At 40.0% G+C, this 72,089-nt stretch overlaps 1 protein-coding gene and 1 pseudogene across 2 annotated transcripts; both read right to left on the reverse strand.

Moving 5' to 3' along the window:
- Positions 1-2,852: 2,852 nt before the first annotated feature.
- Positions 2,853-12,859, reverse strand: Pglyrp3 (peptidoglycan recognition protein 3). Of its 2 annotated transcripts, none has more exons than XM_021158928.1 (7): positions 12,780-12,859; positions 10,791-10,988; positions 8,592-8,710; positions 7,794-7,946; positions 6,244-6,442; positions 3,668-3,786; positions 2,853-3,031 (listed from the first exon to the last, which is right to left on the reverse strand). In XM_021158928.1, the coding sequence occupies exons 1-7, from the start codon at positions 12,857-12,859 to the stop codon at positions 2,853-2,855; spliced, it is 1,047 nt and encodes a 348-aa protein (XP_021014587.1). The 2 variants fall into 2 exon arrangements, with proteins under 2 accessions (XP_021014587.1, XP_021014586.2); XM_021158927.2 differs by having other exon boundaries at positions 10,791-10,992; positions 12,784-12,832.
- Positions 12,860-37,940: 25,081 nt separating this feature from the next.
- On the reverse strand, positions 37,941-39,882 carry LOC110289083 (zinc finger CCCH domain-containing protein 14-like; annotated as a pseudogene).
- Positions 39,883-72,089: the final 32,207 nt, after the last annotated feature.

The following is a 72,089-nucleotide window of genomic DNA, read 5'->3' on the forward strand; positions in this document are numbered from 1 at the left end:
AGGACACAGGACAATAGCAGCAGGTCATGTGCTCTCCAGGCTTGAAGCCCTCCCCATAGTAAGGTCACAGACTTCAGGGTGGGACACATATAGATCCTGGAGAATGACTCTCCAGATCTCACAATTGGTAGGAATGCCACCACAAGGTGGAGATAAGGAGTGGATTAGAATGAGAGCTTTAACTTGTAATGAATCTGGCAATCACAGCAAGTGGGCTGGGCTGTTATAACAATGCTGGGATTTTCCACTCTGCAGCAAGTATCCAAGACTAGCTAAGTGGGAATTCACCACCCTCCTGATAGCCCCAACCATTCTTCATTCCACAGATGCTTAGTTGGCGACAATAATGCACCTGGTCCTGGGTGGAGCCTTGGAGATGTTCCAGCAAACAGCAGATACTGCTGCCAGGGAGGCCAGGGTTGTGAGGGGGTAACAGGAAAAGGGATAAGTCACCAAGAGACCTGCGAAAGTCTGTGGGGACCAGGAAGGGGGTGTTTTGAAAAAACTAACCTTCAGAAAGTAACTTTAAAAGCAAGAGGCATCAGGATGGTGGATGAGCATAGGCGGGCAGAAGTGGTGGGAAGATGAGTCTGTGGTATTTTTACTCAGTCAGAAGGAGGGCACAGTATGCTTTCCACAAGGGGATGATGAGAATTATGCCTCACCCCAGAACCAGAGTATCTCCTTCTATTAACTAACTGGATGAAGAAAAACAAGCCACAGGCCCGCTTGTTCAATCTTATGTAAAATAGGGACTTTGTCCTTTGTAGTGTTCACTTTTCTGGAACTAAAAGAAACCCAGCCTTTCCTGTACTCCTAGTTTAAATTGTAGAAAATAACCAAGTCATTGAGCTCAGGAACTGGGTCCTCCCAAAGAAGGCTAGCAGTCCTGAGGGACATGTCAGTGCTCCTTCCCCATAGGTTCCCTCAGACCTGGCATTCTGTGGGTGCACCTGGCTCCTCCTTGCTCACCACAAACCTTGAAGTCTGCTGACATAGTACTCCCCCATGTGGCTGAGGTAGGTACCTAAGAAAGCACATCCTTCCCCTGAGAGTCAAACAGGAGTAATAGAGGAAAGCACTCTACAGACCACGACGACAAGACTGTGCATGCTACAGCTGAACATTGATTAAATGGCAAGAGTAAGTTCTAAAAATCCCTGCTCACATCCACTCATTTAGACTGCCTATCAGTCGTTGGAGGCTGATGCTAGTATATCCCTAAGGGGGTACAAGGAAGTATTTCTCAATAAAAAGACAGAGGAGACAAACTGCCTGTAATAGGCTGCCACAGAAAGGTCCTTAAAAAAAGCACTTGCCAGCTGAGTGCTCTGGGTTTAGTTAAAGCATAAATTTAAAATCCTAAAAGGTGGATAGTTTGGAGTAAACACCAATCTAGAACACACAGGCCTCACAGAGCAGCCTCTGTAAGAGCTGTCAGAGATGGGGGACTCACTAATTCCCTTCCAAAGCCAATGAGTCCCTGAGACCTGAAAGTGGTGACTAACTCAAAGAAAAGGGATCTCCTCTTTGAGGGATAATTAAGAAAAGTCAATAAATCAATATTGATGACTTAGTTGTGTGTTTCTTTAACAGAATACTCGAGAATGGGTTAATCACAGTGGACAAAGATTTATTTTGTATAGACTGAACTCTGTGAAATTCAAGGCCACCATCTGGCCAAGGTCTTCTTGCTGTTTCATCCCGTGGCAGAGTGGGAAAGCATAAGAGAGACTGTGTGGGGGGAAACACACTCATTTTATTAACAAACTCACTTTTACAGCAACAATATTAATAATTAGCTACACCTAAAAAGGTCCATCTCTAACACTAATGATTATTAGGGACTGGGTTTCTAATACATGAATGTCAAAAGGTTCATTTCAAACCTGGCAGGTGCCTTTGGGTGAGACATTTTCTTAACATCTCACGACTACAACTATAACTACTTCCTGTACGAGAGGTGTTCAATTCCTCTTTGCTGGGAAGTCTGTACCCAACCTCCATCCACACAGAAAGGACTCTACTGTCAAGAGACTCTGACAGAAAGGCTTCTGAGGTTTGTATTCTATCTATCTCTGCTGTGTAAATCAGGAGTGGCAGGTGTGTCTCTCCTAAGCTGTACCCACTAGACAAATAGTTTTTTCCTGATTACATTCCTGGGATGCTTTAGGAAAAAATGACAAATGAACCCAGTCAATCTAATGACATTCAAGGGAAAGGGTCTGTAAAAAGAAAAAAAAAATCGGAGTAAATGTGAGGTGATAAGAAATGTAAAAACACTCTAAAGGCAAAATCCCAATACTAGCAGTACCAAAGGCAGATTTGGGGAGTTCTGTCTCCCCTATAATGATAAAAAATTCTTCTCCCTGGTAAGAAGGAACTGATGGGAACTGAGGGTCAACAGAACAGAGAGGCTTTGATCTCTCTCTCTCTCTCTCTCTCTCTCTCTCTCTCTCTCTCTCTCTCTCTCTCTCTCTCTCTCTCTCTCAGTTCAGCAGAGACCAGCCAAGCAAAAGGTGGACCACAGACACTGCACAGCACCTGTAAGCACAGGTCTGCCTGGTTGGTCCTCAGTGAACTCCTAGAACAAGGCACAGATGACTGGAGACACAGAATCCATTACAGACATGTCACCACAGCCAACTTGAATCTCTGGGAAGGACCAGGGTAGATTACTGGAAAAGTCCCCCAGGAGACCTTGAAGGATATCCATAAGAGAATACTGTAATTGCAACACAAGAAAGAGTGACTAGGTGACACTTTGAATAAGGAGGGAACAGAGGGACTGAGCCAAAGTGAAAGATTCCCACCAGGAGAAAGAGCATCCTTAGATGGGACTGTAGCATTTTTCAGTGCTTGAAGTGGGGCCATGTCTTGATGATGTTGTACAATGCCTGTCCAGGGGACAGGATGTTGGACACATCACTGTGGCCCATTAACAGGTAGTTGGGGGTCAGGTACCCTTTGGCCACAGCACACTGGATCAGGCTCTGGGCTGCCTTCAGTGAAGCTTCATTTGGAGGCTTTTCTGTAAAACACATTTACCCATGATCATTAAGATCTCAGAGCTGCTGGGCTACAGCAGTGACAAATACGTAGACTCCACTCTTTCCATCTCTTTTCCTATCCTTTCCTACAATCACCATAGCCAACAACTAGTTAGGACAAAACAAAGCCCAAACAAGTGTGTTTTCTAATTCCATCTGGCCAAAATTTCTTTAGAATATTAAAAATTACCCTGGAAAAGAACATATAACATGACACAAATTCTGTGTGTGCAGAAGAACTACAGATTGTTCTATGCTTTGTCATCACAGGCAATGACACATTCCCACATTATTGCTACTGTTAATAAGGAAATGCACACATTTCCCAAATGAAACATCAAATTTTCAAAAGGCCTCTTTTTTTCCCCTCCATTGTTCCATGATTACCTTGGATATAGTTTTGGATGGATGTGGCTGAATTGGGGACAAATATTCTATTTGGGATATGCTTTTAGTAGCAGTCATTCTTTATTGAGAATTTTAGTTAAATCTAAAATATTCTGCTGAACTACCATGTACTTCCAGTGTTCATAATACTATCTCCATTTTCCCCATGTTTCCTGAGTATTCCACATGGTACTTAATTGGGACGAACTCTTTGCCCTACTATGTCTCACCTATAAAGTTTCCCATGAAGGCAATTCCTAGAGCAATATCGTTGTATCCATAGGTGTGAGAGCCTTCAATATTCCAGCCAACTCCTTCATATACTTCACCATCTTGGCCAACTAGAAAGCTAGGGTTGGGTAAAGGAAAACAAAGAAATCAGTGTGAGGAGCACAATTTGCTTCATCCACTCTAATCCTTAACCCATTCTTTCATCCATTTATCACACACTGTCCAGATATGCCACAAGTGCTAGTGTGCAGAAAAGCAGAAATCAAAAGCCAAAACACAGTTCTGTACTTGGCCTTCATCCTCAGTCCTGAACCTAACTCAGCCACAATGTCTGTGATGCTCCTCAACCTTCTGAGCAATAGGCGTTTTGACCATTGATCCCTTTGGTTCTGCAGCACTCTCCTCCATAGGCTTCTATAGACAATGCCTTCCTCAGTCTCTCTCTTTTTCAGGTGATCGCCATCTCTCCTGCCTTCCTTGAGCTACTGTGATTCTTAAAACCCAACACTTTCTCCTTAGGACACTGGACTAGCTCTTCTCTTTCCACTGAGACATTCAGCCACGTTAAACAATCATCCACTCCCACAGCTTCAACTATTTTCTGTAAAGTCCACTGGGTCTAGAAAAAAAAAAAAAACAAACCAAACCAAACCAACAACAAACAAACAAAAACCAAAAAAAAAAAAAAAAAAAACAAACCTTTTTACATTTTTTGTAGCCAGAAAATAAGGCACCCTCTGAAATTCCCCCTTTTCCTTCTCAGAGCTCCGGTCAAGGACTACCCACCACTCATCAATTGTGTCTCCTACATCACTTTTAAATTCTTCTACTCCTCCATACAATAGCCATTGTCCAACTCCAACTTGATTACTGTAACAGCACCCTGCCCAGGGTTTTGCTTTTTTCTAATCTACTCTTAAAATCATACCCAGGAGGCTGGAGAGATGACTCCACAATTGAGAACAACTGATGCTCTTGCACTGGACATGGGTTTGGTTTCCAGCACCCACATGGCAGCCTACAACCATTTGTAATTCTTGTTACAGAGGATCCGATATCCTCTTCTGACCTCTGCAGGTGCTGGGTGTGATTGTGGTACACATACATACATGGAGGCAAAATACACACATAAAATGACATAAACAAATCTTCAAAAAGCTTTTAAAAGGGTATGGCTTTCCACAGTCTCCAGCTCCCCTTCATATAAAGTCAGTTTTCATTAGTTTTACTTTTAAAAAAATCTACATAGCAGTCAGACTCCTACAGCCCCCACCTTCACTACCTCTTCCTTTGTAAGTCCATTTTTAGGTCTGAGTGGACTGTGTTTTATTTCCTCAAGGACTCATGCTCTGTTCATATCCCAAGCCTTTGAATGTGTTGTTTTTTAACTATATCACTTCCTTTTGCCAAGCATTGCCCCCTGCCCCCAAACCTTATTCATGTTCCATTAAGGATAGTCCTCTTCATTAGCCATTCTCTGATACCTATCATTCCTCCAAAGATTTCTGGGCTCATCTTATCGGTGCCTAGATCTTCTTCCATCACTGTGCTTAACAGTTTGCATTGTTATTGTTTATTGTTTCTCTAACTCTACAGTTTGATGGCAGGTTTAAAAGTTGGGGAACAAGAATCAACTCAGCTGGTGTTTGCCAGTTTGTAATATCCAAATTTGTAGTTAGTTCCCTATTATCTGCTGTGACTGTATCCAAGACTATGAAAAGTCCTGAAAAATGAAGCAGGTTCTCTCCAACATACTAAGAGGTCTGGAAAGTCAGATACAGCTAGAGCATCAGTGACACAGTGCAGAAGCAAACTCATCCAAAACTAGCCACAAAATTCATTTTTTAAAATTCCTAATAAACGTGAGTAAGGGAACAGCCTCATAGAAGCAGGGGTGGGGAGCATGGGATAGGGGGTTTTCAGGAAACCAGGAAAGGGAATAGCACTTGAAATATAAATAAAGAAAATATCTAATAAAAAATTTTAAAAACCCTAATAAACAACTGAAGTGGATTATTTTCTAACCCCAAGTCCCACCTATGAAAAGCACGAGGAATCCTCTACATATCTTCTGCTATTTAATTAAACCAAAATGTTTCTCTAAGATGATACTGGTATGAAAGGAACCAGAAGAGAACATTGTATCTCATTCTCTGTCTTCAAATATAATATGTTGTCCCTACTATAGAGAAGAGACAAAAGAGCCCAGAGATGTTACAATTCCTGTGTGAAGAGTAGCGGAAGACTAACAAGATTCTAATACTAGAGAGAACAAATTGGAGCTGGCCACGACCTTCTTTCCTTATAGTTTAGAACAGGGTATATAAGAAGGCATCATACTTCCTTGGGGTTCATAGTTTTGCTTTCTAGTTGCTTCTTTTTCATGATTTGATTATTGTGATGTTCCCAATCACAATGGAGAACATGCCTGAGCAGTTAAATAGCCCAAGCTATAGCCTGAATTCTACTCAGTCCATATTCTTGCAAGAATAATGTATGGCATCTGTGTAAAACACCTGCACTCTGCCAGCTTTGCTCTCCATGGCTCTGAAGAAACAAATCATTTTCCACTTACTGATATGCAATGTCGCAGAAATCTTGGTTATCTATGTGAAAGGACTGTGTGTCTCTTACACGAACCAAACAGTCAGCAGACTCATTGCAGCTTTCCCCAGCAGTGTGGATGATGATGACAAATTTGGCTGGAAGGTTCATCTGAGGGCAATGTGTCTCTCTGGCTTCCCAAGCAGACCGTGGTGTGATATTGGGGCATGCTGCAGCAAAGTGAAAAACCAAGAGGATAAGAATTTTCTTTGGACTGTTATGAAAGCAATATACAGCCAGAGGGTAGTCCACACAAGTCTCTTGTGTCCTGAGAATATGAACATCTTCTAATATTAATTTCCAGTAGGAGTATGGAAAGGGCAGCTGCCTGAATCAGTGCATTTTAATGGCATAGAAACCAATATGAAAGCTGAAAGGAACAGACTCATTGAACAGAGGCACAACTGTATTCTTCAAAACACAGGATATCTATATGCTCATATGTGTTCCACATGATAAGGTAGATATGTGCAAATCAGTTACTCTTTAAACTGATCAAGTTTATGTGAAAAATATGAATTCTATAAAGAACGCACAATGTTGCAAAATTATTATTATTGAAGAGAATACCAGTCCAAATGCAAAGACTTTTTTTGTAGAGATTTATAATTTTAAAAAATGAAATTTAAAGTATCAGTTGTTCTGAGAGAAAGACTGTGTTAGCAGAGAACTAGCATACTGGAAGTGATTATTAATTTTATTTGTTTTAATTTACTGATCATTCTTTCTAAACTAGCATACCATTTTCATTATTCATTAGAATAACCATTATAAGGGCAGTATGAGATATAAAGTTCAATTTTATCAACACTGTGGCATTGGAAAAGGTTGGCTGGCTTTGGAAAGGTGTGTCTGTGTGTGTGTGTGTGTGTCTGTGTGTGTGTGTGTGTTTCCACAGTATATGTCTACTCATTTCCTATGTCTTTTTTTTTTTTTTTTTGGTTTTTCGAGACAGGGTTTCTCTGTATAGCCCTGGCTGTTCTGGAACTCACTTTGTAGACCAGGCTGGCCTCGAACTCAGAAATCCACCTGCCTCTGCCTCCCGAGTGCTGGGATTAAAGGTGTGCGCCACCACCGCCCGGCTCATTACCCATGTCTTACTTTCCTCTCTCACATCCACAATATCCAACACATTTCATTTGTATCTTGATCACTGAAGTGCCTATTTCTTGATGGTAGGAGTTAAGATTATTTTTTTAAACTGATGTATGGCAATGTAAAGATTTAGTGTTTCTTGTAGACTGTAAAAATATGAGTATACATTTATTTGTGGTAAGAATAGGTTCATGACAATAACATTTTTGTGAGTTGGAAAGGCCAGGGAAAACATGTTTTCTTAATGTCTCCAATTAATAGGGATGTTGTCCAGTGGTGGAATACTTATCTAACTTCCCAATTTCATAGTTTTGGCACATGCGAGATGTTCTAGGTCCAAGAAACCCTTGAAAGTCTAACAAGAGAACATCTCCAAATGTAGCTGGGAGTGATGTAATGCAGGGTATGATAGGTTAAGGGTCTGACCTTTTTTGGGTATCTCTGAGTGTTGAGGAACCAAACAGGTCTCTTCTTTTAAGAGAAATGGCTGAATGTACTTGGGTGACAGGTAGCCATTTTGGATGGCAAAGAAGATCAGATCCTCTGTAGCTGATAAAGCAGCGGGACTGGGATTGCTTCCTTCATCGGAGTAATATGAAATAAAAACTGTTAGTAAGGAACTCCATCCTAGACAGTACCCACAGGGAGTGCAAGTCTCTACCAGATCTGAGTGACTGGTAGACAGGAAGAGAAAAGACAGGCGGAAAGATTTCTTCGTCAGAAATCTAAACAACCACAATTAGGAATATCTTGTAAGGGCCAAACACAGACTACTCTTTTTTCCTCGTTTTGGCCTATTAGCCTTCAACATCATCTCTGCCCTCTGTTATGCTCTGGTTGTGGGTGAAGGGTCATATAAACTACTTCAACGTCCTTGCTTTGGCTACTAGCCTCCATTTATCTCTACCAATAAAGGATACTAGAAGAAATAATCCATGATGTCTGCCTCTGGCAACTAAAATATTAGTAGCAGATGACTTCACATTCCATTGTCCATAACTATGAACTCTATGTAAGAGGCAGATGCAGCAATATATCAAGAAGTATAGACCACAGATGAGGAAAAACTGCAGTTCATAGAGTGCAACAGCAGAAAGGATTTCCAGAATCAGTGGTTATCAGAGATGGCAAATTCAATGTAGGCTAAAAAGATATGTGCATTGAGAAAAGAAGCTGGAGGAAGTGGGTGGGCCACTTTCTGGGTCTGGAGGAAATTACCATTACCTATCTTACTGCCAAAGAAGGCAATGCCCAGGGAAACATTATTGTAGCCTTGAGTGTGCAAGCCTTGGACATACCAACCGACACCTTCATACACCTTGCCATCATCTCCAACCAGAAAGCTGCCAAGGAGAAATAACGATTTAGTGGTAAACCTCTGTATTAAGAAAATTCATTTCCCAAAGTGGTTGTAGAGGCTCATAAAAGAATAAAGTTTCAATAACATAATGGGGAACAGATAATTTTAGATCTAAAGTAATAGAAATATATTTCAATTTTGGTTTTGAATTAGATTATATATGTTTTCCACATGTAACCCCCTGTAGATTACATGTGTTTCTCAGTTAAAAAGTACTCCTTTCATCTAAAGTAGAATTTGAATGTGTGACTCTACAGTGCCTGAGGATAATTAACTCCATCTTTTCAAGTACTTCTTAGTTAATTCATTATGTTGTCATTATTGTCTGAGATGGGCAGGCTTTGGAACATGCTCTCTACCCTTTAACCAGGTTTGCCTGAAACTTACTGGAGAGCCTAAGCTGGTCTTAAAGTCATAGCAATCCTTCTGCTTCAGAATCATAAGAGCTATGATTACGTTCATCCCTACACCTAGCTGAATAATAATATTTTTTGTTTCTGTTTTTAACTATAAGACCAAGCACTTGAGTATTCTTTAAACAACTAACATCAACTCAAGAGTTTCTTTATACTGACTCCACAGATTCACATAGGTTCTTAATCACAAAAGATATTTTTTTGTTTCTTTTTTGTTCGATTTAAAACCATGTCTATATTCTTTTATTCCACTATTTAAAAAAATATTTCTGTCCATTCTGCTGTTCTCTTGTTTTCAATCTATCTTAAAAATGGTGTTTCATGACTCTTGGTATATCCAATCTTTTACTAAATCATGAATTTCAGAGCAAACTGAAAAAAAGAAAGAATTATTTCCAAGGTTAAGTAATGCCACTGCTCCAAGGGAGGCTTTCACCTTACTCTGAGAACCAGATGTCTTTGGAAGCATGACCACCACTTTTATTCTTTGTGATGTTCCCAGCAATTCTTCTGTCACTTCTTCAGAGACTTTGACTAGCTCAGTGTGAACATTCCCCTACAGTTGCAATAACTTCACTCTCAAAAGGATGTTTACATTGTGCCTGCAGAAACCTAATTCTTAGAGGCAGAGCAATTGGAGTGACTTAGAAACACCATGTTTGAAGTAAAGGAACACTTCAGCAAAAATCTAGGAGTGATGGGAGATAGTGGCTGGCAGATAAACTGTAGTTAAGAAAGTGAACACAACTTCCATCGAGGTCTGCCCGAGGTCCCTGGCTACATACAGATTCAGGTGGTGCAGCAAGTCTCCACCTGCTCTTATTTGCATTTAAAACTAAAAATACATGAAAGCACAGACTATCCTTTTCAAAATGGATACTTCAGAAGCTATTTCTACTTGCATTTTAAATTCCCACCTTACTCTTCTTTCTTCATATAATGGTGAGCTTTCTCATTCTTGAGGCTAATGAGAAAAACTTGGGGGCCCTCAATAGAACCCTTAAATACTCATTGCACAATGCAAAAGTCTTTTATGCCTCACACTCAATTTTAACACAGGGTTTCTTCCCCATCATTCTCTATGCCCACTCTTCTCCTTGTCTTACTGAGTGGTTATTCACATTAATAAATAGAAAAATGCTTCATGAATATGAGCTCTGACTAGAAAGAAGCACATAAAAGTGGGCTGTATCAACACACATTTGTGACACAATTCTGAATTCATGCCCCTTGCCATGTGCCACTTTAAACAAATTCTTTGGTTTTCATGGACTGTGGCATTCTCATTTAGTTAATGAAAATAGTAACCCTTCTCCTCCACACTGCTCCCAGTTCGGTAATAGCAATAACAACCCTTGTAATCTGTCATGCTAGGAGCTTGCAGGGCTGACGGCACTAGGTACAAAACTTTCTGTGTATCCTTTCATGATCTTCCAGAGTAAAAGCATCCTTGAATACATGGCTTAGAGTTGTTCCTCCTAATGACTTCTAGATCTTATTTTTGTTCTTTTTTTTTCTAACACTCTTCAGTCATAAACTCAGCACAAATGAAGCCCCCAAAATAGAAGATGGAGAATAAGGAAAAAAAAAAAAAAGGAGAATGCTTCAAGAAGTAACATTGATTTGGAGACCTGGTCATCCTCTTACTTGAAGGCAATGTCACACCAGCCTTTGTTGTGGACATATTGGGACTGTAGGACCCGCAACGCCTGGCTGCAGGTGATCTGATCTTGGCACTGAATCCTGGTAACTTGCTCTATGATGAGGTAGGGCACAGGCAGGCTCAGTGGGACTCTGCAGGTGAGTGAACTTGCTCCCCACTCTTTTCTGGAAACTATGGTAGGGCTGCCTGTAAGAGAGACAACAGATCAGCATGTAACAGACCCTACTCAAGACATTAGCTCCCCAACTATGGTATATGCTAGCCCTGGAAGGTGCTCGTCCTCTCACAACTTCCTATTCTGATCTCTATAGCCCAGTCTTGACCCAGAAATCATCCAAATCTCTTCTCCTCTGTGTTAAATTGCCTGGTTTGTAGGAGCAACTGCTGAAATTGTGAACCTCTTTGTATTTTTATGAATGGGGCATAAGAAATACGGGATACAAGGAGTCAGAAATGAGCCTAAAGAAAATTATTTTTATAGTAATTTGTCTAAACTATGGAGACACACTGATTCACATATTTCTGTCTCAAGAACAAGTTTGTGCTTCATAAATTTGTTAAGTTTGATTAAGATAATGGCAACCATCTTAGTTTGTACTACTATAATGTGTACCTATGGTTCTATTGGTAGTTATGCAGGTAACCTAGGGAAAGCAACAATGCTCTAACTAAGGATGAGGAAAGGCTTCAATGCTCCTAGAGGGTGGATTGAACAAAGGTAGATATAATTAAGGCCTCACTAGGGCAGGATACTGGTACAATTATGTCCACAGGACCCTGGGAAATAAAGAATAGCCATCATCCAGTAAGGTGTCAGATACTAAAGCAGAACTAAGCAAATGACTGAGGCCCAGTTTCAACTTATTGCCACACATGGACAAATCACTTCCCCATCAGGCCTTTGTATCCTTATCCACAAAACGAGAAGATTAATTCTCTACTCTTTAATCTGAGAGTTTCTCCAGCACTAACTTCATGTAACCCAGTAGCGTGTCTACTTAAGAGTAGAAGGCCAAGAAATCGCTATATTATGGCAGATAATGTGACAATATGCTAGCATAAGAATTACTAAACTCAGGTCCATTTAATTCAACAGAATTCACTTATATTTACTTCATGTCTAATCACTTTATAAAGGGGTGAAACATTGAGATGTTGTAAAGGCATCCCTTCCCTGACAATTATTATTTATTTATGAATGTTCACCCTGTGCTAGGTTTAACTATGATGATGATGATGATGGTGGTGGTGGTAGTGATAACAACAAAGAAAAAGACAAGTTGGGGAGACAATTAGAGCTATAAATTACCTCATATTCATTATTTGAACACTGTGTTAAACCTTTATAGTCAAACTGATTAGATGTAGAATAATTGAAGAGAAAAAACTCTAAGCATGTCTGTAAGGGATTATCCAGATTGGGATAGTAACACTGGGAAGATCTGTCCTTAATTTAGGCAGAACATTCCATTAGCTGGGGGACCAGACTGAATAAGAGGAAGTTGAACATTCACTACTCATTGCATTCCAGATGTGGAAACAAAGTGACCAAATGCCCTAAGTTCCAGCTACTATGTTTTCAGACCATTCTGGTATGTATACATACAAGCGAACATATGTAAAACATACATCATGGAGCTACACGTCAAAATAAACCCTTTTCTTAAATATTTTGTTACAGAAAAGTAATCAATATAATATCTAATTGAATCATCAATAACAATTCTAAGAAGTGGTTGATGATTATTTAATATTTACTAATTTCACAAAATCAGATAAGAATCACATATTAACTTACGAAAGGTGGACAATCACAACAGCTGGCAGGACTGGAAATTTGTCAATTCCAGAGCAGTACAACAAGTGGCAAAGCTGTACATGCTCTAACAAAGACAATACTGGGAACACTTCTGCCACACAAGAACAGTTATGTGCGATTCAATAAAAGCACTTCTGATAAGAAGAAAGAGAACTTACCACAGGCCAGGAGACTGAGAGCCAAGAAGCCAAGAAGCCTGAGCAACATCTTAGAGTGGTCCCAGGGCACCAACATGGAGTCTGACTGGCAGTCCTGGAGGGCACTGGTCCTAGAGAATACTGACAGTTAAAATGACTATGCTAACTGCATGGCACTCTGTTTCTCTACTCTCTAGGTCCCTTCTGAGGGCCAGCACCTGGCTCAGGATTCTCAGGGCCAACTGGAGATGTCAGTTGTTCCATAGATGTGAGAATCCTATTGTCTGTATCTATCAGACCAGGCCCACCTTTCCAGAGCCACATTCTGCAGACCCATGAGACATCTGTTCCTTGAAGTGAATGTAGCTGATACTGAGCCTTTCACAGTGGACAAATGAAACTATGTTTAAAGTCCTTCAGTAGTAGTAGTAATGACCCTATATAAATTTCATTTCCCATGCTACAGTTTGTATTTGGCCCTTACAAAAGTTCCAATAAGACAAAATTCCTGTAAGACTCCTCTTTTTTGTTTTTTTTTGTTTAGAGAAGAATACTCAGAAGCACTAAATAATAAATAGGAACAGGTATGGGCTCCATCACTGAGTTCCACTAGACAACCAGAAGTATGGAAAGCCATAGAGTTAAGTTCCAAATTCTAAGTCACTGAGGAATGATCAGTCAATCTCTACTCTAACATGAAGATAACAACCAGCTATTTCCTTTCACTAATCACATTCTATGGTCCAAATATGTGTGAGGACTCTTTGTATACTTTACTAAGCCTCAATGTGACCTGTGAGAGCATTAATTCACATACTCAAAATTCCCAGTGGATATGGACAGAGATTGCCCTTCTTAGCCAGACCTGTCAGATTCTAAGGCCTCTACTAGAAACCCCAATTTCTGCCTTTGTTTCTGATTGTGGATATTCTCAGCAGGGTCTAAGGTGTAAAGTACAGGACTATTTTGATGCTCTGTGGATCCGAGAATCTTATCTACTTTTGTAGGCAGGAATGATCTGCTTACTCACACTTAGTATGAAATGTCTACTCCCTTGGCTGTGAACTCAGTCATCAACTTTCCCCGGTTGAGAAACAATGTAGGAAATGTTCAAGTAAAATGGCATAGTCATCACCCTGCACTGTTTGAACACTACACTTGATACCTACAGATGGAACATTTTAACATTACAGCTTAAGAATTGAGCATACAAAGGTTTATAGAACAATAAGCACACATACACATACATAGTCAAATAACACATAAGATTCCATTCATTCAGAAAAATTTACTTTAGCCAACCTCTCCCACCCCAAATGAGCCCATCACAGTTGGTCAAGCAACTCATATATAAGTGAGGGAAATTCAGCCTCTTCATTAGCCAAATCAAAGGCAAGAACCAACTTGCCCATGATAGAAGCCCTGCCAACTGATCTCCCAGAAAAGGATCTGCATCCTGAAAACTACTGGAAATAATTGTCAGTCCTGCTTAACAGGAAATTTGTATCCTGGTCATATATAACTTTTCTGCTTCCCTAACTGTAAGTGTTAATGTCACAAGCTATACCTTGACCTTGTCAAATCTCACACTTGAACTCTGAATAATGAAAACAGGCTCAATCTTGTAGGCCACTGAACTGGTGGCCTTTTTTACTACTCCCCAACTGCCAACATCTAGCTGACAGGACAGGCTGAAGCCTGGCTTACATTGCTGTCCATCCTCTATACATAAAATAAGAGCTAGGAAGCGTTTCAAGGCTTGAAAGACAAGGAAAAAGTTGTGATGAGACAAATCCAAAACCAACAGCCTATAAAAGAAGATAAAAGAGTACTAGTTCCCAATTTCTCTAGACAAATGGAGAACTTTACTGTTTGGAGGACAGCTTAAAGAAGACAGATAAAGGAAAATTCCCTCACCATATTTATATGATGATCACTGATGGTTTCTAGCTTCTTAAGGAAAGGATATTTGGAGAACACTCACATTCAGAAATACCTGAGGACTTTGAGATGTCCCAGCCCAGCAAGGTAGATTGAAATCCCTTCTCCCTGTATTGTCTGCTGGTATTCTTCTTTAATCTTGTCCTTCAGTCCCTGCCTCTTCTCTCTGGTGTCTCCTCTTCCAGCCTTTGTTTGCTGTAACTCTAGAAGGCACTCCCTCCCTGACCCTCAATCTTTGCTTCCCAAGGAGAAGCTGACAGGGAGAGGTCTCCCTCAGGTGTTTAAGGCTCAGTGCTGCCTCAGTACACTGAGATGAACTCAAATGAAATAAGACTGGGGCCTACAGCACCTCGGGAAAACCCTGTGAATAAACCAGGCTCCTCCCTCCTCACTGGGGAAGACCTGCATTGCCACATCCTTTAGAGTGTCTATTCAATAGCATCACTCAATAAGACCTGCCAAACTGGACCTTCCACACACCAAGGAAAGTAGGTTTCAAGGATCACAGACTGCTACCTAAAAGGAAAATAATTCTCAATGATGTAGTCTAGACGAAGAGATGGAAACAGATAAAAAGCATACTTACTGTCATGGGACTAGAATCAGGTCATAATTTGATTGTATGCATGTTCTGTTTTTGCTTTGCTTTCTTCTGTGCTTACGTGTTTCCTCTCCTGTGACCACAACACAGCCCACAAACACATCAAGACAGTTCCTTCAATGTACTAACCAGCAGAAATGAGCCCTTAACAACAAAAAATAAAGACTCCTTTAAAAGAAGCCCTCCCTTTGGGCGGCCTGAATTTATAGACCTTATACTTGGAAGACAATAGGTTTTCCACAGTTTTGGATATGATTATAAGATTGTCAGTTAAAATGAAATATATAACCTTTGACCTTGGAATCATACCATCAGTTAAGGAATATATCATTTGCAAAGCATTTCTACATGCATCACTGGGTGTTATTAGAGTATACTGTTATCTGTTTCACAGTGTCTCTGAGTTTTACCTGCATAAGGGGAACCTTGAATAATTGTGTTAACTTCTGGTGAACATTTAAGGAATCAGAAATCTAGAGAAAGCTTGCCATGACATAATATTAAAAAGATTTGAAGTCACATATACAAAGGTGAAGGTCTCATTATGGCACTGAACAAACAGGATGCATGATGTCTGAAACTCTTACTTTCTTTTCTGGGTCTGTTTCCTCAGCTGCCAGATGGAAATGTCAGTATTTACATAATTGAAATATTGCACACAGAGTGTGTGCCAACAGAGAGGACTTCACAAAGCTGTTTAGCCCATGAACGGTCTTCTAGTGGGATGTTGCCTCTGTGGCTGTGCTCCTGTTGATTTCAATCACAGGTATGCTTCCTTCTATCATCCCCCTACCTGATCTCCATCCCCAGCCTGAAGCAGGCTAAGCCAGACCTTGACTTCACTGCCACTAAGGAGATTACCTAGGGTGGAGCCTTTCTCCCTAGATCACTGTATTGTTCAGCCACTGTCTCTGTTACCCTTCAAGATACTGTTACCTGCTGGGAGGCTGTTGAGCTATTCCAGAGACTACACCCTATCTTACACATGCAGCTGGGCTCCAAGAATGAATTGGTGGAAATGGGCCTTCCCCACCTTTATAAGCACATTTGCCATTAAACATTTGAGCTTTGATCAGGAATCTTGACTTAGCTCCATTTTTCTCTCGACCGCCTAGTTCCCCTCTCTTTTCAGCCCCGGCTTGCCTCCCAGGTGTACCCAGATTCTTGTGAGCCTCATGTCGGTTTCCAACATAATACTGTGTTAGGGGAAGTTTCTTTAGCATTTTTTCAAGTTATATTCTTTTTATAGGATGTGCAGAACAGGTTTGTCCTTCTTGTTTTCTTACAAGACTTTAGTTAAAGGAGTGGAATCAAATGTCTTCTAGCATTTTCTTAATGTGTCCACTTTTAGTTTTTATATCCTCACGAACAAAAAGTTTTAAAGTTAATGAACTTAGACCTACTGATGTTATTGTTGTTGATGTGGGGATTGTTCCATTAGAATTAGGTACTGAAATTCTCCAATTAGAAGTTATGAAACAAATGGATTTAACAGATAGCTACAGAACATTTTATCCTAAAACAAAAAGATGTACCTTCTTTCTTCTCAGCACCTCATGGCACCTTCTCCAAAACTGACCATATAATTGGTCACAAAGCAGGCCTCAACAGATATGCAAAAATATTGAATTTTTCCCATGCATCCTATCAGATCACCATGGACTGAGGCTGATCTTCAATAACAACATAAATAATAGAAAGCCAACATTCACGTGGAAGCTGAAGAACACTCTACTCAATGATACCTTGATCAAGGAAGGAATAAAGAAAGAAAGACTTTTTAGAGTTTAATGAAAATGAAACCACAACAAAGGCAAACTATGGGACACAATGAAAGCATTCCTAAGAGGAAAACTCATAACTCTGAGTGCCTCAAAACAAAACAAAACAAAACAAAAAAACATAAAAACAAACAAACAAAAAAAACAAAACCAAAAAACTAGAGAGAGCATACACTGCAGCTTGACAACAACACACCTAAAAGCTCTAGAAAAAAAGGAAGCAAATTCACCCAAGAGGAATAGACTGAAGGAAATAATCAAACTTAGGGCTGAAATCAAGCAGTGGAAACAAAAAGAACTATTCAAAGATCAACCAAACCAGGAGCTGGTTCTTTGAGGAATCCAACTAGATAGATAAACCCTTAGCCAGACTAACTAAAGGGCACAGGGACAGTATCCTAATTTGTGGAAAGCCGTGCAGTGAGCAATCTCTGTGGAGAGCCATGCGTGTGCTGCGAGCAATCACCATTATAAGATGGCGCTGGCCTCCGCTGTGACAACCTAGTAAACAAGCCTTGTGCGCAAGTTCGAGAGTGAACTTACTCCTAATCACTGCCCATTCTCGGGGTGTAATAGTGGTGTGATGGGCGAGCAACGAATCAAGAGCTGTCATGCCACATCAGGTGCTGAAACGTCATGGCTGAGCACTATATAAGGGACTCCATTTTCTGGGGTCGGGATCTTCCTGAGAAGTAAGCAATAAAGCTTTGCCGCAGAAGATTCCGGTTGTTCTGAGTGTGTTCTTGCCGGCGGGGACAAAAGCTCAGGATACGTGGAGCCGAAGACCCGGGGACTTTATAACATCACACCAGCGCAAGGAAGATCCCTCATTCGCGGGGCGGAACCAGAACTGCGGGACACTACAGCTCTGCAAGGTAAGTATAGTCTTGAAATTTCTCCAGAGTTAGATGCCCTTTTGATTGTTTGCACGGTGATTGCACTTTCCCTTTCGGTTTTGTTTTGCTTCCACTGCTGGAACTGCTGACTGGTTCCCAGTCGCAGTCAGGCTTGGACAGCACCTGGACAGTGCCTGGACAGTGATTAGTTTCAGTCACGGTCAGGACTGGATATCGGCAGTATGGGAATTTCTCACTCTGTAGTAGTGGCGTTAAGGTCGGTCCTGAAGCAGTGTGGCCTAAAAATCGCCACTAAGAGTATAGAGGCATTTGTCAGGGAGGTAGACCGTGTGGCACCATGGTATGCTTGCTCAGGTTCGTTAACTGTCACTTCTTGGGACAAACTGAAAGGAGATCTTGTTAGGGAACAGCAGAACGGCAAACTTAAAGCAGGGATCATGCCGTTATGGAAATTGGTCAGATCGTGCTTAACAGATGAGGATTGTCAGCAGATGGTAGAAGCAGGGCAGAAGATTTTGGACGAAATTCAAGACAGTCTATCAGAGGCAGAGTGGGGAGAGAGATTGAAAGTTGGGACGAAACAAGGTGCACCAAAGAATTTAGGCCTTTCCACGGGCCTTGAGCCCGAGGAAAAGAGATATAAAGGAAAGAATGCCTTGGGAGAGATTAGAAAAAGGGATGGAAAGGGAGAGAAGAAGAGAGAAAGAACTGGAGAGGCACATAAGGAAAGGAGCCTCTACCCGCCATTAGATGAGTTTAAGGCACTAGCTGTCAGTAGCTCAGAATTGGATAAGGAACTTAGCTCCTCTGAGGAGACAGACTTAGAGGAAGAAAGATACCAGCCAGATGAAAGACGAGCTAATCAGTCACAGAATAACATAAAGAAAGCAAAAGTAGCTAGACACAAATGTCAAATCACTATGCGATCTTCAGATCCGCAACCTCTGGGTCCTAGTACACCTCCACCCTATGTGCAGAGGTATCAATCAGACTCATTCATTTCAAAAGAGGAACAGAGAAAAGTGCAGCAAGTGTTCCCAGTCTTTGAAGGCGCAGAGGGCGGACGCGTTCATGCCCCAGTGGAGTATATACAGATTAAAGAACTAGCAGAGTCAGTTCGTAACTATGGAGTCAATGCCAACTTTACTGTATCCCAAGTCAAAAGGCTTGCAACTCTGGCAATGACCCTCGGCGATTGGATGACCGTAGTAAAAGCTGCATCTCCTAACATGGGAATGTATTTAGAATGGAAAGCTTTGTGGCAAGACTCCTGCCAAGCACAGGCAAGGGCCAATGCCAATGTTGAAGGGGACCAAGGAACATGGACTTTTGAGTTGCTTACAGGTCAGGGACAACACGCGAATAACCAGACAAATTACCATTGGGGAGCTTATGCTCAGATCTCAGCTGCTGCAGTTAAGGCATGGAAGGCACTCTCTAAGAAGGGAAAGGCAAGTGGGCATTTGACCAAGATCACCCAGGGCGCACAGGAGTCATTCTCAGATTTTGTGGCTAGAATGACAGAAGCGGCAGGGAGAATTTTTGGGGACCCAGAGACAGCTATGCCTTTAATTGAACAGTTGATCTATGAACAGGCTACCCAGGAATGCAGGGCGGCTATTACACCTAGAAAGAGCAAGGGACTGCAGGACTGGTTGAAGGTTTGCCGTGAGCTTGGAGGGCCACTCACTAATGCAGGTTTAGCAGCTGCCATTCTACAAGGGCAAAAACGCCCTGACATGGCTGAGTTCAAACTCTGCTATAATTGTGGCAAACCGGGACACTTAAAAAAGGACTGTAGAGCCCTTGGCAAAAGGAGAGCACCAGGACTGTGTACTAAGTGTGGAAAAGGATATCATTGGGCTAGAGATTGTCGTTCAGTCAGGGACATTCGAGGCAGGCCCCTGCAGCCAGGATTCCCTCAAGCAGTAGATAATGAGACCATTCCAAAAAACCAGTACAGGGCTCTCAGGTCTCAGGGCCCGAAAACATATGGGACCTCGACTGGCAAAAGGTGGACCCCACAGTCCGCAGGGCAACAGAAGGATCAGCTGGGTTGGACCTCCATACCACCACCCGATTCATGCTAATGCCCCAAATGGGGGTACAGCCTATTCCTACTGACTATAAAGGACCTCTGCCATCTGGGAGTGTTGGCCTAATATTGGGCCGGGCCTCCCTTACCTTACAAGGTCTTATTGTTCACCCTGGAGTCGTAGATCAAGACTATGAAGGGGAACTTCAAGTTCTCTGTTCCTGTCCTCAGGGTGTCTTTTCTATTTCACAAGGGGATAGAATAGCTCAGTTAATAATTTTGCCAAGCCTACATGGCTGTTTTCCTTCCTCTGGTGTCCCTCGAGCTACCAGAGGGATTGGTTCTACTGGAAATGATTCTGCTTACTTAGTGATGCCTCTTGACTCCAGGCCATTCTTAGAATTAGTTATAGAAGGAAAACAATTTAAGGGATTTTAGACACAGGAGCAGATAAAAGTATCCTTTCTTCCCAATGGTGGCCAAAAACTTGGCCCGTTACTCAGTCATCACATTCTTTGCAAGGTTTAGTTTATCAGTCCTGTCCCACTATTAGTTCCCATTCTTTGAGCTGGACAGCTCCTGAAGGTCAAACAGGACGATTCACTCCCTATGTTTTACCACTCCCAGTAAATCTCTGGGGGAGAGACATCTTACAGGCACTAGGACTGACCTTGACTAATGAATACTCGCCACAAGCTGTTCAAATAATGAAGAAAATGGGCTATAAAGAAGGAAGGGGATTAGGGAAAGGAGAGCAGGGTAAATTTGAACCTATCCCTCAAAAAGGTAATAATGGGAGACAAGGTTTGGGTTTTTTTCTAGGGGCCGTTGAGGGCTCCATGCCCATACCATGGCTTAAAGAGGAAGTTGTATGGGTTCCTCAATGGCCTCTCTCCTCTGAAAAGTTAGAAGCAGCTACAAAACTAATTTCTGAACAGCTACGCTTGGGTCATTTAGAGCCCTCTACCTCACCCTGGAATACACCTATTTTCGTAATTAAGAAAAAATCTGGCAAATGGCGCTTATTACATGATCTTAGAGCTATTAATGCACAAATGCGTCTATTTGGACCAGTTCAGCGAGGGCTACCATTGCTTTCTGCCTTACCCCAAAATTGGGAAATTATAATTATAGATATTAAAGATTGCTTTTTCTCTATACCTTTATGCCCTCAAGATAGGCAAAGATTTGCATTTACCATCCCAGCCATTAATCATTTAGAACCGGATCAAAGATACCAATGGAAGGTCCTACCTCAGGGGATGGCGAATAGTCCCACCATGTGTCAACTGTATGTGCAGTTGGCACTTAAGTCAGTTAGAGAGCATTTTCCATCATTACAGGTGATAATTTATATGGATGACATTTTGATTTGCCATAAAAATTCACAATTATTGCAAGATGCATACCCTATATTAATAAAAACGTTAGGGCAATGGGGATTGCAGGTGGCCACTGAAAAGGTGCAAGTTGCTCAAATGGGAGCCTTCCTAGGGTCACTCATTTATCCTGACAAAATTGTTCCTCAAAAATTAGAGATTCGCAAAGATCAACTACATACCTTGAATGATTTCCAAAAATTGCTAGGAGATATTAATTGGCTAAGACCATTTTTGAAAATTCCATCAGCAGAATTAAAGCCCTTATTTGACATATTAGAGGGAGATACCCAAATCTCCTCCCACAGAGCACTTACCCCAGCTGCATGTCAAGCTTTACAAACGATAAAAAAGGCCTTACAAGATGCTCAATTACAACGCATTGAGGAGTCGAAGTCATTTGAATTGTGCATATTAAAAACTGCACAGTTACCAACAGCAGTCTTATGGCAAAAAGGACCCTTATTGTGGGTCCATCCTAATTCTTCCCCTGCAAAAATTATTGAGTGGTATCCTAATGCAATTGCTCAACTTGCACTTAGGGGGATAAAAGCAGCTATTACTTATTTTGGGAAAGAACCTCATATGCTAATCGTACCTTATACTTCTGCTCAAGTTCAAACCCTGGCAGCAACAACTAATGATTGGGCAGTCTTGGTTGCCTCTTATTCAGGACAAATTGATAATCATTATCCAAAACATCCAATTTTACAATTTGCCTTAAGCCAAGCCATAGTGTTTCCAGTAATAACAGCCAAACACCCACTTCCGGATGGGGTAGTAGTGTATACAGATGGATCCAAATCTGGCATAGGTGCATATGTAGTAAATGGCCAAGTAACATCTAAACAATATAATGAGACATCACCCCAGGTTGTAGAGTGTTTGGTAGTTCTAGAAGTCCTTGAAACTTTTCCGGGACCGCTCAATATTGTATCTGACTCTTCATATGTGGTCAATGCAGTTAATATGCTTGAAGTTGCTGGCTTAATTAGACCCTCTAGCAAGCTTGCTCACATTTTTCAGCAAATTCAGTCAGCCTTGTTACATAGAAGACATCTTGTGTATATTACTCATGTTAGGGCTCATTCTGGCCTTCCTGGCCCCATGTCTCATGGAAATGACATGGCAGACAAAGCTACTAGAATCGTGGCTGCTGCTCTGTCCTCGCAGGCAGAGGCTGCAAGGGAGTTTCATAAGCGCTTCCACATGACGGCTGAAACTTTACACTGCCGTTTCACTTTAACCAGGAAGGAAGCTCGTGACATTGTCACCCAGTGTCAAAACTGTTGTCAATTTCTGCCTATTCCTCATGTAGGGGTAAACCCCCAAGGCATCAGACCATTACAGGTCTGGCAAATGGATGTCACTCATATTTCCTCCTTTGGAAGAAATCAATATTTACATGTTTCTATTGACACCTGCTCTGGTGTTATGTTTGCTACACCTTTAACAGGTGAGAAAGCCTCTCATGTTATACAGCACTGTTTAGAAGCGTGGAGTGCTTGGGGCAAGCCCACAATTCTTAAAACTGATAATGGGCCAGCATATACCTCTACTAAATTTCAGCAATTTTGTCATCAAATGGATGTCACTCACTTGACTGGCCTTCCTTATAATCCTCAAGGACAAGGCATTGTGGAACGTGCCCACCGTACACTTAAGTTTTATCTTATAAAACAAAAAGGGGGAGTTTATGAGACTCTGCCCTCAGTGCCAAGAGTAGCTGTATCTATTGGCACTCTTTACACTTAATTTTTTGAATCTTGACGAGCAAGGTCGCTCTGCAGCTGATCGACATAGCTCAGACCCTGATAGACCAAAAGAAATGGTCAAATGGAAGGATGTCTTAACTGGTCTGTGGAAAGGCCCGGATCCTATTTTGATAAGATCCAGGGGAGCTGTTTGTGTTTTTCCACAGAGTGAAGACAACCCATTTTGGCTGCCGGAACGACTCACCTGCAAGATATTCATCAAGGATGGTGCAGAAGATGCGGACCTCCCGAGGACTGCTCCTGATCCTGACAATGCTGAACTTGTCTCAGGTTCCTAGTATGAGGGGCGAACAGAGATGGGCCATTATCTCAACTTTCCCTAAACCAATGCCAGTTCGCCATAATGCTATAGTTTTTCCAAAATTCTTTACTACTAATAAAACATTAGATTTGCCATATCTACCCTATGATCCCACCCGAGCACCATTAGGGGAAAATTGCTCTTTATTAGAACAGGGTTCTTTATGTTTTCAAATTAATGGACCAGGAAAATGTATCAACCTCACAGCTCGAGCTTTGGGGAAGTTTAATGAGCACCGAGGAGGTTGGGTAAGCACAACCCAAGATACTTCCAATGCAGATATAACCTTTACAAATCGGACCTTTTGGCAGGAGGCAATTTGGGTTAATGGTACATTTCTACCACCTAACTTTTCAGACAAAGAACGTCCCCACCAACCAAAAATCGCCCCTCATTGTAGCTTGGAAGATGAAGGGCTGATATTGCCTTGGTCTGATTGTCAATCCTCCATCACTCGTTGGGCAGATCAGAGTAAAACCTTTTCCTTTTCTCCCAACATGATAGATGACCCAGAGAAGGAATTTGTTATGAAAGAGGGACTTTTCATACAGGACTTTAGAATGCATCCCTTTCACAAGTGGGTGCTTTGTGGAGTCAATGGCAGTTGTACAGAACTCAATCCTTTGATCTTTATCCAGGGAGGAGCAGTTGGAAAGGCTTCTTTTACTGGCATCTCAAGATTTGCTCAGTATTGGGGAATACATGCTGCCTCCCAGGACTCTTATGGATATACTAATACCAGTGTAGAGATCACTGGGTTCAATAAAACTTTGGTAAACCAGATTAATTATCCATCTACCCCAGTCTGTGTTTACCCCCCTTTCTTGTTTATTCTTTCAAATGATTCATTTGAAGTCTGTTCCAATGATTCTTGTTGGATTTCTCAATGTTGGGACATAACAAAGAACACCCGTGCCATGGTAGCACGGATCCCACGTTGGATCCCTGTTCCGGTGGAAACACCCTCCACCTTATCCCTGTTTCGACAAAAAAGAGATTTTGGAATTACTGCTGCTGTGATCATAGCAATTTCAGCCAGTGCAGCTGCTGCTACAGCTGCAGGGTATGCTATGGCTAGTACGGTTCAATCAGGCACAAAATTAAATCAGCTTTCAGCAGATCTGGCTGATGCCATCACTGTCCAAACTTCTGCTAGTACCAAGTTAAAGGGAGGGCTGATGATATTGAATCAGCGCCTTGACCTGGCAGAAGAACAGATAGGAGTTCTATACCAGATGGCCCAGTTGGGTTGTGAAAGAAAACTGGAAGCTCTGTGTATTACCAGTGTCCAATATAAAAATTTTACTTATGCAGCTAATCTGTCTAGACAGCTTTCCTTGTATCTTGCAGGAAATTGGTCTGAGGGATTTGATGAGACTCTTGAGGCCCTGAGGGTGGCAGTTTTAAAGATCAACTCAACGCGAGTGGACCTGTCATTGACAGAGGGCCTCTCCTCCTGGATTTCATCTGCATTTTCTTATTTTAAGGAATGGGTGAGGGTGGGTTTATTTGGTGTTGCCACCTGCTGTGGACTTGTGTTCATGCTCTGGTTGGTTTGCAAGCTCAGAACCCAACAAACACGTGACAAGGTTGTGATAGCTCAAGCAATTGCTGCCATTGAGCAAGGCGCCTCCCCCGAAATCTGGCTATCTATGCTCAAAAATTAGTTGACATTGGTGGCTGGCCTCTTTTGTAGAGTTCGCCATAGGTCATTTAGTAGTTACTGTCACATAGCACTGCGGTATCCAGGGACGGGCAACTTTCCTCATGCACAGATCATCCTAAGACACGGGGCCCAGTGGCGATAGGGTTACCCTATGACAGGAAAGGCTGTGACACTGGAGGAACGACCTAAGACAGGAGCCACATCATGTTGTTCCAACAATAGGGTTGCAGATCCCTTTAGCTCCTTGGGTACTTTCTCTAGCTTCTCCATTGGGAGCCCTGTGATACATCCAATAGCTGACTGTGAACATCCACTCCTGTGTTTGCTAGGCCCCGGCATCGTCTCACAAGAGACAGCTATATTTGGGTCCTTTCAGCAAAATCTTGCTAGTGTATGCAATGGTGTCAGCGTTTAGAAGCTGATTATGGGATGGATCCCTGGATACGGCAGTCTCTAAATGGTCCATCCTTTCATCACAGCTACGAACTTTGTCTCTGTAACTCCTTCCCTGGAGCTCTTGTCTCTAGCTGCATATGTATCTAAAGATGGCCTAGTCGGCCATCAATGAAAAGAGAGGCCCATTGGACTTGCAAACTTTATATGCCCCAATATAGGGGAATGCCAGGGCCAAAAGAATGGGAATGGGTGGTAGGGAAGTGGGGGGCGCTATGGGGGACTTTTGGGATAGCATTGGAAATGTAATTGAGGAAAATATGTAATAAAAATATTAAAAAAAAAAAAAGACAGGAGCCACAGCGGATGGGCATAATTACACAGACCTAGTCCAGCCTCAATTTAATAAAATAAAAAGGGGGAGATGTGGAAAGCCGTGCAGCGAGCAATCCCTGTGGAGAGCCGTGCGCGTGCCGCGAGCAATCACCATTATAAGATGGAGCTGGCCTCCGCTGTGACAAACTAGTAAACAAGCCTTGTGCGCAAGTGCGAGAGTGAACTCACTCCTAGTCACTGCCCATTCTCGGGGTGTAATAGTGGTGTGATGGGCGAGCAACAAATCAAGAGCTGTCACGCCACATCAGGTGCTGAAACGTCATGGATGAGCACTATATAAGGGACTCCATTTTTTGGGGTCGGGATCTTCCTGAGAAGTAAGCAATAAACCTTTGCAGCAGAAGATTCCGGTTGTCCTGAGGGTGTTCTTGCCCGCGGGGACAAAAGCTCAGTATACTAATTAACAAAATGAGAAATGAAAAGGGAGACATAACAACAGAACACAAGGAAATCTAAAGCATCATCAGATCCTACTACAAAGGGCTATACTCAGGAAAACTGGAAAATCTGGATGTAATGGACAAATTCCTAGACAGATACCAGGTACAAACATTAAATCAGGATCAGATTAATGATCTAAACAGTCCCATATCCCTTAAAGAAATATAAGTAGTCATTAATTGTCTCCCAACCAAAAAAAGCCTAGGACCAGATGGGTTTAGTGCAGAGTTCTATCAGACCTTCAACGAAGACCTAATTCTAATTCTCCTCAAAATATTCCATGAAATAGAAACAGAAGGTACCCTATCCATTCATTCTATGAAGCCACAATTACTCTGATACCTAAACCACATAAAGACCCAACAAAGAAAGACAACTTCAGACCAATTTCCCTTATGAATATTGATGCTAAAATACTCAATAAAATTCTCGGTAACCTAATCCAAGAACATATCAAAAGGATCATCCATCATGATCAAGTAGGTTTCATTCCAAGGATGCGGGGATGGTTTCATAATACGGTAATTCATCAATGTAATCCACTATATAAACAAAAACCACATGATCATCTCGTTAGATGCTGAGAAAGCATTTGACAAAACCCAACACCCATTCATGATAAAAGTCTGGGAAAGATCAGGAATTCAAGGCCCATTCCTAAATATAATAAAACAATATAGAGCAAACCAGTAGTCAACATCAAACTAAATGGAGGAAACTTGAAGCAATCCCACTAAAATCAGGGACTAGACAAGGCTTCGAACTTTCTCTCTACCTATTTAATATAGTACTTGAAGTCCTAGTTAGAGCAATTAGAGAGATCAAGAGTATACAAGAAGTCAAAATATCACTATTTGTAGATGATATGATAGTATATAAAAGTGACCATAAAAATTCCACCAGGGAACTCCTAAACCTGATAAACAGCTTCAGTGAAGTAGCTGGATCTAAAATCAACTCAAACAAATTAGTTGCCTTTCTGTACACAAAGGATAAACAGGCTGAGAAAGAAATTAGGAAGAAAAAAAACACCCTTCACAATAATCACAAATAATATAAAATACCTTGGTGTGACTCTAACTAAGAAAATGAAAGATCTGTATGGCAAGAACGTCAAGTCTGAAAAAAAGAAATCGAAGAAGATCTCAGATGATGGAAAGATCTCCCATGCTCATGGATTGGCAGGATTAACATAGTCAAAATCTGGCAGAAAGCAATCTACAGATTCAATGCAATCCCTATCAAAATTCCTACTCAATTCTTCACTGAGTTAGAAAGAGTAATTTGCAAATTCATCTGGAATAACAAAAAACCTAGGATAGCAAAAACTATTTTCAACAATAAAAGAACCTCTGGTGGAATCACCATGCCTGACCTCAAGCTGTATGATAGAGCAATTGTGATAAAAACTGCATGGTACTGGTACAGTGACAGAGAGGTAGGTCAATAGAATAGAATTGAAGACCCAGAAATGAACCTACACACCTATGGTCACTTGAACTTTGACAAAGGAGCTAAAACAATCCAGTGGAAAGAAGACACCATCTTCAAAAAAATGGTTCTGTGTCAATTGTCGGTTAGCATTTAGAAGAAAGCAAATTGATCCATTCTTATCTCCTTGTACAAAGTTCAAGTATAAGTGGATCAAGGAACTCCACATAAAACCAGAGACTCTGAAATGTATAGAGGAAAAAGTGGGGAAAAGCCATGAAGATATGGGCTCCGGGGAAAAATTCCTGAATAGAACATCAATGGCTTGTGCTGTAAGATTGAGAATCAACAAATAGAACCTCATAAAATTGCAAAGCTTCTGTAAGGCAAAAGACACTGTCAATAAGACAAAAAAGCCACCAACAGATTGGGATCTTTACCAATCCTAAATCAGATAGGGGACTAATATCCCATATATAAGAAACTGAAGAAACTGGACTTCAGAAAATCAAATAACCCTATAAAAAATGGGGTACAGAGCTAAGAAAAAGAACTCTCAACTGAAGAATACTGAATGGCTGAGAAGTACCTGGTAAAATGTTCAATGTACTTAATCACCAGTGAAATGCAAATCAAAACAACCCTGAGATTCCACCTCACACCTGTCAGAATTGTTAAGATAAAAAATGCAGATGACAGCAGATGTTGGCGAGGATGTGGAGAAAGAGGAACACTCCTCCATTATTGGTGGGATTGCAAGCTGGTACAACCACTCTAGAAATCAGTCTGGTGGTTCCTCAGAAAATTGGACATAGTATTACCCGAAGAACCAGCAATACCTTCCCTGGGCATATACCCAGAAGATGTTCCAACCTGTAATAAAGACCCATGCTCCACTATATTCATAGCAGCCTTATTTATAATAGCCAAAAGCTGGAAAGAACCCAGATGTCCCTCAACAGAGGAATGGATATAGAAAATGTGATATATTTACACAATGGAGATCTACTCAGCTATTAAAAACAATGAATTCATGAATTTTGTAGGCAAATGTATGCATCTGGAGGATATCATCCTGAGTGAGGTAACCCAATCACAAAAGGCACACATGATATGCACTCACTGATAAGTGGATATTAGCCCAGAAACTTAGACTACCTGAGATACAATTTGCAATCACATGAAACTCAAGTAGAAAGTAGTCCAAAGTGTGGATACTTGGTTCCTGCTTTGAATGGGGAACAAAACAAACAAACAAACAAACAAACATGGAAGCAGTTACAGAGACAAAGTTCGGAGCTGAGACAGAAGAAAGGACCATCCAGAGAATGCTCTACCCGGGGATCCATCCCATATACAACCACCAAACCCAGATAATATTGCATATGCCAGAAAGATTTTGCTGAAAGGACCCTGACATAGCTCTCTCTTGTGAGGCTATGTCAGTGCCTGGCAAATACAGAAATGGATCCTCACAGTCATCTATTGGATGGAACACAGGGCCCGTAAAGAATGAGCGAGGGAAAGTAACCAAAGAGCTAAAGGGGTCTGCAACCCTATAGGAGCATCAACAATATGAATAACCTGTACCCACCAGAACTGTGTCTCTAGTTGCAAATGTAGCAGAGGATAGCCTAGCAGGCCATCAATGGGAAGAGAGGCCCTTGGTCTTGTAAAGATCATATGCCCCAGTACTGGCCAGGAAGCAAGAGTGGATGGGTTGGGGAGCAGCGTGGGGGGAGGTTATAGGGTATTTTCATGATAACATTTGAAATGTCAATGAAGAAAACATCTAATAAAAAAAGATGATTGTTTAAATCATGAAAAAAAGAAATTCTCTAATTAGTATAAATATTCCAATTGTTTTTTTTATCCAATTTTATAAATTTTTGACAGTCGTATTCATCATTTCTCATCTTGTGAGTCATTCCTCCTTTGGAAAACCTTTATCTTCAAAAGTATTTACATTACAATTCATAACAGTAACAAACTTAGTTATGAAGTAGCATCAAAAATAATTTTATGGTTGGATCAGCACAACATGACAACTGTATTAAAGGGTAGCAGCATTAAGAAGGTTGAGAATCACAAGGTCATTTTTGCTACCTGATACATAAAATGTTTCAATTTCTATGTTAATTTCTATCCTCTTGAAATCAGCTGTTTCTCTAAGAAACATTGATTTTTTTTACTCAAGGTGCCACCAAGTGATCACAATTTTAGTTTACTGATGTTTATCTGATGTTGAGGATTATCCCGTCCTGCGGGATTCAGTTATTCGTGGGTACTAGGGGGACCGCAAACCTGGAAGGAATTGGGAGGAAGGGAAGGAGAGGCAGGAGACCAAGAAGGGTACCTATCAAGGTCTCCTTTATTATGCTGAGGTGCCTTCTTTTTAAAGCATACATCCCAGGAATAGGGGAGTGGTGGAGGGGGAATTTTACAAAGAACAAAGAAGCTGGCATCTGCTGACATGGGGGCCAAAGTCAGGCACCAGGCAGCCGGCACTCTGCATCTTATCTCTGGAACATAGATCCTCCTTGACAGCCTTGGGTGTCAGGCTGGGCTCAGACGTTAACTCATGTCCTTGGATGGCATGGGAATTTAGGAAGAGATAGGGCAGAGGGGACTATAATTCAGCTTTTACAGCCTCAGGTGCCAGGAAGGGAATAGGGAGGAGGGAGTGATAACCAGCTCCTAGCACTAGGCCGTTTGGCCTGTTAGGGAGATTGTGAAGGGCTTGCTTTCTCACGGGATGGTCTCTGACAGAGGATGCTCTCGACACTTACCAATTTGATCAAATTTATTTGGGTAAAAAGTAAGACTTTTATAAACAAGGTTCTAAGACATATTTTTTGGAGTATATCAATTCTGTCTTTTATTTTGCTTTATTATACAAGATCAATTGGTTTAATATAATTTTTAAAAGGATCAAAAATAAAACTTGGTTTGACTTCTCTTGTCTTATTGCTCTAGAAATGTGGGAATGATGTTCTGGGTTGGTACAGGAGCTAGGCCAGGAGTGTGGACTTGGCATGGGCAGGATAGCAGGGAACTCATCAGGTTAGCCCCCTGTTAGAGAAGAAGAGGGCGGGGCATGTGAGGTTTGCACTGGCTGATAGGATTTTGTTTTCTACTCACTCTCCTGGTTTGAGATTTATTTATTTATTTATTTATTTATTTATTTATTTATTTATTTATTTGAGCGGACTGAGACCATTGATATTCAGACTGATTATTGAAAAGTGTATATTGTTCCCCTTCATTTTGCTGTCTTTGGGGAGACTGCCCAGTCTGGAATGGGTTGGAGCAGGAGACAGAGTTGAAAGTAGTGCAGAAGTCTGATGATCTCTGGCTATTAAACTTTCTATCTATGCTGAACGTGGAAGCTGGTGGTTTCTAAAAAGAAGAAGAAGAAGAAGAAGAAGAAGAAGAAGAAGAAGAAGAAGAAGAAGAAGAAGAAGAAGAAGAAGAAGAAGAAGAAGAAGAAGAAGAAGAAAAAGAAGAAGAAGAAGAAGAAAAGAAGAAGAAGAAGAAGAAGAAGAAGAAAAGAAGAAGAAGAAGAAGAAGAAGAAGAAGAAGAAGAAGAAGAAGAAGAAGAAGAAGAAGAAGATGAAGAAGAAGAAGATGAAGAAGAAGAAGAAGAAGAAGAAGAAGAAGAAGAAGAAGAAGAAGAAGAAGAAAAATCTAAAAACTTTTTTTTTTGCTTATTTTGAGATTAAAAACCACTGGTTTGGGGGAATAACACTAGTAGCCTAACAGCAGGGAATTAAGTAAAGAGGTTCTTTTGTTTTGTCTTTTTTTCTCTGCAGGAATTCTTCAGCCTGGTCTCTAAGGTGGGAGGTGATATTATTATTATTATTATTATTAATTATTATTATTATTTCTTCTTCTTCCTCTTCCTCCTCCTCCTCCTCCTCCTCCTCCTCCTCCTCCTCCTCCTCCTCCTCCTCCTCCTCCTCCTTCTTCTTCTTCTTCTTCTTCTTCTTCTTCTTCTTCTTCGACAGCTAGAGAAAGATGCTTGTAGGAAGAAAAGATTCTAATGTTTATTTCCAAGAGAAAATAAAAAATAAAAAATAGGAGAAGACCTATTAAACTAAATCTCTCTGTTTTGGAGTTCTAAGATGTTCTTCTTACTTCTGAGCTAAATCCCCAACACCCACCCACCCCAAAATATATTTTCTCAGAATACATGATCACATGGTATCTAATTCAAAAATTCACCACAAGTTTAAACAAAATTCAAATCATGAATCTAATAAAAAGTTTACAACAGAAATGTTTACATATGTTTTCATTATGAGTCAATTCCCAGTTTCTTGCGGTTAGGTGCAGGAAGACAGGGCATCAAATGAGGGAGAGGGAGGCCATATCACAGTCACAATTCTGATCCATAGTTGTTCCTGTCTGAAAGAATTACATGGATGGAAATGAAGAGGAGCCTAAGGAAAAGAAGTTCCAGCTACAGGTCCAAAGTGGGATCCAGATCAAAGGGAGGTCCCAAGGCCTGACACTATTACTGAGGCTATGGAGCACTCACAAAAAGGAACCTAGCATGACTGCACTCCAGAAGTCCCAACAAACAGCTGAAAGAGTCAGATGCAATTGTTTGCACCCAACCAATGGGCAGAAGCAGATGACCCCTGTTGTTGATTTAGGGAAGGCTGAAAGAAGCTGAGGGAAGGATGGCCTTGTATAGGGAAAAACAGTCTCAATTAATCTGGACCCCCAAGATCTCCCCAACATTGGACCACCAACCAGGCAGCATACACCAACTGATATGAAGCCTCCAACACACATACAGTAGAGGACTGATGGGTCTGTGTTCATTCAGAGATGAAGATTTGTTTAGATAAACCCAGTCAACATTTTATCTTCTGTCCTTGTATTTACAATAAATTGTTAGTTTCCCTTTATGACCTTAGGTTAATTGTTTTACAGCTCTAATGAATGTATTCTAAGTTACAAATTCCTGCTTTCTATTGCAGAAGCAACTCATAACATGTGAAGACTGGTAGAGTTCTTACTGCAGTTTTCATATCAGAGAGGACATTATAGTAATCCAATTATGCAGGGTTTAATAAATATTAGTATAATTTTAGGAATTCTTATAGAATTGTCACTAGAAATTAAGAAATCATACATTTGTGTATATAGCATCACTACAAGTCACTACATCTTCCTTGAGCTGACTTAAAGGTTGGGATAATACCTAGTGATTGTCATTCATATATATATATATATATGTATATATATATATATATATATACACATATATATGTATATATATACATATATATGTATAGGCATATATATATATATATATATGAATATGGAAAGGCATATTAGTAGCCAGAGTCCTTCCTAAAATGTCATCTCTTCAGACTTGCCTGGAAGGATTCATCCATTGTGCTTCACAGTCCATGATGAAACTATCTCAGGAAAGATCACCTGCTAGCTTTTATCCTCTCCTAGATAACTCTTGACAACTTTGTAGTGTTTGGACCCTAGTCTTCTTTGATTGATAAATGTTTTAGCATCACATGTGTTTTCTTCCAGTAGAGTCTTGATATGTTTATCTTTCTCATAGAATGAAATATTCTTTCCAGTGTCCTCTGTATCCCTGCTTAGTGATAATATATTTTTTTATCCTGCCTTTTTCTGCTTCTATCTTCAATTATGACAGTTTTTTTTTGGGGGGGGGGGGTTGGCAATTGTGACCCTTCAAAGGATGAAAGACATCAGTCTACTCCATTACTGCTTTCCTGGTTAGATTGAAAATTTGACAATGTTTTTAATTGGCCAAACTTTTTGTGTGACTTGGTTCTTCTCTTTTTCAGCTTTGAAAATACTTCATTTTAATTCTGTATGTTTGGTTATCTAGCTAGAATATGATGTGTGTGTTTCTTCTTTCGTCCTGTCTATTTGGTGTTCTGTGTATCTCTTATATTTGTGAAACTTTTGTTTCCCTAGATTTGGGAACTTTTCATTTGTGATTTTCTTTCCCTTTCTGTATGTTTACTGTTTGGAGCTTTGGCTTTCATATTCCATCTCAAAGTTCTGACAAGTTTCCTTCAGACATCTTAACAATTTGCCATTGACTTTAGCAGAGTGATTAATTCTTTACCCACATGATCCATCCTATTAATGAAGTATTGTTTTTCTCTGAAGTTTATATTTCACTTGCTATATCTTTTTTTATTAATTTTATCAATCTGTTTCAGATGTTTTTCAGCATTTCTGTCTCTTCATTAAATTATATTTTCATATCATTAATTTACTTTTTATTTCAATCACATTTGTATAGTCTTGGAAAAATTATAGAATTTTCTTTCAGTTTTTTTTTAACTATACAATCATTCTTTTGAATTCTGCATCTGTAATTTTGTCAAAGTCTTTTTGAACTATAGTCACTTCTATAGAACTGGAAATTTTAAATGAAACAAGTTGTCCTGGGTTTTCCTGTCTCTTATGTTTTTGCACTGGGATCTACCTGTCAGAAATTAGATCATTTGTTAAGATTTTGTAGTTGCTGGTGCTTTTTTTTTTTTTTTAATTCTGCTTCTCTTTCTTCTGTAGCAGATGTGTTTACAGTGTTCACTAGAGACAAGGTTATAGAGCAGTTGTAGTGATGTTTTCATTAATTACACTTGTGTTCTAGGCATAAGGCTACATCTTCAGTCTGTTGTGTGGGTTCAGTACTGTATTCAGCAACAGTTATTATCCAATAGTTAACTCACTCTGATAACAAGTACAAATAATTACAAAACAAACACTTCTTTTATACCAATGAGGTCCAGGAGTAAAGAAACTCCAATCATATTGCTGTTCTATGAATACTAATACAATGTTAGCAAAATTGCAAATAAAAAGAATAGGAAAACAGTAAAAGTGAAAATAATGGGCAATAATGCATTGGTATGAGACCAAAGAAGAGGGACATACCTAGGACTGATAATAATGATAACAAAGAGAAAGGGAAAGAAATGGAGTAGTTGAATAGTAGGGTTTGTCAAAAGAAAAGAAAAGAAAAGAAAAGAAAAGAAAAGAAAAGAAAAGAAAAGAAAAGAAAAGGAAAGGAAAGGAAAGGAAAGGAAAGGAAAGGAAAGGAAAGGAAAGGAAAGAAAAGAAAAGAAAAGAAAAGAAAAGAAAAGAAAAGAAAAGAAAAGAAAAGAAAAGAAAAGAAAAGAAAAGAAAAGGAAAGAAAAGAAAAGAGGAGTTAAAGATATTTACCCACCAATCATAAACTAAATGAGCCTATGGGTTTTGAGAGATGTAACAGTAAGAAAATTAGGTTGGGGGAAAGGTGAAATAATGGGAGAAAAGATAGAAAAAGAAAAGAAAGAGAAGTCCAAATTATGACCAGTAGATGACGATGTTAACCTGCTGATGAAATAGCTGTTTGGAGAGGGAGGGGATAGGAGATTAGACAGTCCTTGGCAGGTACTAGCTGTAATGGGAAGAAGAGGTGTGTAAGAAAATGAGATCACTGCTTTTGTCTCTATTGCAGGTCACTGTTTTTCCTCTCTAGTACCCACCTGGATTGTATACAATGTTGATTTTTCACAAGACCTTTCTACTTTTTATTCTTATTACTGACTTAGTTGTAACCTTCTTAACTTTGTTCCTATGTACTGTAATGGTCAACTTATTGGTTTCTATTTCTAATCAATACTATACATTATTGCAAGACCTATTGCCATTCTTTGTGAAACATTCCCTTATTGTTTAGAGTTAGTGCTAATTGCTTAACTGCACATTTAAACTTTTCCATTATGTGGCTCTAACCTATTTATCTACCTTCCCTCTCTTTCTGCACCCTCATTTGCCTCAAGCCCTGAGTCACATTCATTTACATACTTCTCTTTCCTCATGTGTGTCTGACATTGTTTTCCTACTGATCTTGACTACAGATTTCCCTTTTGTTGAAAACTTTATAGGAGACTGTTAACACAAAAAATACAGCTTTCATATCAAAGAGCATAAGAGACGGTTTAAACTTCAGCCATTTTGAGTGGCCATGGCAGAGGAATATATATTTAGGTTAACTCAAAATCTATATTTACAATGTAGACACAATTACTTGAAGGTTTATTGTTTTATAGAACAAAGAATGTTTTAAATCTAGGCAAGTTGGAAATACATCAGTGATTATATCAGAGAGGCATTTACAGCAAGATGGGAAAGACATTTTAATACATGCTGTTTTAGGCTAGGGTTCTAAATGATCAGAGCTGGTAGAATAAATATATGCATGATTGAAGAAGCTTACAAACTGTGGTGCAGGCTCTATCTCAGTTGTAAGTCCAAGAATCCAGTAGCTTCTCAGTATATAAGACTGGATGTCTCAGCATTTCTGATCCGATGATAGAGTCCTGGGAAATTCCTAGAGACTTGCCTCTTAGTACGACCCTCTCAAACACACCTAGTACAAACATAATTAAGACCAATGAAACCCCAGAAAATCTACAAAACTACTGCGGACTGTTACTATAAAGCGGGATTGGTGTTGGTCCTGGCAAAGCATCTTCCAAATATGACCAGTGACACAAGCCATCATACCAATCACAGAGCCCATAGAGCCTTGGATTCTCAAGTCCCCACACATTCTCTAGCAAACAATATAAGAGAGTAACAGATATCTCTAGTCTCAGCTTCCTACATTTTTCCTTATAAATCCTTCAAAATTCCTGTTCTAATTTAATCTACCATGAAGCATAACTACAGCTTTCGTGCAGACATAAATGCAAGCAATACTACCTTATGGAGTCACCTGTATAGCTAATAGATCATTGGGTACATCATGGCACCAATTAACTGAGATGATATTCATTATCATGACCAAAATTGCAGTACATGTATTTAATACTGGTGTAACAGACAGTTTTTGAAACATAAATATGAACTATTTGTGACTCAGAGAGCATAAGTGATTTGTATAACAGGATCCACATTCTAAGTAGTTGGCTATGTTTCTGACCAGGTTTCCTGACGCTTGATCTGGAGTTTAAATCTTCAGTACTTTGCAATTCTTAGACTTTTGGATAAACTTGAGAAAGATACTTTCTCCAAGGGGGCAGGTGCTCTGTCTATGTGACAAAGTCAGAGAGGCTAACATGCTATATATTGTTTTTCTTTCCTTTGAACACTTGTGTCCTTGACACTGAGGCTCAGGTATACAAAGAAGCAGGAGAGATTGCTGAGGACTTGAGCCCATATATTTCTTTTGAATGTGTTCCTGAATTGTAAGAGGAAAAGGAATAGGCAAGATCCCTTAAAGATGGAGGAATGGGATTAATCACAGCCTCACATCCAAAGCCTAGAACCAATGAATATAAGCTTCACATGTGCAAAGCAGAACCAGGCCACATGCCAACTCACTGCCTCACTTGGGCAAGTTACTCCTTCAGCAGGCTTCAGTATTGCCACTTACAACATGAAAGAATCAGCAACGGATTCCCTGACCTTTGCATTTTCCCAATAAATGCACTCCCATCAAGTCTAGAGGGCACAAGGCAGAGAATAGCTAAATTATCTTCTTTCCAAACTATAATTATGTACATCAGACAATATGTATACACACCCTGTATTTAAGCATTATCAAACTCAAGCAGCTGGAGAGATGGCGTTGTGGTTAAGAGTAAAATCTGCTATTACATGGGAATTCAAGATACCAACTATGGTTGCTACCATCCACATCACTTGTAACTCCAGTGATTGGGGATAGCAGATGCCTCTGGCCTGTAGTGCACATGCACTCACATGCATACATCCATAAACACATACACAAAATTTAAAAGGTAGAAATATTCTGTAAAAGAAATTACCAAACTAAAGTCCATTTAATTCAAGAGAATTTATTCACTGACTATTTGGTGTATATTAACCAATTTATGAGCTGACATAACATTTTTTAACAAACATGCCACAACTGTTTTAATAGAATTTGACTTTTCTTTAAACTGTATTTTTCACAGTCAAAATGAACAAACAAAAATGTTGAAAACACTTAAGAAACTTACAAACTTGAAAAATTAGACACTTCAGTCAGGCAGTGAAATTCATATTATGAAAGCAATATATTCTAAATTTCAAAGATGTGACAAGTTCTGTAGAATATCTCTCATCAGAAAATTGAAGCTTTCAAACTGCATGATCTTCTTCCAGGTAGGCCTAGAGCATCATTCACTGGTTTGAGGTTGAATCCATTTCAAGGCATGTCTTGGTGGCACAGTAATAATGGGATGATAAAATGTGCAGTCCTGTCTTGTACACTGAGTATTAAAACTACAGTGTCTTGGTTGGTAGAATGTGGGGCATTGGGCTATGCACAGACAGGCTAGTCTCCAGTCCAGCTGAGGTCTGAACCCTGGAATGGTGATAATACATCTACATGACAGGGTAGGTGTTCCCTCATGCTCTTGGAACTCTGGCTCCTGCCTAAGTTACTGCCCCCCCCCCAAGCCCTCACAAGAGAAGCATGGCTAGAAATCACATAGACAACCATAGACAACCGTCCCAAGCTTCTGACCTTCAGGCTAAACTCCTCCCCAGTTACCTAGCAACAGTAAATACCACAAGAGGGGCTGTTTGGCCTCTCCTTACTCTCTCACTTCTTTGTTCTCTTACCTCTCATTCTCTCACTCCTCTCTCCTCTCTGTCTTCTCCTCTCCTCTCTTCTTTCCTCTTTCCTTCTTACTCTTACTCTTTTTCTCTCTAGCTTTTCCTCTCTCTCTCTCTCTCTCTGCCTCTCTTTCTACCTTCTCTCCTGCCTTTCTATAATAAAGCTCTAAAACCATAGACAGTCTCTGCTCATCAAGATCTGCTGCTCTCATTCTTGACAGTGTGGGAACCTCTCTTCCCTCTTCCCTCTCTCCCATAACCCCAGGGCTTTAGAGAGTAGCCTCGGGGCTTCCAGGGACACTCTCTTTTCTTACAAGCAGAGAAGTAATGGCATAGCTGGCCAGTAGAAGATGGTGCTGGTGATGACACTGGTTTTAGAGTCAGTACTGGGGCTCTTCTACTCATGTGAGTGAAGGGACAATTGGCCTTAGTACACTTTGTGTCATATTTAAAATTTGTATGCACAAACAAACAATTCTCAGCAAATTTACAGTTGGGAAAGGCTTTCCAAGGTGAAACCTTGATGATGATTGTATACACACTAATCCCCAGGCCAGTACTTGCAGTGCTCCAAAAGTTTTTCTGGTTTCTGTGCCACAATCAGGTCAGTTATCTCAGCTTGACTCATCTTCATTGTTTCTACCATTATTGGGTCAATTTGCAATTGGGATAAAAATTGTTGAGCTCCTTGATTTTTTCTGTATTATCATTATCTCCTTTTGCTTCCTTTTCTTTAACAAGAGGACTTATTCTGGGAGCCCTGTTTTGCCGCTGAACCATTTCTGCTAGCAATTCTTCTTGAGAAGTTCAAGTTCTGGGAGCAACTGGGAGTGTCTGTTTCTGTGGAACTGCAGAAGAGTTGGTTGTTTTTGTTACAGACTCTTGAGCTTCAGAGATAGCCTTCAAAATTAGATTATTGTTAGCTTGTTTAGAAGGAGTAAGAGAAGGTCTCCTCTCAGGCTTTGCTGGTACCGACACACTTCCTATCCGGGTCACATAATCCTCAGCTTCTTCCTACTCTTCTCCATTATGGCTAAATCTTTTTACTTTAACACCTGAACTTACCACAGGCGATTTTCTCTTCTGAAAGTTTTTGTCCTCAATACTCATTTTATTGTTAAGAAACAAGTTGTTTCTGAAGAAGGATCTATAAGTGCCTTCTACGCTGCTAAGCACTTGTGGCTCACACAACTGTCGTGCTTCATATACCTGGCTGCTGTGTACATCCAGCTGCTTGGCAGCATGAGCACTGCTTTGCTGCGGGTGAAGTTGCAGCCTCTTTAAGTGAGTACCAGTGTCTACATTTCTACTTGCAGGTGGCTGATAACTTTCAATAGAAGGGCAAGAAGAACCATATGTAAGAGTCACAGTAGGTTTTTCTGAGATAAGGGATTCTCCTGCACAAAATTGGGGTCTTCATCAATGTGATCATCTGGTTCTGGCTTGATATCAATCATCTTCAGAGGGTGCTGCCTCCCTCAGAGATTTCACTGATGACATTAGCCAGGTGGAAGCTCTTTCATCATATGAATGTCTGACATTAGTGAATTTCTGCTCCTGTGAACTTGTAGAAACTCTAGAATCCCTTTTTTCAGGTCTAGAGCTAGAAACGGCAAAGGGAGGGATGGCAGCTTCCTGCCTTCTTTCATCTCCCCAACTAAACTGCTTTTGTTTGAAGGCACATTACTGTCAAAGATGCTGGTATCAGGAGACTTTAGATTAGAGGGCTCAGTTGTAACAGAGCGAAGTTTATCTAATACACCGTGGAGCCCATGTAAAGTTCCTAATTTTTTTAAATTTCCCCTTAATGGCACTCTGGATATTGCGGCTGTTGTCGGTGTCGATTTCCGTGGCTTGGTGGAGGGGTGGAGGGCGGTCGGGTCAGCACTGTCCTTCCCTTACCTGGAGCCTGGAGGCTGCCACCCTGCAGACTGCCCCCCTATGCGCCTGCTCCGCCTCTGCTGTGCGCGTCCCCTCCCCTGCTGGTGCCCCCCCTGCCCCTCCTCCCGTGCAAGTCCTGATATAACATTTGATGTTGCTGTAAAGGTAGCCTTGTGGCTCTGGAGGGATTTGCATTTATAATTCATAAATGTGATCCCTCAACTGAGATTAACTATAATTCTGCTAGTTTTGTTGATAAAATCTGGACATAATTTAAACATGACTTCATATCAGTTGTCATTTATTATATGAATAGTGTTCTAAAGAGTTCCATTTGGTATATATGTGACTAATCTTTCTTTCTCTCTCTCTCTCTCTCTCTCTCTCTCTCTCTCTCTCTCTCTCTCTCTCTCTAATTGGATTTTGAATCATCGAATATACAAGCTGTAATCTAGATTAGGTAAATTGATTGATATGGAAAGACTCACTCTAAATTGAGCAGCTTATTCTTGTGCTAGGATATAGGGCTTGTTAAAAAGAAAAATCTATCTGATCACTAGCACTTTTTCATCTCTGCTTCCTGACTAGAAAGAAAGTGACCAAATGCCTCATGCTTCTTGACATAATAGATGGTTCACTGGAACTGTGAGCAAAACCAAATCCTTCCTTAAATTCCTTATTCAAGTATTTTGTCATAACAATAAGAATGGTAAGGAAGGAAGCATCTAATTGAACAAAGAACAAATTCTAAAGAGTGTAAGCTTTGTTCTCTGTTTAGGAATCAGACAAATCTCAAAGTACATGTGGTGGTTTGAATAAGAATGTCCCCTATAGGCTCATATATTTTAATGCTTAGTCATCAGGGAATGACGTAACTTGAGATGAATTAGGAGGTGTGGTTTTGTTGTAGAAAGTATGTCTCAATGGGTGGGGTTTGAGCTTTCAAAAGCACAAGCTATATCAAGTGGTAGTCTCTCTTCATTTTACCTGGGATCCTAATGTAGAACTCTCAGCTATTTTTCCAGTACTGTGCTACCTGTATGCTCCCTACCATGATGATAATGGACTAAAACTCCAAAACTGCAAGCAAGCCTCATACAATGCATTCTTTTATAGGAGTTGCCAACTTTATGGTGTTTCTTCACAGCAATACAACACTAAATAAGATAATACTGATTTGCAGAGGCTAACAGGTATCTGCAGAATGCTCACTTGACTAGGGATTTGATGACTCTGAGCAGTGCCAGAAAACAGCAAAGATACAGCATTCTTTAGCAATAAATAAAATAAAATAAATAAAGAAAAAAACTCTGGCAGTATATCTATCATTCAACTCAAGGGCAGTTGTCGCTCAACAAAAGCACTTCTGTTAAGAGTACAGGAAATTTATCCTCAAGCTGGAAGACCTACAGTAGAGAGGAGAAGAAAGTTGGATAGCTCTTTGTGTGTTCCCAGAACATCAACAGGGAGAGAGATCACCAGGCCTGGAGGGAACTGACAATATGATTCTGCTCACTACAAAAGGGGCATCCGGGTCTACATGGCACCCTGTCTGTGATGATGCTTCCCCAAACATGTTCATTCATGAAATAAGCCATGTCCCTTGAGATCTGAAAGATGAAAACAGGTGTGGCCTTGCATACTGCTGAACTTATGATTTCTGCCACTTTCTGGAACCTGATACACTGAGCTGTGAGGACAGGCTAAGACCTGGATCATATCAGACTTTCATTTTGTGCCAACAAAGTCAGAAAGTGTCGCTTCTGAAATGACAGAAACAAAATTTTTAACCTCTACCTAAACACCCCCCTTTTCCTAATCTTGTTAACAAAGAACAAACCATCAAATAGGAGTTATCAATAATATCAGGTTTTTTGAGTTATTAGAATAGCACATATTTAATAAACTCCTGAATTGATATCCATTTATCAATACCTACAGTCAGGTTTGTCTTCAGTAACCAAACTATTAAACCTGACCTGAGTTCTATTACTGCCAAAGGCACCTGTTCAGAGTTATAGCATAGTGTTAGAGCTTACATAAAGCAATGGAAACAGCTGTAAAATTATTTTTCCTGCCTGCAGATGGCCATATTTTCTACCAGTGCCATAAATAGAGTTGACCTGATCAATTTAAATCAACAACTCTTGGGTGAACATTTAACCTTTAAAGAATCCAACTGCTTCTTCCCAATATGTGCCACATGGATCATACTGAGAAAGGGCAAGGTGTGTGGAATTGTAAAACTTATATATTTTGATAGGGAATAAAAAAATAAACCCTGTTTCACTTTTAAATCAGTATACGCATTCCCAGGAGTATCTGTAAGATATCTTTATTTTAATTCTGTTGATTTCCTGGCATTGTTGGGCAATGCTTAGGAGAAAGGACCATAACTGAGTTTCCCAAACTGGTCAAAAGCTTACCAAATTTATCAAGTTAGGAACAGCAATTGTTACCCCAATGTCACTTCCTCCTCTTCCTCCTCTTCCTTCTTGTCCTATATCAGAGTCAAAATACATGTGCCATTTGTTAATAGCTTTTTAATTTTTAATTTTCATTTTAAGTTTTTAAAGTTATTTTTATGAAACCCATTTTATACGATTGTCTTTTCGTTTTTCTTCTTGGTTGAGGGAGGTGGCTAGAACATTAGCATATAATTGAGTGAGGCCACATCTGTGCAGGCAATGAAATAATTTCCAAAATCCCCTGTAGCTCTTGATAGGTTCTGACCCTCTGTCAGAGAATACATACTAGATTATTTTATTCTGGCTCTAGGTTAATTGTTACAGAATAATTTTTTTCTAGTTTCATCTATTTTTCTTTAAATTCATGATGTAGTCTTTAAAAACAGCTGATGAATATTACATTGTGTAAATTCACCATATTTTCTTTATCCACTCTTCTTTTTAGGGATATCTAGGTTATTTCTATTCTCTGGCTTTTATGAACAAAGATCCAATGATCAAACATTCTTTGACTATATGACCCTGAGTGATATAGCTATACCTTGAGATAGATTAATTTCCACCTGAGTTGTATGGAACTGTCATATTGATTTCTACTATTTATACAAGTTTGCACCTCCACCAGTAATAAAGGAGTGTTTCCTTTGCTCCAACATGTTCTGTTAATCTTAGCCATTCTGAGACATGTACAATAAAATCTCAAAGTAGTATTGATTTGCATTTCCTGGATGACTATTGATGTTGAAGGCTTCTTTATTTCTTAGTCATTTGAGTTTATTCTATTTAAAATTCTCTGTTTAGATATGTACCCCATTCGTTATTTGGATTATTAGTTTTCTTGTTATAGAGCTTCTTGGCTTTTTTTTTAATATTTTGAATATTAATCCTTTATAAGGTATGAAGTTGGTGAAAATCTTTTCACCTTGTATATGTAGGCTGCCACTTTAAATGACAGCCTCTTTTGTCTTACAGAAACTTTTCAGTTTTATGAGGTCTCACTTGTTAATTTTTGATCTAAGTGCCTTTGGTATCAGTGATCTCTTCAGAATGTAGTTGTCTATGCTAATGAATTTAAAACTGTCCTCTTTTTCTCCTACTAGGCTTAGTGTATCTGGTTTTATGCTGAGGTCTTTAACCCACGTGGACTTCAGTTTTGTTGAGGGTGATTCATATGGATCTATTTTTACTCTTCTACATGCAAGAATTCAGGATTATTGTTATCATTTGTTGAAGATGCTATCCTTTGTTCCAGTGTGAATTTCTGGCTTATTAATAAAAACCAGATGTCCACAGCTATATGGATTTATGTCTGAAGTTTGGATATCATTCTATTGATCAAACTGTCTCTTTTTATCCCAATATGATACATTTCTTATTACTATAGCTGGGCAGTATAACTTGAAATCAGGGATGGTGAGACTTCCAGCCATTATTTTATTGTTTTAGTTATCTTGGAGGTTTATTGTTTCTATATGGAGCTGAAAATTGTCCTTTCAAGGTCTGTGAAGAATTATGTTGGAATTTTTCTGGAGACTGAATGGAATCTATATATCACTTTTGGTACCTGGAAATGTTTTCTATGTTAATCTAAGTGATACATGAGCACGGATCTTTCCTGGTTCTGATATCTTCTTTAATGATTACCTGTGTCATATGGTAGTTCAATGTTTGTTTTCACATGAATCTTCAAAGATGCTAATCCACTTCACATTCTTTTTTTATTATTAGATATTTTCTTCATTTACATTTCAAATGCTATCCTGAAAGTCCCCTATACCCTCCCCCTACCCTGATCCCCAACACACCCACTCCTACTTCCTGGCCCCTGCATTCCCCTGTACTGGTGTACTGGCTAGTTTTGTGTCAACTTGACATAGCTGGAATTATCACAGAAAAAGGAGCTTCAGTTGAGGAAATGCCTCCATGAGATCCAACTGTAAGGCATTTTCTCAATTAGTGATCAAGGGGTAAAGGCCCCTTGTAGGTGGGGCCATCCCTGGGCTGGTAGTCTTGGGTTCTTTAAGAGAGCAGGCTGAGCAAGCCAGGGGAAGCAAGCCAGTAAAGAAAATCCCTCCATGGCCTCTGCATCAGCTCCTGCTCCCTGACCTGCTTGAGTTCCAGTCCTAACTTCTTTCAGTGAAATGTAAGCTGAATAAACCCTTTCCTCCCCAACTGCTTCTTGGTCATGATGTGCAGGAATAGAAACCCTGACTAAGACAAATTGGTACCAGCAGAGTGGGGTATTCCTGTGACAACCTGACCATGTTTTGGGGAGGACTGTGGAAGGACTTTGGAACTTTGGGCTAGAAGATCCATTCGGTGTTAAGAGCTCTGTCAGATGTTGTGTATGAGCTTGGAAGATAATGTTGAGAACGGTGCAGAAGATGGAGGCCTGGCTTGTGAAATCACAGAGGGAAAATTAAAGACTCTTTCAGGGCCATTGCTATTTTGGAGTTTGATTTTTCTGTGGTTCTGGTTAGCTGGGGCTGAAGAATCAGCTGTGATTAACAAGATACCAGAACTACTAAAGCAGAAATCTGCATTACTGGAACTCTTGATGCTGGTTAGCTGGAGCTAAGAAATTAGCAGTGATTAAGAAGAGACCAGCATTATTGAGGTGACATCTTCTGGGAAGTATTTTTTGAAAGCACAAAGAGGCTGTGTTCCAGAGATACCCAAGGTTGTACCTCTGCTGCAACTGGGCTTGGAAATGTGTAAGGGTCACCAAGGTGGTACTGGTTTTGAAGGCATGAAGGGGTCATGCAGAACAGCTAAGGCTCGGCACTGTGAGAGGCCATGGAAGGCCATTGGTGAAGGTGCAGCCTCAGTTGCAATTGACAGCCCAGGACTGAAGGGGTCATGCAGGGTTTTGAAGATGCCAGTACCATGAGATGACCACCAAGAGCAGCAACATTGGAGTACAGACATCTGGAGCCTAGAGGACGATGCCTGTGCTACAAAGGGCATGGCTGGAGAAGTGACCCAAGCCCTTGGAGGAGGCCAGAAGATTTTGAGTTGGATCCCAGACATTGGATGGTTGGAGATTGATTTTTGCTTTTGATTGTGACTGTGCCCTGATATTTTCCCTCTTGAAGGAAGAAAATATTTTAGTGGATCCCACAGTTCAGAGACTTTTAATTGTAAAAAGACTTTGGATTTTAAAAGATATTGGAGATTTTAAAGAGATTGACTTTTAATATATTAAGACTGTGGGACTTTTAAACTTGTTTAGATCTTGGGGATGAATAAGAAATTAAGGGTTGAGGTTTAGTAGTGATGTGTTTGGGTGTCAAGTTGACAAGGGGTCAATTGTACTGGGTAGTTTTGTGTCAACTTGACACAGCTGGAGTTGTCACAGAAAAAGGAGCTTCAGTTGAGGAAATGCCTCCATGAAATCCAACTGTAAGGCATTTTTCTCAATTAGTGATCAAGAGGGAAAGGCCACTTGTAGGTGGGACCATCCCTGGGCTGGTAGTCTTGGTTTCTATAAGAGAGCAGGCTGAGCAAGCCAGGGGAAGCAAGCCAGTAAAGAACATCCCTCCATGGCCTCTGCATCAGCTCCTGCTCCCTGACCTGCTTGAGTTCCAGTCCTGACTTCTTTGAGTGAAATGTAAGCTGAATAAACCCTTTCCTCCCTAACTGCTTCTTGGTCATGATGTTTGTGCAGCAATAGAAACCCTGACTAAGACAACTGGGGAATATGATCTTCACAATACCAAGAATCCTCTCCACCCATTGATGGCCAACTAGGCCATCCTTTGCTGCATATGCAACTAGAGACACAGTTCTGGGAAGAACTAATTAGTTCATATTTTTGATCCTCCTATAGGGTTGCAGACCCCTTTAGCTCCTTGGTTACTTCTTCTAGCTCCTTCATTAGGGACCCGGTGTTCCATCCAATAGATGACTGTGAGCATTCACTTCTGTATTTGCCAGGCACTGACATAGCCTCTCAAGAGATAGCTATATCAGGATCCTGTCAGCAAAATCTTTCTGGCATATGCAAACGTGTCTGGCTTTGGTGGTTGTATATAGGATGGATCCCCAGGTGGGGAAGTCTCTGGATGGTCTTTCCTTCCATCTCAGGTCCAAATTTTGTCTCTGTAACTCCCTCCATGGGTATTTTGTTCCCCATTCTAAGAAGGCACAGAGTATCCACACTTTGGTCTTCTTTCTTCTTGAGTTTCATGTGTTTTGCAAACTGTATCTTGGGTAGTTTAAGTTTCTAGGTTAATATTCGATTATCAGTGAGTACATATCATGTGTATTCTTTTGTCATTCGCTTACCTCACTCGGGATGATATCCCCCAGATCCATTCATTTGCATAAGAATTTCATAAATTCATTGTTTTTAATTCCGAGTAGTACTCCATTGTGTAAACGTACCACATTTTCTATATCCATTCCTCTGTTGAGGGACATCTGGGTTCTTTTTAGCTTCTGCCTATTATAAATAAGGCTGCTCTGAACATAGTGGAGTGTGTGTCCTTATTACAAGTTGGAACATCTTCTGGGTATATGTCCAGGAGAGGTATTGCTGGTTCTTCTGGTAATACTATGTCCAATTTTCTGAGGAACCACCAGACTGATTTCCAGAGTGGTTGTACCAGCTTGCAATCCCACCAACATTGGAGGAGTGTTCCTCTTTCTCCACATCCTCGTCAGCATCTGCTGTCTACTGCATTTTTTGATCTTAGCCATTCTGACAGGTGTGAGGTGTAATCTCAGGGTTGTTTTGATTTGCATTTCCCTGATGATTAAGGATTTTGAACATTTTATCAGGTGCTTCTCAGCCATTTGGTATTCTTCAGTTGAGAATTCTTTTTCTTAGCTCTGTACCTCATTTTTAATAGGGTTATTTGATTTTCTGAAGTCCAGTTTCTTGAGTTCTTTATGTATATTGGATAATACGCCCCTATCTGATTTAGGATTAATAAAGATCCTTTCCTAATCTGTTGATGGCCTTTTTGTCTTATTGACAGTGTCTTTTACCTTACAGAAGCTTTGCAGTTTTATGAGGTTCAGTTTGTAGATTCTCGATCTTACAGAACAAGCCATTGCTGTTTTGTTCAGGAATTTTTCTCCTGTGCCCATATCTTCAAGGCTTTTCCCCACTTTCTCCTCTATAAATTTCAGTGTCTCTGGTTTCATGTGGAATTCCTTGATCCAGTTAATCTTGAGCTTTGTACAAGGAGATAAGAATGTATCAATTCGAATTCTTCTACATGATAACTGCCAGATGTGCCAGCGCCTTTTGTTGTAAATGCTGTCTTTTTTCCACTGGATGGTTTTAGCTCCCTTGTCAAAGATCAAGTGACCATAGATGTGTGGGCTCATTTCTGGGTCTTCCATTCTAATCCATTGATCTACCTGTCTGTCTCTGTACCAGTAACATGTAGTTTTTATCACAATTGCTCTGTAGTACAGCTTGAGGTCAGGCATAGTGATTCCACTGGAAGTCCTTTTATTGTTGAGAATAGTTTTTGCTATCCTAGGTATTTTGTTATTTCAGATGAATTTACAAATTGCCCTTTCTAACTCTGTGAAGAATTGAGTTGGAATTTTGATGAGGATTGCATTGCATCTGTAGATTGCTTTTGGCAAAGTTGCCATTTTGACTATGTTAATCCTGCCAATCCATGAGCATGGGATATCTTTCCATCTTTGGAGATCTTCTTTTATTTCTTTCTTCAGAGACTTGAGGTTCTTGTCATACAGATCTTTCACTTTTTTAGTTAGAGCCACACCAAGGTATTTTATATTATCTGTGACTATTTTGAAGGGTGTTGTTTCCCTAATATCTTTCTCAACCTGTTTATACTTTGTGTAAGGAAAGGCCACTGATTTGTTTGAGTTATTTCTATATCCAGCTACTGCACTGAAGCTGTTTATCAGGTTTAGGAGTTCTTTGGTGAATTTTTTTTTCTTTTTGGTTTTCTGAGACAGGGTGTCTCTGTGTAGTCCTGGCTGTCTGGGAACTCACTCTGTATACCAGGCAGGCCTTGAACTCAGAAATCTGCCTGCCTTTGCCTCCCTAGTGCTGGGATTAAAGGGGTTCACCACTAATGCAGGAAGTCCTTTGAGCTGGAATCGAACCAGCGACCCAAGGATTACCATATTGTACTAACTACAGTCCTCTGCTCTACCAACTGAGCTATTGAAATTTTTAGGGTCACTTATATATACTATCATATCATCTTCAAATAGTGATATTTTGACTTCTTCTTTTCCAATTAGCAGTCCCTTGATCTCCTTTTGTTGTCTAATTGCTCTGGATAGGACTTCAAGTATTATATTGAATAGGTAGGGAGAAAGTGGGCAGCCTTGTCTAGTCCCTGATTTTAATGGGATTGCTTCAAGTTTCTCTCCATTTCATTTGATGTCGGCTACTTGTTTGCTGTATATTGCTTTTATTATGTTTAGGTTTGAGCCTTGAATTCCTGATCCTTACAAGACTTTTATCATGAATGAGGTGTGGATTTTGTCAAATGCTTTCTCCACATCTAATGAGATGATCTTGTGGTTTTTGTCTTTGAGTTTGTTTATATATTGGATAATGTTGATGGATTTCTGTATATTAAACCATCCCTGCACCACTGGAATGAAGCCTACTTGATCATGATGGATGATCTTTTTGATGTGTTTTTGGACTCGGTTAGTGAGAATTTTACTGATTATTTTTGCATCAATATTCATAAGGGAAATTGGTCTGAAGTTGTCTTTCTTTGTTGGGTCTTTATGTGGTTAGTTATGAGAGTAATTGTGGCTTCATAGAATGAATTGGGTAGAGTACCTTCTGTTTCTATTTTGTGGAATAGTTTGCAGAGAATTGGAATTAGGTCTTCTTTGAAGGTCTGATAGAACGCTGCAATAAACTCATCTCGTCCAGTTTTTTTTTTTTTTTTTTTTGGTTGGTAGACTATTAATGAGTACTTCTATTTCTTTAGGGTATATCAGACAGCTAGATCATTAATCTGACCCTGATTTAATTTTGTTACCTTGTACCTGTCTAGAAATTTGTCTATTTAATCCAGGTTTTCCGGTTTTGTTTGTTGAGTATAGCCCTTTGTAGTAGGTCCTGATGATGCTTTGGATTTCCTCATGTTCTGTTGTTATGTCTCCCTTTTCATTTCTGATTTTGTTAATTAGGATACTGTCCCTGTGCCCTTTAGTCAGTCTGGCTAAGGGCTTATCTATCTTGTTGATTTTCTCAAAGAACATGCTCCCTGTTTGGTTGATTCTTTGTATAGTTCTTTTGTTTCCAGTTGATTGATTTCAGCCCTGAGCTTGATTTTTTCCTGCCTTCTACTCCTCTTGGCTGTATTTGCTTCCTTTTGTTCTAGAGCTTTTAGGTGAGCTGTCAAATTGCTAGTGTATGTTCTCCCTAGTTTCTTTTTGAAGGCACTGAGACCTATGAGTTTTCCTAGTAGGACTGCTTTCATTGTGTCTCATAAGTTTGGGTGTTTTGTGGCTTCATCGTCATTAAACTCTAAAAAGTCTTTGATTTCTTTCTTTATTTCTTCCTTGACGAAGGTATCATTGAGTAGAGTGTTCTTCAGCTACCATGTCAATGTTGGATTTCTATTATTTATGTTGTTACTGAAGATCAGTCTTTGTCCATGGTGATCTGATAGGATGCATGGGATAATTTCAATATTTTTATATCTGTTGAGGCCTGTTTGTGACCAACTATATGGTCAATTTTGGAAATGGTACCATGTGGTGCTGAGAAGAGGGTATATTCTTTTTTTTTTCCTTTTTTTTTTAGGATATTAATGTTCTGTAGCTATCTGTTAAATTCACTTGTTTCATAACTTCTATTAGTTTTCATGTGTCCCTTTTTAGTTTCTGTTTCCAGGATCTGTCCATTGATAAGAGTGGGGTGTTGAAGTCTTCCAGTATTATAGTGAGAGGTGCAATGTGTGCTTTGAACTTTAGTAAAATTTATTTAATGAATGTGGATGCTCTTGAATTTGGAGCATACATATTGAGAATTCATCTTGGAAGATTTTACCTTTGATGAGTATGAAGTACCCCTCCTTGTCTTTTTTGATAACTTTGGGTTGGAAGTCGATTTTATTCCATATTAGAATGGCTACTCCAGCTTGTTTCTTTGGAACATTTGCTTGGAAAATTGTTTTCCAGCCTTTCACTCTGATGTAGTGTGTTTCTTTTTCCCTGAGGTGGGTTTCCTGTAAGCAGCAAAATGTTGGGTCTTGTTTGTATAGCCAGTCTGTGATTCTATGTCTTTTTATTGAGGAGCTGAGTCCATTGATATTAAAAGGTATTAAGTAAAAGTAATTGTTGCTTCCTGTTATTTTTGTTGTTAGAGTTGGGATTCTGTTCTTGTAGCTGTCTTCTTTTAGGTTTGTTGAAGGATCACTTTCTTGCTTTTTCTAGGGTGTAATTTCCCTCCTTGTGTTGGTGGTTTCCCTTTGTTATCCCTAAAGGGCTGGATTCATGGAAAGATATTGTATGAATTTTGTTTTGTCATGGAATACTTTGGTTTCTCCATCTATGGTAATTGAGAGTTTTGCTGGGTATAGTAGCCTGAGCTGGCACTTGTGTTCTCTTAGGGTCTGTATAGCAGCTGTCCAGGATCTTCTGGCTTTCATAGTCTCTAGTGAGGTCTGCCTTTATATGTTACTTGATCTTTTTCCCTAACTGCTTTTAGTATTCTATCTTTATTTACTGTATTTTTGTTCTGATCATTATGTGTTGCGAAGAATTTCTTTTCTGGTCCAGTCTATTTATAGTTCTGTAGGCTTCTTGTATGGGCATCTCTTTCTTTAGGTCAGGGAAGTTTTCTTCTATACTTTTGTTGAAGATATGTGCTGGTCCTTTAAGTTGAAAAATCTTCATTCTCATCTATTCCTATTATCCATAGGTTTGGTCTTCTCATTGTGTCCTGGATTTCCTGGATGTTTTGAGTTAGGATCCTTTTGCGTTTTTCATTTTCTTTGATTGTCGTGTTCATGTTCTCTATGGAATCTTCTGCACCTGAGATACTTTTTTCTCTCTCTTGTATTTTGTTGCTGATGCTCATATCTATGGTAACTAATTTCTCTCCTATGGTTTGTTTCTCTAGAATTGTCTCCCCTTGGGTTTCCTTTAGTGTTTCTACTTCCATTTTTTTTAGATCTTGGATGGTTTTGTTCAATTCCATCACCTCTTTGGTTTTGTTTTCCTGTAATTCGTTGAGGGATTTTTGTGCTTCCTCTTTAAGGCCTTCTACCTGTTTAGCCATGTTCTCCTGTATTTCTTTAAGTGATTTATTAATGTCCTTCTTAAAATCCTCTACCAGCATCATGAATATGATTTTAAATCTGAATCTTGCTTTTTGAGTGTGTTGGGCTATCCAGGACTCATTTTGTTGGGAGTGCTGGGTTCTGATGATGCTGAGTGGTCTTGGTTTGTGTTAGTAAGATTCTTATGTTTGTTTTTTGCCGTCTGGTAATTTCTGGTGTTAGTTTTTATAGCTGTGCCTGGGTGGAGCTTTTTCGTCCTGTGATTCTATTAGTCTCTGTCAGCACTCCTGGAAGTCCAAGTCTTTCTTGAGTCTCAGTGGTCAGAGTACTTTCTTCAGGCAAGCTCTCCTCTTGCAGGGAAGGTGCACAGAGGTCTGGAGCTCGGTTTTGCCTCCTGGGTGGAGATGTAGGCCCGAAAAGGACCCTGTCCCAGAAGCTATGTAGCTTCTGCCACCCTCATGTTCTCCTGTGCAGACTGGCCTCTGAAGAACCTGGGATACAAGATGGTGTTCTCACCTGGTCCTGCTGTCAGAACCCTCCTTGGAGGCCAACTATCCTCTGGCAGGGAAAGTGAGCAGAGGTCTGGAGCTCAGTTCTGCCTCCTAACTGATGATGGAGGCCCGAAAGGGACACTGTTCCAGAAGCTATGTTGCTTCTGCAGCCTGTTTGCTCTCCTGCACAGACTTGGTAGAAAGGTTCTTATATAAGGGTTGTGACATACTTGAGGACCACAGGTGTGGAGCAGTAAACTGTGCACAGACAGCTTGGTTCCTGGTCAAGCATAGGCCTAGAACTCTGAATACCTAATCTGCACTTCACATTCTTATCAATAGTGAAGAGTTAATCTTTCCTCCCCATACTCCCAGCTTTTATTGTCTTCTTTATAATAGCCATTATATATAGATTGAGGACAGTCTTAATTTGCATTTACTATTGTCTAAGGATATCAAAAACATTTAAAGTATATACTGAACATTTATATATTTCTTCTTTGTGAACACTGTATTCCATTACTTAGTCTATTTTCGCTTTAGTCTGTTTCTTTTTTATTTTATTCACATTCTAACCATCCTCTCTTCCCGGTTTTCCTTCCCTCAGTTTCTCATCCCATTTCCTCCTCCCCTTGTCTCTGAGAGTGTGCTCCTCCTAACAGGACCAGGGCTTCCCCTTCCCTGGGGCCTCAAGTCTCTCAAAAATTAGGTGCATCTTCTCCTACTGATTCCAGACCAGGAAGTCCTCTGCTGTACATGTGCTGAGTGCCTTGGATCAGCCTGTGTATACTGTATGCTTGGTGGCTCAGTCTCTGTGTTCTTCCTGGAGTCTGGGTTAGTATAGACTGCTGGTCTTCCTCCCTTCCAGCTTCTTCAATCCTTCCTAATTCAACTGTAGGGGTTCCAAACTTCAGTCCAATGTTTAGGTGTAGGTATCTGCATCTGTCTCGGTCAGCTGCTGTTAGGGCCTCTCAGAGGACAGCCATGCTCCCATCTGTAAACACATCATAGCATCAATAATAGTGTTAGGCCTTGGCGCCCCCTTGCATCCCCCATGAGATGGATCCTAAGCAGTGCTGGTCATTGGACTACCTTTCCTTCAGTCTCCTCTTCATTTTTGTCCCTGCAGGTTTTTTGTTTGTTTGTTTGTTTGTTTTTTGTTTTTTGTTTTTTTGACAGGAACATTTCTGGATCAGAAATTTTGACTGTGAGTAACTCCATCCCTCCACTCGAAGGTACTGTTTATCTACTGAAGGTGGACTCTTTGACTTCCCTTTCCCCATTGTTGGGCATTTTGGCTAAGGTCATCCCTATTGAATCCTGAGAGTCTTTCACCTCCGAGGTCTCTGGAGGGTCCCCCCAGCCCCTTCTGTCCCCATCCAGCTGCATATTTTCATTAATTCTCCTGGTTCTCTCATCTTCTCTCCTGCTACCCCCATACATGATCTTGTTCCCTCATCCCCTCCCCTCTTACATCCAAATCCTTCCCTCCCCCTGCCTCCCATGATTATTTTCTTCCCCCTTATAAGTGGGATTAAAAGACCATTACTTGGACTTTTCTGCTTGTTATACTTCTTATGGTCTATGGGTTACATCCTAGGTTTTCTGTACCTATTAGCTAATATACACTTATCAGTGAATACAGACTATATATGTCCGTTTGGGTCTGAGTGACTTTACTCAGGATGATATTTTCTTGTTCCACACATTTTTCTGCAAAATTCAAGATGTCCTTGTTTTTACTAGCTGAATAGTATTGCATTGTGTAAATTTCATAGCACCATTTGTCAAATAGGCCTTTTTCCCCCCTATTAACATCCTTAGCACCTTGTCAAAACCAGGTATGTCTATAAGAAGATCTAAAGAGTCAATTAACTTGGGCTTGTAGAGGGTCACAGATACTGAACCACCAAACAAAGAATATACATGGGCGAGAAATAGGCCCCTTACAAGTATGTAGCAGATGTGAAGCTTTGTATTTATGTATGTCTCCTAACATTTGGAGTGGGGACAGTTGCTGCTTCTATAAACTGCCTTTGGATTCCATTCCCCTATCTAAGCTTCCTAGTGTGGACTGAGAGGAAAATGATGCTCCTAGTGCTGCTGTGACTTGATATGCCAGGATGGGCTGGTTGCCATGGGGATACCTCCCTTTCTCTCAGAGAGAGAGGGAGATTAGGTAGAGGGTGCATAAAGGTGATACTTGGAGGAGAGGAGTGTCTGGGGATGCGTTCAGGATGTAAAGTGAATAAATAAATAAAATAATGAGAAAAGACTGAAAACAACCTCATAAGTGACAGATAATTAAATAAGCAAAAAGGACTGTCTTCTTCAAAGGACATGAGATTAATTCCTAGCACACATACAGCAGTTAACAACAACTGTAATCTTAGTGTCAGGTAAGCTATGTCTTCTTTTGGACTCTGTAAGCACTGGATGCACACAGTGAACAGACATATATCTAGGCAAAACAGTCATACTTATAACATAAAAATAAATAAGATCTCAAAAGTATTAAATCAATGATGTAGCTAAATAGGTTCATGTGCAGATATTCTATTCTGTACCATTGACCTATATATCTTTGTGTGTGTATATATGTGTTTATTAGATATTTTCTTTATTTGCATTTCAAATTTTATCCCCTTCCCCCATTTTCCCTCTGAGAACTTCCCATTCCCCCCTCCCTCTGCTCTTTAACCCACCCAATCCAGCTCCCCTGTCCTGGGATTCTCCTATACTGGGGTATTGAACTTTCACAAGACCAAGGTCCTCTCCTCTCATTGATGTCCCACAAGGCCATCCATTGCTACATATGTGGCTGGTGCCATGAGTTTCTTCTTGTGTACTCTTTGGTTAGTGGTTTAGACCCTGGGAACTCTGGAGGTACTGGTTGGTTCATATTGTTGTTCCTCCTATGATGCTGTAAACCCATTCAACTCCTTGGGTCCTCTCTCTAGCTCCTTCATTGGAGCCCCTGTGCTCAGTCTAATGGATGGCTGTGAGCATCCACTTCTGTATTTGTCAGGCACTGGCAGGGCCTCTCTGGAGACAGCTATATCAGGCTCCTGTCAGCAAGCACTTATTGTCATCGAAAATAGTATCTGGGCTTGGGAATTGTATATGGGATGGATTCTCAGGTGGGACAGTCACTGGATGGCCTTTCCTTCAGTTTCTGCTACAAATTTTGTCTCTGGATCTCCTCCCATGTGTATTTTGATCCCCTTTCTAAGAAGGACCAAAGAATCCACACTGTGGTCTTCCTTCTTCTTGAGCTTCACGTGGTATGTAAATTGTGTCTTGGGTATTCTGAACTTTTGGCCTAATAATCACTTATCTGCGTGTTCTTTTGTGATTGGGTTATCTCACTCAGGATGATGTTTTCTAGTTCCATCCATTTGCCTAAAAACTTCATTTTTTTAATATTTTTGATTACATATTTTCCTCAATTACATTTCCAATGCTATCCCAAAAGTCCTCCATACCGCCCCCCACTTCCCTACCCACGCATTCCCATTCTTTTGGCCCTGGCATTCCCCTATATTGAAGCATATAAAGTTTGCAAGTCCAATGGGCCTCTCTTTCCAGTGATGGCCAACTAGGCCATCTTTCGATACATATGCAGCTAGAGACAAGAGCTCCGGGGTACTGGTTAGTTCATCATGTTGTTCCAACTATAGGGTTGCAGATCCCTTTAGCTCCTTGGGTACTTTCTCTAGCTTCTCCATTGGGAGCCCTGTGATACATCCAATAGCTGACTGTGAGCATCCACTTCTGTGTTTGCTAGGCCCCGGCATAGTCTCACAAGAGACAGCTATATTTGGGTCCTTTCAAAAAAATCTTGCTAGTGTATGCAAAGGTGTCAGCGTTTGGAAGCTGATTATGGGATGGATCCCTGAATACGGCAGTCTCTAGATGGTCCATCCTTTCATCACAGCTCGAAACTTTGTCTCTGTAACTCCTTCCATGGGCGTTTTGTTCCCAATTATAAGAAGGGGCATATTGTCCACATTTTGGTCTTCATTCTTCTTGAGTTTCATGCGTTTAGCAAATTGTATCTTATATCTTGGGTATCCTAAGTTTTGGGCTAATATCCACTTATCAGTGAATACATATTGTGTGAGTTCCTTTGTGATTGTGTTACCTCACTCAAGATGATGCCCTCCAGGTCCATCCATTTGGCTAGGAATTTCATAAATTCATTCTTTTTAATAGCTGAGTAGTACTCCATTGTGTAAATGTACCATAATTTCTGTATCCATTCCTCTGTTGAGGGACAACTGGGTTCTTTCCAGCTTCTGGCTATTATAAATAGGGCTGCTATGAACATAGTGGAGCATGTGTCCTTTTTACCGGTTGGGACACCTTCTGGATATATGCCCAGAAGAGGTATTGCTGGATCCTCCGGTAGTACTATGTCCAATTTTCTGAGGAACCGCCAGACTGATTTCCAGAGTGGTTGTACAAGCTTGCAATCCCACCAACAATGGAGGAGTGTTCCTCTTTCTCCACATCCTCGCCAGCATCTGCTGTCACCTGAATTTTTGATCTTAGCCATTCTGACTGGTGTGAGGTGGAATCTCAGGGTTATTTTGAGTTGCATTTCCCTGATGATTAAGGATGTTGAACATTTTTTCAGGTGCTTCTCTGCCATTCGGTATTCCTCAGGTGAGAATTCTTTGTTCAGTTCTGAGCCCTATTTTTTAATGGGGTTATTTGACTTTCTGGAGTCCACCTTCTTGAGTTCTTTATATATATTGGATATTAGTCCCTTATCTGATTTAGGATAGGTAAAGATCCTTTCCCAATCTGTTGGTGGTTTTTTTGTCTTATTGATGGTGTCTTTGCCTTGCGGAAGCTTTGCAGTTTCATGAGGTCCCACTTGTCAATTCTCAATCTTACAGCACAAGCCATTGCTGTTCTATTCAAGAATGTTTCCCCTGTGCCCATATCTTCAAGGCTTTTCCCCACGTTCTCCTCTATAAGTTTCAGTGTCTCTGGTTTTATGTGAAGTTCCTTGATCCACTTAGACTTGACCTTAGTACAAGGAGATAGGAATGGATCGATTCCAATTCTTTTACATGATAACAACTAGTTGTGCCAGCACCATTTGTTGAAAATGCTGTCTTTCTTCCACTGGATGTTTTTAGCTCCCTTGTTGAAGATCAAGTGACCGTACGTGTGTGGGTTCATATCTGGGTCTTCAATTCTATTCCATTGGTCTATTTATCTGTCACTATACCAGTACCATGCCGTTTTTAATCACAATTGCTCTGTAGTAAAGCTTTAGGTCCAGCATGGTGATTCCACCAGAGGTTCTTGTATCCTTGAAAAGAGTTTTTGCTATCCTAGGTTTTTTGTTATTCCAGATGAATTTGCAGATTGCACTTTCTAATTCGTTGAACAATTGAGTTGGAATTTTGATGGGGATTGCATTGAATCTGTAGATTGCTTTTGGCAAGATAGCCATTTTTACAATGTTGATCCTGCCAATCCATGAGCATGGGAGATCTTTGCACCTTCTGAGATCTTCTAGAATTTCTTTCTTCAGAGACTTGAAGTTTTTATTATACAGATCTTTCACTTCCTTAGTTAGAGTCATGCCAAGATATTTTATATTATTTGTGACTATTGAGAAGGGTGTTGTTTCCCTAATTTCTTTCTCAGCCTGTTTATTCTTTGTATAGAGAAAGGCCATTGATTTGTTTGAGTTAATTTTATATCCAGCTACTTCACCGAAGCTGTTTATCATGTTTAGGAGTTCTCTGGTGGAATTTTTAGGGTCACTTATATATACTATCATATCATCTGCAAAAAGTGATATTTTGACTTCATCTTTTCCAATTTGTATCCCTTTGATTTCCTTTTGTTGTCGAATTGCTCTGGCTAGGACTTCAAGTACAATGTTGAATAGGTATGGAGAAAGTGGACAGCCTTGTCTAGTCCCTGATTTTAGAGGGATTGCTTCAAGCTTCTCACCATTTACTTTGATGTTGGCTACTGGTTTGCTGTAGATTGCTTTTATCATGTTTAGGTATGGACCATGAATTCCTGATCTTTCCAAGACTTTTATCATGAATGGGTGTTGGATCTTGTCAAATGCTTTTTCCGCATCTAACGAGATGACCATGTGGTTTTTGTCTTTGAGTTTGTTTATATACTGGATTACGTTGATGGATTTCCGTATATTGAACCATCCCTGCATCCCTGGGATGAAACCTACTTGGTCAGGATGGATGATTGTTTTGATGTGTTCTTGGATTCGGTTAGCAAGAACTTTATTGAGGATTTTTGCATCAATATTCATAAGGGATATTGGTCTGAAATTTTCTATCTTTGTTGGGTCTTTTTGTGGTTTAGGTATCAGAGTAATTGTGGCTTCATAGAATGAGTTGGGTAGAATACCTTCTGTTTCTATTTTGTGGAATAGTTTGTGAAGAACTGGGATTAGATCTTCTTTGAAGGTCTGATAGAACTCTGCACTAAACCCATCTGGTCCTGGGCTTTTTTTGGTTGGGAGACTATTAATGACTGCTTCTATTTCTTTGGGGGATATAGGGCTGTTTAGATCATTAACCTGATCTTGATTCAACTTTGGTACCTGGTATCTGTCTAGGAACTTCTCCATTTCATCCAGGTTCTCCAGTTTTGTTGAGTACAGCCTTTGGTAGAAGGATCTGATGGTGTTTTGGATGACTTCAGGATCTGTTGTTATGTCTCCTTTTTCATTTCTGATTTTGTTAATTAGGATGCTTTCCCTGTGCCCTCTAGTGAGTCTGGCTAAGGGTTTATCTATCTTGTTGATTTTCTCAAAGAACCAGCTCCTTGATTGGTTGATACTTTGAATAGTTCTTCTTGTTTCCACTTGATTGAATTCGCCCCTGAGTTTGATTATTTCCTGCCGACTACTCCTCTTGGTTGAATTTGCTTCCTTTTGTTCTAGTGCTTTTAGGTATGTTGTCAAGCTGCTAATGTGTGCTCTCTCTAGTTTCTTTTTGGAGGCACTCAGAGCTATGAGTTTTCCTCTTAGAAATGCTTTCATTGCGTCCCCTAAGTTTGGGTATGTTGTGGCTTCATTTTCATTGAACTCAAAAAAGCCCTTCATTTCTTTCTTTATTCCTTCCTTGACCAAGGTATCATTGAGAAGAGTGTTGTTCAGTTTCCACGTGAACGTTGCCTTTCTATTATTTATTTTATTATTGAAGATCCGCCTTAGTCCATGGTGATCTGATAGGATGCATGGTACAATTTCAATATTTTTGTATCTGTTGAGGCCTGTTTTGTGAACAATTACATGGTCAATTTTGGAGAAGTTACCATTAGGTGCTGAGAAGAAGGTATATCCTTTTGTTTTAGGGTAAAATGTTCTGTAGATATCTGCCAGATCCATTTGATTCATAACTTCTGTTAGTTTCACTGTGTCCCTGTTTAGTTTCTGTTTCCATGATCTGTCCATTGGTGAAAGTGGTGTTTTGAAGTCTCCCACTATTATTGTATGATGTGCAATGTGTGCTTTGAGATTTACTAAAGTTTCTTTAATGAATGAGGCTGCCTTTGTATTTGGAGCATAGATATTCAGGATTGATAGTTCCTCTTGGAGAATTTTACCTTTGATGAGTATGAAGTGCCCCTCCCTGTCTTTTTTGATGACTTTGGGTTGGAAGTCAATCTTATCAGATATTAGAATGGCTACTCCAGCTTGTTTCTTCATACCATTTGCTTGGAAAATTGTTTTCCAGCCTTTCATTCTGAAGTAGTGTCTATCTTTTTCTCTGAGATGAGTTTCATGTAAGCAGCAAAATGTTGGGTCTTGTTTGTCTAGCCAGTTTGTTAGTCTATGTCTTTTTATCGGGGAGTTGAGTCCATTGATATTAAGAGATATTAAGGAAAAGTAATTGTTGTTTTCTGTTATTTTTGTTGTTAAAGTTGGCATTCTGTTCTTGTGGCTGTCTTCTTTTAGGTTTGTTGAGGGATTACCTTCTTGTTGTTTCTAGGGCGTGGTTCCCGTCCTTGTATTGGTTTTTTTCTGTTATTATCCTTTGAAGGGCTGGATTCGTGGAGAGATAATGTGTGAATTTGGTTTTGTCGTGGAATACTTTGGTTTCTCCATCTATGTTAATTGAGAGTTTGGCTGGGTATAGTAGCCTGGGCTGGAATTTGTGTTCTTTTAGTGTCTGTATAACATCTGTCCAGGATCTTCTGGCTTTCATAGTCTCTGGTGAAAAATCTGGTGTAATTCTGATAGGCTTGCCTTTATATGTTACTTGGCCTTTTTCTCTTATTGCTTTTAGTATTCTATCTTTATTTAGTGCATTTGTTGTTCTGATTATTATGTGTCGGGAGGTATTTCTTTTCTGGTCCAGCCTATTTGGAGTTCTGTAGGCTTCTTGTATGTTCATGGGCATCTCTTTCTTTAGATTTGGGAAGTTTTCTTCTATAATTTTGTTGAAGATGTTTGCTGGTCCTTTGAGTTGAAAATCTTCATTCTCATCCACTCCTATTATCCGTATGTTTGGTCTTCTCATGGAGTCTTTATTTCCTGGATGTTTTGAGTTAGGATCTTTTTGCATTTTACATTTTCCTTGATTGTTGTGCCGATGTTCTCTATGGAATATTCTGCACCTGAGATTCTCTCTTCCATCTCTTGTATTCTGTTGCTGATGCTCGCATCTATGGTTCCAGATTTCTTTCCTAGGGTTTCTATCTCCAGTGTTGCCTCATTTTGGGTTTTCTTTATTGTGTCTACTTCCCTTTTTAGGTCTAGTATGGTTTTGTTCATTTCCATCATCTGATTGGATGTGTTGTCCTGTTTTTCTTTAAGGACTTGTAACTCTTTAGCCATGTTCTCCTGTAGTTCTTTAAGTGAGTTATTAAAGTCCTTCTTGATGTCCTCTACCATCATCATGAGATATGCTTATAAATCTAGGTCTATCTTTTCAGGTGTGTTGGGGTGCCCTGGACTGGGCGAAGTGGGAGTGCTGGGTCCTGATGATGGTGAGTGGTCTTGGTTTCTGTTAGTAAGATTCTTATGTTTACCTCTCGCCATCTGGTAATCTCTGGAGTTGTTATAGTTGTCTCTGTTCAGAGGTTGTTCTTCTGGTGATTCTGAGTACCGTCTGTCAGCAGACCTTGGAGACAGGCTCTCTCCTCTGAGTTTCAGTGGTTAGAGCACTCTCTGCTGACAAGCTTTCCTCTTAAAGGGAAGGTGTACAGATATCTGGTGTTTGGACCTCCTCCAGGCCGAAGAAGAAGGCTGAAAACAGGACCTTTCCCAGATTCTGTGTTGCTTTGGCAGGTCACAGAAGCTGTCAGCTTCTGTGGTGCACACTCTCACCTGTGCAGACTACCTTCCTAAGTTCGGTGGAGTCCTGGATCCAAGATGTGCTCCCTGCTCCTGAGGCAGAGGGCTCCTGTGCAGGCAAACCACTGTCTTCCAGCTGGGAGGGTGCCGGATGTCTGCGGCCCCAAAAGGGTGCTGCCTCAGCGGCTCTGTGGCTCCCGCCTGTCCCAGAAGCTGTCTGCTTCTGTGGTCCTCACTCTCACCTGTGCAGACTAAGTTCGGTGGAGTCCCGGAGCCAAGATGGCGCTCCCTGCAAGGCGGACCACTCTCCTCCGGCTGGGAGGGTGCCGGTTGTCTGCATCCCCAAAAGGGTGCTGCCTCAGCGGCTCTGTGGCTCCCGCCTGTCCCAGAAGCTGTCTGCCTCTGTGGTCCTCACTCTCACCTGTGCAGACTAAGTTCGGCGGAGTCCCGGAGCCAAGATGGCGCTCTCTGCAAGGCGGACCACTCTCCTCCGGCTGGGAGGGTGCCGGATGTCTGCATCCCCAAAAGGGTGCTGCCTCAGCGGCTCTGTGGCTCCCGCCTGTCCCAGAAGCTGTCTGCCTCTGTGGTCCTCACTCTCACCTGTGCAGACTAAGTTCGGCGGAGTCCTGGAGCCAAGATGGCGCTCCCTGCAAGGAGGACCACTGTCCTCGCCTAAAAACTTCATGAATTCATCATTTTTAATAGAAGCAAAGTACTCCATTGTGTAAATGTACATTTCTGTGTCCATTCTCCGGTTGAGGGACATTTGGGTTCTTTCCAGCTTCTGGCTATTATAAAAAAGGATGCTATGAAAATAGTGGAACATGCGGCTTTATTACATGTTGGAGAATTTTCTGGGTATATGCCCAGGAGTGGTATATCTGGGTCCTTAGGTAGTACTATGTTCAGTGTTCTGAGAAACTGCCAAACTGATTTCCAGAGTTATTGTGGCAGCTTGCAATCCTACCAGCAATGGGGGAGTGTTCCTCTTTCACCAGCATCTCTGTCACCTGAGTTTTTGATCTTAGCTATTCTGACTGGTGTGAGTTGGAATTTCAGGGTTACTTAAATTGCATCACAGAAAGACTCAAGAAAGAAACAGAACTTCAGATCAATTTCCCTTGTAAATATCCATGAAAAATACTCAATAGCATTCTTGCAAACTGAATTCAAGAACACATTAAAATGAACATCCATTATGATCAAATAGGCTTCATTCCAGGGATTCAGGAGTGGGTCAATATATGTAATCCATCAATAAAATCCACTCTATAAACAAATTCAAAGAAAAAAATGATAATTTCTTTAGATGCTTAGAAAGCATTTTAAAAAATCCAACACCCTTTCATTATAAAAGTGTTGGAAAAAAATCAGGAATTCAAGTCCCATACCTAAACATAGTAAAGCAATATACAACAAACCTGTCACCAACATCAAACAAAATGGAGAGAAACTTGAAGCAATCCCACTAAAATCAGAGAGTAGACAATGCTGTCCACTCTCTCTCTACCTGTTCAATATAGTACTTGAAATCCTACCAGAGCAATTAGATAACAAAAAGATGTCAAGGGGATATAATTTGGAAAGGGAGAAGTCAAAATATCACTATTTTCAGATAATATGATAGTATACTTAAGTAACCCTAAAAATTCCACCAGAGAACTCCTAAACCTGATAAACAACTTCAGCCAAGTGATTGGATTTAAATTAACCCAAACAAATCAGTGGCCTTTCTCTACTCAAAGGATAAACAGCCTAAGGAAGAAATTATGGAAACAACACCTTCACAATAGTCACAAATAATATACAGTATCTTGGTGTGACTCTAAGCAAGTGAAAGATTAATATGGTAAGAACTTCAAGTCTCTGAAGAAGGAAATAGAAGAAGATTTCAGATGGAAATATCTCCAATGCTCATGGATTGGTAGGATCAATATAGTAAAATTGGCCATCTTGCCAAAAGCAATCTACAGATTCAATGTAATCCCCATCAAAATTCCAAAGCAATCCTTCATAGAGTTAAAAAGAGTAATTTCTGAATTCATCTGGAATATCAAAAACAAAACAAAACAAAATAAAACAAAATAGGATAGTAAAAACTATTCTCAACAATAAAGGAATGTTTGGGGGAATTACCATTCCTGACCTCAAGCTGTACTACAGAGCAATTGTGATTAAAACTGCATGATATTTGTACAGTGACAGGGAGGTAGATCAATGCAATAGAATTGAAGACCCAGAAATGAACCTACACACCTATGGTCACTTGATCTTTGACAAAGGAGCTAAAACCATCCAGTGGAAATAAAGACAGCATTTTTGACAAATGGTGCTGGTTCAAATGGTGGTTAGGATGTAGAAGAATGCAAATCTATCCATTCTTCTATCCTTGTACAAGCTCAAGTCCAAGTGTATCAAAGACCTCCACATAAAACCAGATACACTGAAACTAATAGAAGAGAAAGGGAGGAAGAGCCTTGAGCATATGGGCACAGGGGAAATTTTCCTGAACAGAACACTAATAGCCTATGCTCTAAAATCAAGAATTGACAAATAGGACCTCATAAAATTGCAAAGCTTCTGTAAGGCTAAGGAAACTGTCAATAGGACAAAATGGCAACCAACAAATTGGGAAAAGATCTTTACCAATCTTACATCTGATAATGGGCTAATATTAAATATATACAAAGAACTCAAGAAGTTAGACTCCAGAGAACCAAATAACCCTATTAAAAATGGGGCACAGAGCTAAAGCAAGAATTCTCAGGTGAGAAATACTGAAGGGCTGAGAAGTACCTAAAGTAATGTTCAACATCCTTAGACATCAGGGAAATGCAAATCAAAACAGACTTATACATATTTTTTTCTTTTTTTCCATCTTCAGGTTACTTTTGTAACAAGGCTGTGGAACATTCCTTAAAATCAGGTATGTACCTTTCTAAGTTACATGATGAACCTATGTGCCATCTACAGTGAATGGATAAAAAAAATATCTTTTCAGCATCCAATATACAAGTAGAGTTTTATTCAACTGTGGAACAAATAAAACATGTCCTTGTAGGAGTTACATATTGTCATGTTAAAAAAAATAATCAGTGTGGACAAAGAGGAATATTGCCAGTTATCTGCAGGAAAATAATGTCTGGCAGTAAAAGTCACATTGTAGGGAGGTGGAAGAAGGGAATGAGTGAGCATGAGAAAGGGTGATGTTGTGGGTAAATAGAGTACAAGTGCAGTGTATGTATATGACATGTCAAAATGAAACCCATTGTATTATATAGTGAATATACATCAACAACAATAAATTAAATTAAAAGAGTAGTATCCTGTGTTTTAAGTTCCTGTAGAGCTGGGCCCAAATTGGGACTAAAATTGGGAAGTGATCCTAGAATTTGTAGACCCATCTTAGTGCTAAGGATCCTCAGATTGTCTGCAAGAAAGAGGAGGTGGCTGAAATTTCATTTCACCAACAATTCAAGTATCTGAGAGCAGTTCCCATTGGAGGAAACACTAGCTATGTGGCTTTGTGCACATTTCTTTCAGCACATATAATTATTTATCTGTAATATAAGCATTTATCACTTCTCAAAAATTTTAAGTGTCACCTACATTCTATCAATAATTTATTCTTCTAAGAACACTTAACAGAGCTAGGAAAGCATAGGGTAGGAATCCCTCTATAAGCAAGAGGAACAAGATAGATTGGGTTTGGGGTCAAGCTGTAGAGTTCCCATGGATACTCAGCCAGACTCTGATGGTTTAGAGAAAGGAAAAGGAAGTGTATCAGGGAAGCTTTCTCCCTCAAGGATGTTAAGAAGCAGAGTGAAAATGACATGACCTCACAACTTTCTCTCAATCCAGCTGTACAATCAGGTTGGAGATTCCAAAGGGAAAGAGAGAGAAAAAAGAAAGCCAGGAAAAGTATGACAGTGAAAGAGAGGGGGAAAGGAGAGAAGAGGAGAGAAGAAGATGGGAGAGAAAAAAATGAAAGAGCAGAAGACAGACAGACAGACAGACAGACAGGCAGGCAGACAGACACACAGACACAGACACACACACACACACACACACACAGAGAGAGAGAGAGAGAGAGAGAGAGAGAGAGAGAGAGAGAGAGAGAGAGAGAGAGAGAGAGATTGGTTGTGCTCCAACTCTAGCCTTGGCAGGGTGAGCACACTATTAATTTGTGACTCAGTGTTTTCCTGGGAGAGTCATGGGTCCAGCCAGGTCCTATCTATAAATGTTTATGTTCATGTCCTCTTCCCCATACTCTGTGTTGAGCTACAGGTTTGGTAAATGATTTCCAGATTCTCCTGTCAGGATGCTGCTGCCTGGGTTATAGTTATTTATTTTTTTTCTTGACCCAAAATTGTTTCAAACCATCCACCTGGAAGCCTCTCCTGCTGACCTTGAATGATGGATTTCTTGTTATATGATGTTCTCCTTATCTTCCAATTTGCTCCTTTCCAGAAAACAGGTCCAGGAAAGGTGAAAAAAAATCACTCTTTTCCTTTCAACTTTATGTTTCCTTTCTTCCAACAGTATAAGATGGACCAAAGTTTGACCCCACGTGAGTGCAATGTAATGATGCTCTTCATCATTTTTGGTACTCTGTGACAATGACAAGCAAACTGACTGAAAAGGATTCAAACAGTTGGTGAGAAATGAATTTCCAAACTTTTTCACTTCTTCCTGAGTGTGGAGGGTATTGCCTGCAACAGTCAAAGAGGAAGTTCAAACTCTTTCCATTCAGTGTGACTGGGGGTGGTCATACTTAGTTATTGATACTCAGGAGACTAGCTGGGCTATACTGTGAGATCCCATGTATATAGTTGCTCACCAATGTCAGAGAGCCACAAAATTAAAAACATAGTTAATTGCAAGCCCTAATTGCATGGAGGGTAGACTGGCTGAGATTTTCTTGTGTGTTAGTTTTTGTTTTTGGTTTTGTTTGTTTGTTTGTTTGTTGTTTGATAAACCAAAGGTGAGTGACTATGGTAAAAGAGATGGACTTTCCACTATAAAGTTGGTACAGTTAAGCTAAGGCCAGGTCCCTAATCAAGGACACATTCTACAATGGTGATTGACTGGGCAGTAGAGCAACACTAAGCTTCAAAGGGGACTTTGGATAGTCCTAGATGGTTCCTTTTATTCTAGAGATCTAGGGTAGAAAATTTAAGGATAAGGAGTACAAGGAAAACATATTTCAAGACAGCATTCCTTAGTCAAACTGGAGGAAATGAAAACATGGGTGGAGAAAAGTGACACACAGGGCCAAGGCTCCATTTCATCTCTAAGGTCTTACAACTGGGATCAAAATCTCAGCCTCCCTCGCATGCCCTTAAGATAGAAATTTCCTCTTTTGGAACAGTACTAGTGACATGGATAGCTCTTGCAGTCTTTTTAATGTGTATTTATTTTATTTTATGTGTATATTTCTTTTGCCTGAGATGAATGTATGTTCAGTGTGTGTGTGTGTGTGTGTGTGTGTGTGTGTGTGTGATTGCTGTCTGTGAAGGCAAGATTATAGATTTAGCTACATTCACTAGAATACAGATGTTTGTTAGATACCCTAAATACTGGACCTGTGTGTTCTGCAAAATCAGCAAGTGTTCCTAATGTTTAAATTATACTTACATCCTCAGGGGTCACTTGTCATAAATGAGGAAATCTGAAAATCAGAATCCTGTATCAAGAAAGACAGAATGTGTATAGGAAGGTTCTCTGCAGAGTTGTAATTGCTTTATCGTTCCATGAATTTTACTTTATAACATGATGTATGAATTATTAGCAAATCATGTGTCAGGTACAATTAAAGTCTTAGCCAAGGTGTCACAGCAAAAGAGTGTAAGATCTGCAGCTGGTGGTGCTCCCAGACTCACTAAGATCCATCACTAGTACACTTAAGCCCCCTCACATCTATCCCTTGTACACAGCTTACCAAATGTTTTAAAACCTAGAAAGTTCTACCACTTCAAGAGCCCATACTGACATGTTTTTCTTAGTGCTTCCCAGTAAATAGCTTGAAAAGGATCTGCAGATTAGTTATCTCCAGGGGAAATAATGAAAAAGTAACTAAGAAGAATTGAAAGAGCATAGACTCCTCCACCCTAGAGTTGTGTTTATATCCCTTCTAGTTTCCTGTGTTCTCAGCCTCTGCAACTGTAAAAGCCATTCACCTTTTACCAGGGTAGTTGCCTCATGTCTTTCTCCAGGAAAATGACGTTTATGCAGGCTAAATTTGTATAAAGATGAATTGAGACATTTCTAGACATACTGTCTTATCTTTGTCTGCAAATCAGACTCCTAGCTCTGATGTGAAGCGCTGGCAGAAACAAATTGCAAAGTATTAACATGTGCTTAGTGTGTTTAATTATGAGCACTCAGGTCTACACTTTTACATTCAAAGGTGATTCTTGGGTCAGTTTTACTATGCATTTGCTTTCTCCTCACTCAGTGTGCACCCTGGTCCTCTTTTCTGGACACTGTCAATACTAGCATTCATCTCTCTTCCAGGAAAAGGAGGAAGATCCTATAAATAAACTATTGAATGAACTAGAGGAGCTCAGATTTGAGGAGGCTCTGTATATGGTAATAAGAATGGGACAGGAGTACTATAAGAAGATAAACAGCAACACTCTCCAACATTAGCATCAGCATATCGATGTGCCTGGATGTGAAGAGGGTGGACATAGCCATGGCCAGAGCTCCTAAGCAGGAGTTCTGGCCACCTTTCTTCTGCCCAACCAGTGCTTCAGAAATTTATGGGCCAGGCATTGACATTATGTTTGTGGGTGGAAGGGTCATGGAAATAAAGTCTTTCTCCACACCAGTGCTCTCCATACTTCTGAAGCCTCTTTTAGGACTTGTGCTTCCCAGGTAAATTAGCATCAATTGCTCTGCACTCTTCTACAGTGGTTTAAGCTCTCCATTCAGTCATAAATAAGTGAGCAATGGCAATTTGAAGGTCTGTTTTAGCCACATTTGTTAATCTACACAACCATGACACATCTCTGAAATCAGCGTAAACACCCTTTTCCTACCCTATCAATATTTTTCACGGGACTATGGCTATCCAAAGTATCTTGTTCTCTTACTATCAACTTAAAAGGCATTTTATACAAGGTTATGATCCATTCCACTCTTTACCATTCATGAACTCATTCCTCTCGTACTTGACACTGAATTCTACTAATCGTCTTTCTGTGCAGAATCCATGTGTCAAGAGAAATACTGGTCCTCTATTAGTGTGGACAGAGACAGATGGGCTTACCAGCAATGAACCTATTTCTGAGTCCATATTTCTTTGATATGATTCACTTGTAATATTCTTTGGTTACTAGACCATTGGTGCCATCCTCATTTCTCAGGTGAAAGTTGCAATTCTTCCACACAACTCTGCTTGGTATAAGTTGCTGTGGGTCAATGTTGGTAAAATTTATGAAGACCTTCATGACTCACATGGGAGGTTTTGTTGATTCAGGACTTTCTTTGCTTCCTTCCAGGATCCTCCTGTAAAGTCCACTTGAGGAATTACCTTAGAATTTTCCCTATTCAGGATCTATGGATCAGTATGGACTTGAGTTGAGTTGACTGAAAATGTTTCATTCTTCATAAAAGCAATGCCCGTGAAGTGCAAACAATTGAAACTGAAAGGAATGCATGCAGGAAATGGTCTAGAGGTGCAACTTGCATAAAAGGATAAGATACCTGACCAACCTCATTCTGAAAAGCCTTGTTACATGAGAGTATATCTTAGAAAACATGGAAAGGAAATATGTTTTGGGTTTATCTTCAGGTCTTCTTTTCTGCTATTATATATTCACAAGCTCTCATTGATGAGCTAGGCAACAGCTGTCCTCAACAGAACTCTGTATGTGAATGGACCTTAGAATTTCTCATTTGGGAAAACTATGGTACAAGTGTTGTCTGAGAGATCACCAAATGTATATAACAGGTCTATGGAAGACTCTACCTTTGAGTGTCTGACTATGCCTTTGGTCTCAGGCTGTTGACTCTCATTAGCCTCCACTACTAGGAGACACAGGACCCATAGGAAGCTCCTTGAATAAAGGATGTGTGTCTTTTCCCAGTGCAATCTCACCTGGGTCAAAAGGGTAAGAGGCCCTCAGAGGAATGTAGATTCTAGAATGGACCTTCTTCTTAAGAACCCATGAACTCACTGAATACCAGCGCGTCTCCTTCTTTACACTAGTAGTTTGTTTGTTCAATATGCATGTGTTTTTTTCTTCTTATGTTTTCTCTCCTCATTATATTTTGAGATATCTATTCATCCTTTTTTTTCTCCTTAGAAAAATGGCCCTCCACCTATTAAGGACACAAGAAAATTCATGAATCTCAATGCAGATCACTTTCTTGATTCTCACCTCTTAAAGCCTCCTCCTTCAGATGTACTTAAGGCCAAAGAAACCCCATCAAATCGACAAGACACCCATGATTGTGATTCTTGAGAATGAGTTGAGAGATGCAGGAAGCAGGTCCCAGTGCTTCATAGAGTTACAGCTAGCACAGACATTCTATTCATGAAAATGAGGCATGAGTAGCACCTTAGCCCCAGCCAATGATGTACACTCACCTTGAAAATACATACCCACTCTTCAAGGTTTATATAGTCCTTGTTTACCTCCAGTAACGAGAGCCTTTTCACTGAAAACCTTCTCTGCAGAAAGCTGTTCCTCCCACACTAAGATCAGCTAACAGTTCTTCTAAGCCATTTACACTGTTAAGGTTCATTCCTTCCAATTCTAGCCTGGTGTGCAAATGTGTCTGCAAATCTCAGGGGAAAAAGCAGACCTAGGCCAGAACATAAATTATTTTTTTCTCATCATTCTTCACTATTGCCACTAACAGACTGAAAGAATCCATAATGCCTTCACTGAGATGTATGTTTCCCCAACCTTAATTATATGTAATCCCATTAAGATGGTTGTCTAAATAACTCATGGTATAGAAATATAATTTGTAATTTCATCTTCAAGAAGTCATTATGTAGGTATTCAACATGTAAATTCACATAGTATTTAAGAGTTACTAAACTTAAGGGGCTGGGAACCAAATGTACAAGGTCACATAGTGTTCTTCTGGAGTGAGGGCTAATTTCATTTCACAATATCTACAACAGTGAGCTTACACCAGCTGTAACTAGTGCCAGATTCAGGGCAGGTGAGATGCTTCTGGCCTGTAGGGTACCTGCACTCATATACACATATTCATAAACATCATACCAACTGTTCAAAATGATCAATATTTTAGAAAGGAGAATTACAAACCTCAAATCCACTTAATCCATCAAACATTATTCATTGAACATTTCTCATATATGTAATCACTTTATGAACTGATAAAATATATTATGTTGTTGTAAATTTAGACTGCTTTAAGAGGGATAGATGTTCATTTATAAATGTGAGATGACTCCTTATTGAGTTTATATGTAATTCAGAAAAATATGATAAAATGTGGAGATAGTTAAACAGAGTGGCATATTAGCTACTCATTATTTTATAAAAATCAGTCTAAATACATTTCATTTGATTTATTATGGTTAGTAATTTGTTTATTTTGGCTTAACTGGATTTATAATCACTGAACATTGCAACCTATAAGGGATAATCTATACTTGGTAAATTGAATTGTTTAAACTTACCATAGATTCAGGCACCTATTACTGTGCTAGACTTGACAAAAATGAAAAACCTTGATGATCATTTGCATTCATTAATTTCTTTCCTGGATATAATTAAAGTTACCACATGCTTCAAATTCTTGCCACCACTGCCTCTTTTATATCATAGACTGTTTCCTGGAACCATGAAACAAAACAATCATTCCTTACATTGCTTTTATCATGGATTTTTGTCAAAATGAAAATGGTTAGTACTATAAAGTAAATTGAAGTCACAAAGAAATTATGAAAGATAGCATTGTCCATTGTAATGAATTAAAGAAAACTTAAAATACAGAGTTGTGGGATATGACAACACTGGCGGGATTCCAAATTGAATTTTAGTATCTTGTTTGCCCTAGGGCAGTGTCATAAAAGAGCACAGCCAGTGGATCCTCTAGCAAGGTAGACATTGAGAGGATGTCTGTCACTCAACTCAAGAGCAACTGACAATCAACCCAAGCAGTTCTGTCAAGGTGTAAAGACAATTATTTTCATTTTGGGAGTTGCAAAGCAGTTGAGATAAAAAGTCTGAGCCGGTTCTTCATATATTCAGTGGACACCAACAGGGAGAGTGGTCAGCAACTCTAGAGGCCACTGCCAACATGATTTTTCTCACTCTGTAAATGGAAC

The sequence above is a fragment of the Mus caroli genome, unplaced genomic scaffold, assembly GCF_978045245.1.
Source record: "Mus caroli unplaced genomic scaffold, Mus_caroli_1 scaffold_3, whole genome shotgun sequence".
Lineage (NCBI taxonomy): Eukaryota > Metazoa > Chordata > Mammalia > Rodentia > Muridae > Mus > Mus caroli.

Bases quoted from the DNA above. Each gene is read 5' to 3' on its own strand.
- Pglyrp3 (XM_021158928.1), bottom strand. From the start codon at position 12,859: ATGTTGGTGCCCTGGGACCACTCTAAGATGTTGCTCAGGCTTCTTGGC. The intron at 3,787-6,243 runs GTAAGTGGAAAA...ACCCAACCCTAG, and splicing joins TTCTGCGACATTGCATATCA to CTTTCTAGTTGGCCAAGATG. The intron at 3,032-3,667 runs GTGAGACATAGT...TGTGTTTTACAG, and splicing joins CTTCATGGGAAACTTTATAG to AAAAGCCTCCAAATGAAGCT.